The sequence below is a fragment of the Passer montanus genome, unplaced genomic scaffold (assembly GCF_014805655.1).
Source record: "Passer montanus isolate IOZ18808 unplaced genomic scaffold, ASM1480565v1 scaffold18, whole genome shotgun sequence".
Classification (NCBI taxonomy): domain Eukaryota; kingdom Metazoa; phylum Chordata; class Aves; order Passeriformes; family Passeridae; genus Passer; species Passer montanus.
The window spans coordinates 15,058,197-15,130,285 of NW_024365381.1; the positions used below are offsets into that span (position 1 = coordinate 15,058,197).

The 72,089-nt window shown below is 37.9% G+C and overlaps 1 protein-coding gene across 4 annotated transcripts; it reads right to left on the reverse strand.

The window, feature by feature from the left end:
* Positions 1 to 14,277: 14,277 nt before the first annotated feature.
* Positions 14,278 to 30,367, reverse strand: LOC120500430 (MAP3K12 binding inhibitory protein 1). Of its 4 annotated transcripts, none has more exons than XM_039705338.1 (9): positions 30,199 to 30,363; positions 25,782 to 25,901; positions 23,884 to 24,096; positions 23,689 to 23,785; positions 22,140 to 22,205; positions 20,295 to 20,447; positions 17,734 to 17,831; positions 16,360 to 16,398; positions 14,278 to 15,220 (listed from the first exon to the last, which is right to left on the reverse strand). In XM_039705338.1, the coding sequence occupies exons 1-9, from the start codon at positions 30,319 to 30,321 to the stop codon at positions 15,113 to 15,115; spliced, it is 1,017 nt and encodes a 338-aa protein (XP_039561272.1). In that variant the 5' UTR covers positions 30,322 to 30,363; the 3' UTR covers positions 14,278 to 15,112. The 4 variants fall into 4 exon arrangements, with proteins under 4 accessions (XP_039561272.1, XP_039561271.1, XP_039561273.1 ...); XM_039705337.1 differs by having other exon boundaries at positions 14,278 to 15,223; positions 30,199 to 30,362; XM_039705339.1 differs by lacking the exon at positions 25,782 to 25,901 and having other exon boundaries at positions 14,278 to 15,223; positions 30,199 to 30,367.
* Between the last annotated feature and the right edge of the window lie 41,722 nt (positions 30,368 to 72,089).

A 72,089-nucleotide genomic window follows, 5' to 3' on the forward strand; every position in this document is an offset into this window, starting at 1 on the left:
AAGAAAATCCAAACAAACCAAAACATACATAAGATGTTTTGTCCCTAACGATGAAGAGGACAGTCAGTGGCCACAAGAATTGCCTTCCATGTGCTATTGAGGATTCTGCCTACGAATCTGATACAAGTAGCTGGGTGTGCAATAACTGCAGAATCAGCATCTTGTTTTGAAAGGACTCCTGCAAACCCTGCAGGAACATTTCAGTACTAGATGGTGTTGCTATGGGCACCAAAAGGAAGCTTAATATAAGAGAAACTGTCTTAGGAATTCATGGGGGATGGGTGTAAACAGTTTACGTACATAAGAACCGGAATGTCCCTGGCGCTAAAAAGCAAATAGCTTTTGGGGTTTTTTTTGTGTTCTGCTAATAACATTTTACTGTAGGTCTTTTCAGAGGGACACTATAAGTCGGTACCTTTTTGTAGAAGTTGCTTAAAGTGAAGTATAGGTAATCAAGTTCTGTAAGGTATCTCTGCATCCTGTGTAGCAGGAGCATAATGAAATCTGGATGCTACAGACATGTAATTGCTCTGTAAAGACAGATGTTAAAATGGGAACGGAAAATGAGGGAAATTAAAGAGCTGCAGTTCCCTCAGTATTCAGGAAAGAGGATGCCACTCTGCATTTGAGTGCCGTTCAAACTTTATTCAAGAATCACATTGCAGGGGACAGCCAGATGATTTAATTTGGGGCTAGCTTTCTCCCATTCTGGCTCTCTCTCTGCCAGTGTAGGCTACCTAAGTGGATGAAAAGGGAAAAAACGTAACCAGAGTAGAATAACAGCAAGTATATCTCAGGACAGACAAAGAGAATGTAAAATTAAATTCTTGATGTGAAAAGAATGGGACAATGAGCCCCTCTCCCCAAGATACCTTCGGAAAGGTTCCATTTCAATGCTTTCTTTCTTGCTTGCTTGCACTATTTTTCATTGATGCATACCAAAGAAAGCCTGAAAGCCTTTTATTATTTTTTATTTTCTTTTTCTTTTTACTATGTGGTATAAGTTCTTTTTTTTTAAATATTATTTTCCTGCCAATGTTAAAGCATTTTCCATTTTTCTAGTTTGCTTCTGACACCTAGCTGTTATCAACAATGCTTCCCACTGAATCACTTCTTTCATCTATTCAGCTTCTGGTTTTTCTCTTATCTCCTCTTCCCCCTCACCAGTTTACCTCTCATTAACCCTCAGGGTTCCAAACATATTGTCTCTCTCCCAAAGATACATATTTTTATTCAGACATAAGTAATTTTTGCTCGCTAGCTTCAGTTTCCATAATTCTCTAATAGAATAGCTGTGTGTAGTACATACCTTTCACAGCACGGTGAACAATAAACCCAGACACTAATTTGTACTCGTGCATTGTACACTGTTCCACGTCACCTTTTCCCCCTCTGAACTGATAGCCACATAAAATCTCATTCTTCTTCAATGGAGGAAATATAGTTCAATCCACATTTAAAAGTCTGCTTGACTAGCAGTTTTGTTTGACCAACAAAATAATTATTTTCTAAGAGTCACTTTAACTGATTGTGAGATATTTGAAATCCTGGTTTATTTGCAAATATAGTGGTACATTAAGCTCAGTTTCTGCTACTTTGAGATATACAGGAGGTTTCTAAGAAACAAGGTCTCTTTTACCTACAGTAATATATTTTTGGCTTGTTGTCAGCCATACAACTACCTTCAAATTTCTGAGGATGAAAAAATAAGCAAAACCCAAGCGATCTGCCTGAGTTCTAGTCATAACTTTTGAGCTTGAAACTGGTGAAAGCAGCTGGAAATACATCCAGCTACTCATGTGGAAAACCCTCTCTGCTATCCCTCCAATTAATTGCGTAAACCAGCTCCAATCATGAAGTCAGATAAAATTCATATAAAGTTTTTCAAAATGTGTGTTGTGTAGCATGAGATGAAAATGTAAGTTCAGATACACAGAGAGAAGGTTCATTGCTCATCCTGGTAAATACTATACACATGTCAATACATTTACATAGGCATCTATATTAAAAAAATAAGATAACAAATGGGACACTATGTCAAAATCTTCAGAATTCACCATGGGGGTAAAAAGAAAACATTTTGGAAAACATATTTGTTCCTTGCTCTTCTACGTGTTATTAACATTGGCTCTAAATAGAGATTATTCAAGAGCCATAGAAAGGTTTGCTTTGTTAATACGTTAATGGGTGTGTTTGTAGGAACCAGGTGGAAGTTTCTATGTGTGAATATTTCAACTTCAAAACTTAAAGCTGGATGATTTGAGGTTTATAGAACACAAAGGATTCTTTCTTTTTTTTTTTAATTTAGGCAACATTTCTCTTGATTTTACTATGTAACAAATCATTGTCATTTGACCACGCACAAAAAAAATCCATAGAAAACAGAATACTACTTTCATGTTTTAAAATAAAATGTTTATACTGGTTTATGGTAAGCTTTCTCAAAATTCAGTAAAATCCTAGCACAATTCAGTGCAGCCTCTGAGCAAAAGCAAATTACATCCAAGAACATTCTCATGGATATTAAAAAATAATTGCCTTCACTAAAAATTTCAAGTTTGTGCCAGGAGCAAAATAAATACCTAAGTTACATTTTGTGCAAGTGGTTCTTGCTAAATTAATCCTCAGAGATACTCAGTCCTTCATAACTTAATCACTCCTTCATCTTATTACTTTACAAGGTTGGTTTTCTATTACAGAAGAACTTACTGCTGTATCAAAGGCTTAATTGAGCTCCTTTAAAAAAATCATGATTGTCACTATAAAATCATGCATCCACAGTAAGTGTGTTTATAGAGAACTTACAGCTTTAAATTTCACTTAGGAAAAAAAGCCTTATACTTTCCTGCAGGTTCTGAATGCAGAGTTACTATAAAATAAGTGAATAATAATACCAGGTTATTTTGGAAAGTGTTCTTTCATGCAATCCCTGCATTTAGCACAATCCCAAAATGGCAGCCCAACAGGTGGTCCTTTCATAGCCTTCAGCCCAAACAATCGGGACAAAAAGGACACCAAGAATCGAATGTTCTTCAGGATTTAAAAAGCTGTTCACTTCCCTTTGTTCATTTTCAGATTTAGCCATGTTCATTATTGTTGAGCCACAAATGCAGGACATTCTTTTTTGACATTTTGCCATAAATAGACACTGACTGGGGCTGACTAGCCAGCTAGCTGCTTTGTCACATGCAAGCGGAAACTACTTCACAAAGCAAATGCATTCCTGTTGCCTCAATGGCCCCGGCAAGCACCGGTTGTGACATGCGGCAAATCTGGCAAAGTCTAGGTTAACAAAAGTATGGGTGACAAAGGCTGAAGTTTCTCTTCCTATATTTTCCTCCACAGTAAGTATTTAATTCTGGCCTAATGAATTTGCCTGGAAGACTGGGTGTCACATTGACAGCCTCTTGAATGTCTGAAAATATACTTTTGCTTTGTGGGCTCTCTTTGGAGGGAACAGTTAGTTAACTGGTAATGACAGACTTCAGGGGTGAAATCTAAGATGAAATACTTGTTTCTCAGTATTTTGAAAGTTGTGAAAATTACTCGTTACAATGATCTCAATCTCAACATCTGTAACAAAAGATGGGCCCAGTCCTATGGGTCTTTAATGATGCAAGGAGCCCTTACAGCTGCCTTCACTGTGCTGTAGGAATTACACAAGTAATGGGCATAGAAGCACCAATCAAGCTTCTTCCTTCGTGTGTATGAATAAGAGTGTGAAACACGTCTAGTAGACAAGGCAGAGATATAATCTGTTCAAGAATAGTAAATGACTTTAGCTTCAAAGTTTTAAATTTCCAAGTTAAATCCTCTCCTGCTACTGTGTATTTTAAGTGGAGTGCACACTGCAGTGTGGTTTTTTGTTTGTTTTGTTGCAGGGGGCTTTTTGTCTTCTCTCTTTCTTTCTCTGTTTCTCAATCTCTCTTTCTCTCTCTCTTATTTTTTATTTTTTTTTAAATCTCCTTCCAAATTCAAAATTTCCAGGGTCTTCCACTGCTATTATCTTGGAGATTTTCCAATGCTCGTCTGAGTCCAGGGCTTCTGATATGTGTTTGTAGCAGTCCTGGTGTGTGGAATGAAAGTTTGATACTAGACCCTTGTTAATCTGTTAAATTGAAATTAAACATTGTTAACCTCTTGCTTTTAACAACTAATTCAATAAACATTGAATTTTTAGTGGAAAATGTGACTTGCTTCAAACTGTCTTATGAAAAGATAAGTTGCGGATAAAAAGAAAAGATTAATACATTTTAATTTTCAAACATCTATGTGCAGAATTGCATATAAAAGTTAAAAAATATGATCACTACTGATAACAATTCCTGTACAGTCAAGCAAACACGTGTCTCTCAAGCCCTACTGCTGCCAAAGGCAACAGCACAGTCTAGGAAAAAGCACCCTTTAGGTACAGACATGGTTTTGAGTGTGTTAGTAAGATAGCAGCTCTGCTGAGCAGTGAATTTTTCCTCTTCAGTTCAAAAACCTGAAATCAGCAGTGGAAGAACTCAGTCAAATAGCTTTGATAATGAAGCCGATGTTCAGTGCCATTTGTCATCCGGATATTTGTTTCATGGTTCACCTGAGCTCACTGTATGTGGAGGAATCAGTTTTTAAATTTATTAAAGGACAAAAGCTCTTAACAACCTGAAAATACTTGGGCAGATCTCCTCATTGTGGATCTCCCCTTCCAGGGAAAACATCCACTGAGGCATTTTCCTTGCAAACCTTCAGGGAGGGCTGAGTCCTTGTGGTGTGTTCCTCCAAGGGAGGAGGCTTCTGCCTTTCTTTGTAGTACAAAAATGAAATTATTAAACTTTTCAATATATCCATGTAAAATCCATAACACTCATAGATTTCAAAGGAAAATCAGTTAGTAAAATGCTTAGGCAACAACCAGTCAAAATTATTGTTGGGTGCTAAATGATGAATAAGAATTGTCAGAGGATTTTGGCTTATTTCAACCACAAAGTATCAGAAAAGTCAGCTTGTAAAAGCACAGTAAAATGACACAAAAGAGGGACTTGATGCTCTTTCCGAATTTTATTCTAATCTATCATTCCAAATGCTTCTAACATCTGTTTTAAACCAAGATATCTTTCATTAATAGAAATATTTTTATAGAACAGCTGCACACAAAATCCAAATTTCAAGTTAAAACTCTAGGAAAAGAAGTAATTCTCTTTGTGTGGGAGTGTGATTTAAGGGAAGAAAAGTAGGAGTCAGAGGATGTAGAGAAACTTCACAAGAATATATCAAACAGCACTGGAAGTCAATTAATGAGGAGGTAGAAGCAGGGAAGCATTCAGCTTTACCTCTCTCCAGACAGCAATAAATCTCTTGCAAATTTAGCTGTCAGAAATGATTGCTTTGTTTTCGACAAGTGGCATTACTTCCTCTTATACTGGAATTAAAATTGATTGAAATTGATTCATGACTTTTCAATATTTCCCACACCCCTTCATTCCTTTCAATTTGAAGGCATTATTTCTGTGAAACAAGCACAGATAAAAACAGTGTGTATGTTTCTGGATTTTGTTTTTGTTTCTTTCTTTGAGGCATCAAAGTATCAAGATGAGAGAGAGAGACCGATAATTAATTTTCCTTCAAAGAAATGCTTTCAGAAACTATGCTTTCCTAAGGGAATACATTTTTCCAAATTGTTTTTTACTGATTTTTCTGGGTCAAAAAATAGGAACAGAATAATTATAAATTCTTAAGCAGCCACACAGAATGGTTCAAATCAGAACAAAAGTTTTGCTATGCTGCTTGGAATGATTTCCCATTAAAGTCTTGCTTCTGCTTTCGGACCCACCTGGATGAAGGGCAGTGAACCAGCAGTGCTGCCAAGTGGTGGGGCTGGCCCAAGGAGGGGGCCAGGGAGGAGAAGGAGCCTGCTCCAGGCAGGGACCCCCAAGGGAAGGCGGAGTGCACTGGTGGTTCAAGGAGCTTGTGACATTTCGTGGTGAAACTGCCTGCACGCACAGCTCTGACTTGTGTCCAACTTCTTTGGTTTCAGCAGCTGTAACACTCTGCTTGTTTGGATTCCGCTGCAGGACCAGTTTACCTAAAGTCTTGCAGCAGCAGAATACAGTAACATTCAGGTGTCTTTGCTCCATAGCATTGCTAAGAAAAGATCATATTGAAAAGTCTCCTTATTCTTGTCCCAGGTACCATATTAAGTGCAGGACCTAAATGAAAGCACCATTTAAGTCCAGGCCTAAATGCCCCCTGAACATTCCTTGATCCACTATGACACCAGCCTTGTCAGAAAGGTGGTTTTTATGATCCCCATTTACCTACAGGGGACCAAGGGAAAAAACATGGAAAGATCAATTGGCTTGCACAGAGCTTCACCAGTAACATGAGGGTGGGGAAAGCACTGGATCAGTCCCTGCTAAATTTCAACAGAGAGCTGTAACCATGATAATATCTTTTCTCCCAGAATATAGATGTTTGTGTTTAGTCTAATTGAATTATTTGTTTTTCATTGTTTCTACTCCCTTGTATTTTAGGCCTTTGCTGACTTCAGCTGTAGAGCCCCACATGACACCAGGGTGTGTTGCTTTAAAACTGAGGCCAGCATGTCATCCTTATAATGACACACTGGCAGCAGTTCAAGGACTTCCCTTATCCCAGTGGGATTTTTCATATGTTCCAAGCAATGAATAATGAGAAGATCACCAAAAGCTTGGCAAAAAAGTGGAGGACAAGGGCTGTAATCTGAGCAAGGGAGAGCAGGTGGGAAAGGAACCCATGATTGCATAGCTAACTTGTCAAGAATGGGAGTGACTAAAGTAAATACAAAGCAGCTGGAGTCACAGGGAGCATTCTGGGATAGGGTGAGAAGGATGGCAGGATTTCTTTCTTGCTATGAAGGTATGCTATGTTCTTGGTGATTAGTACCTGCTAAACTTGTTTTTCTAAATCTTGCTGTACTAAATTTTTTTTGCCTCAGAAGGACACAAGGAAGTAATGTTCAGTGTTGCCACACAGCAGTCTTTGGATGACTGACATAGTCAGGATATAGCAAAAGAATATAACAAATATTTTGTAATAAATAATAGTTAATGGAGTTACAAAAATGCCTGTACAATCTCCATAAAAATTAGATTGTGAAGCTGATTCCTTTCTTAATTAATCCTCCAAGAACCCTGAACCCTTGGTATAAGCTGCAATGTTGATATTACTCGTGAGAAAATTGGTTCCTGAAGCGTGTAGCTGTTGCAGGCAGAATCATGGAGCTCGGTGTCGCTAGGAGTCAGAAACACCTTTTTCTGAGAGGTTCTGAGGGACTAATAGTCTGGTTTTCTTCTGCACAGAAACAGCTCTCCTGTATGCATTTAATAACCTGATAACCTTTAGACTTCTTGGTATCTGTGCAACCTGCAGCAGCAGCAACCTGTCAGAGTCACGTAACCAGAATTGGTTCCTTCCTCTCCTGTCAGACTGCTTTTCTTTGTTTTCATCTCCTCTGTGCTAACAGCCCTTCTGTGTAGCATCCTGCAAGGTCAATCTCTGGCACTCTCCTTTGGCACATCTTGTAACACCCTGGTCTCTTTTCTACCTGTATAGCTATCTGTGCTGGGTAAGTGTCTTCTCTTCTGCAGCTCCAATACCTGGAACAAACTCACTTTGTCTCTTGTTGACTCTCTGTCTTGTTTCAAATTGCATTTGAAATAGCTTTTCACCTTTGCTATATCTATTTTTTCTGTTAACTGCTTGCTTGACTTGTAATTGCATTAGAGGCCTTCAGTGAAACATTTTTGCTATAGCTAAAAGACAAGTCCATATACACATGTCTGTATTAAAGGGAAATTCACGGGCCAGAAGAGTTTTCATTTGATACATGCTGTTGTAAAACCAAAATGGAGATGAAACATTCCCTGCAAGTGTGAGTTTGGAACTGATGCATCCCTCAGCCTGTGCTGGAGGGTGTTTCTCCATGGGTGAGAAGTAATTAGCAACTTTTCACATACTTATTTGGAAATACTCTTCATTTTGTAGTATTTTCCCTCCTTTGCTGTTTGGGACATATACTAATCAACAATTAGGAGTGTGAGGGGAGAAGGTGTCTCATTCCCACAATGTAATAAATGGTTTTGTCATAAACCATTGCAATGTGTCAATGAAGATTTTCTGCTGCACTGAGGAATTCCTGTGCTGTCTCACATTAAACCATGGTAGATAATTCAGGAAGGGTGATGTTGCACTCTGTCACTGAAGCTAGAGGCAGTAGAATCTGTTTAGCTGTGTAATCTGAACAGGCTGCCTTCCCTCAAAGGTAGTTCAGTCTGCATTGAACAGACGGCTCTTTCTGCCTTCCTCTCCCATTTTATGATGCTATACTTGTGACAACAAATTCAGAAAAATTAATGCGTACATGAAGGCAACAATCCATATATTTTCTTTCTTTTGTGCGTTTTGTGCAAAGGCTGTAGTTCAGTATTTAAGCTTGTTGGATACTACATAGCTTCTTGGCCAGAGAAGCATCTGGTTAGCTCATGCAAATGAGAGGTGTATAAAATTACCAGTGTAAATTATGCCACTCATTACTGTAATAACACTGCAGACATCTTGCTTGCTTGCTGATACACACACAGGTTACATTCCTGAAGCTCCAGCTACATAAAGTGGAGGTTAGAGTAGTAGGAAATTAAGGGAAGTTTCTTCATTATTGCAGTAGTTTAGATGCTTCAGGATCTGGATTGACAACAGTTCTTCTGCATAAAGGTAACTACAGTGCAGAGCTTTCATACTACTTCTGATATACTCAGAAGTCTCAGAAACAAAACAGAGCAAGAGACAAGTTTACAGGCCAGAGCTTGGAGAAGACTTGCTCATGCCATGTGTTTTCACTAAGAGATGAGACTCCTTGATGGGAAGCAGCTATCCAGCCTCACTAGCCTTGATGACTCAAGGGAGAGTGACAGTTTCCATTAAATGCAAAATTCTGTATATATTAACTATATATGAAATAATGCAGCATGTGCATGTACAGCTGTGTAAGAGACTACATATTAGAGGGTTATTAGAATTATCACAGAACAGGCTACAAAGGCATAGCTTTTTTTTCTCTCACAAGTATTAGTAGGTGTATAATTCTAGTTTTGAGCCAAATGAGTTTGTAACAATTGATTTAGCCTGCCTGTTGCTGCAAAACTTGGTAACAGCATATTGTAGAACCGGTGAAATAGCTCATAATTAAGTAAGAAATGTTATTATATTTATGTATAAACAACTTATTTGTATTCATAGTAGATTGTCTCCACAAATCTATTCTTGTCTCAGAGCCAAATAGAAATTTAATGTCATTGTTATGTTTAGGTGAACATCACGCTCTTATATTCTCCTCTGTTTGGCCTTGAATAAAAATCAGAGCAACAATAATATAAATGCTATGAAAGTAGTCATGAACAGTAGCCCATCTGTACTGGACAGAATTCTACAAATCAATTAGATGGTCATAAAAAGCTAATCAGATGTGGATGAATTAACTGTGGAAATAAAATGGATTGAACTCTTATGTTTATTGTTCATGTATAACCCTTTTTAATAATCAAGATGGGTAAATTACACTAATTAACCTTTAAAATTTAGATGATTTCTAAATAATACCTTCAAACAATGCCTATTCTTTTCATTGTTATTTTTAAGTGTTTTGTCCATGACAAGGCAGTTCCATTAGATCTGCAGAAGTAGTTGTTTTAAGTTGTGCTTTCCCTTTTCCTGTTTAGAAAATCGTTAGATTTTCTACAGTATGTTCTCCCACCTCTCCCCCATCAGATAGCATTAAAGTCAGAAGTTAAATTCATATATCCTAGGAAGAAATATCAAGAAAACTTAGCTCCTGGAGACCCGTTGAGTTGGGTCTCACTGCTCTTGTGGGATAGATTATCTGAGATGTCATCAAACCCTCTTCCTAATCACAGACAGGAGCAACTTACCTGGGCTGGTGCAATGCTGGCAGCAAAGGCAGTGTGCAGCCCAGCCCCTCTGGACAGGTTGCCTGGATCCTTAGGAACCCGCAGGGCTGGGGACAGTTCAGCCACTTTCTGCCATGCTTTGAGGGAGCCAGCAATTGTCAGAGGGTTATGTGGGTTCCTGTGAGCGTGGCTGAAGGCAGAGCTACAACTACAGAAGCCTGGGGCATTTGAGAACTCTTCAACAGGAAGGGTTTTGGGAAACACCTGCTTTTATGGGGCAACGGAAAGGTATCTGTAAGGGAATCTTTCCAGAGACTTTTTATTGCCCCTTCAAAGCCTTCTTCTCCTCAATGAAAGCCTAGAGAGATGACTACTGCTACAGCATCTGCTATTGTAGAAAATGCATTGTTTATTCTCACCAGTGCAAATGATTTGTAAACTGATCAATCAAAAATTTACTTTTATTCAGTATTTTGACTGCTCACCCTTCAAAAGATTAATTTTCAGCATTCCAGGGTTAAAATTTCTCAGTATTGTTGTAAGGTCTTAATTAAAACAAGAGATAAATTGTGATGTATTAAATAAATAAATAAATAATCCAGGACTGATCACAATACATTGGATAGAATGGTGAATGGTTTGAGTTTTCTAAATTACTGATATTACCTGCTGATATGAGGGCTGTTCAAAAGGGCACTTCACTTTTGGGTTTATTTATTAAAATCCTGCACTCAACTGTAAGAAATTAGCCTCCTAGAGATGAATCGTTCCCTACTCAGAGGAGCCTGAGGCAAGGAAACAGATCCTGCACACACTGCAGAACTGCACAGCAACATGAGCTCCAATATTTTACTACATCTCTTGCACAAGGTGCTAAACAGCAATGTGAGACAAATGTTCTTGCTGTAATAGTGATGGTCTTATACATTTTTCCTCAAGTAATTAATGCTAAATTTACAGTGTTGTACAATTATCCTTTTTGTCTTGTAACTGGAAGCCCTTAATAACTGAGGTGCAGTGTGAAACAGGCTGTTGGACTCTGACAAGACCTGGAAAGATCAATAGATCATCTTTCAGGTAAGAATAAATAAGGAGACAGAATTTGATATGTGAATTTTATCTACTGAAGCTGGGATAAAAGTCTGAGTTCTCGCACTGGAAACAAAGCTATCCTTTCAGTTCTTGGTTGGCTACAGGGATATTTAGCATTTCCTTCAATGCCAGTCAAAGTATGCTCCTTGCAAACACCAGGGCAGCAGAGACACAGCTCAGACAAGTTCCTTGGCAAGCTGGAATGCTTTGCAATCTCTCTCCAGCAGGACATACATATAATGGTCATTCTCACTTTTCCAGTGAGTTTACAGCACAGTAAGGTTGCAGTTTTTGATAATGTGCAATATCTGTACACTAGAACAATGCTAACCCTGTTCTGGGTAAGTTAATTAAACAATGCAATTCCTAATTATCTGGTATTTTCATTTTCATTTCAATTTTAATTGGACATATGAGGGAAAAGTTCACAGAATTTCATCTGAACCTTGTGATATATCATCCTGCAATTGGTTGCAGTTATGTTCAGTGCAAGATTTCCCAAATGGGAACACCTTCTATACAGAATTAATATTGTGTAATACAAATATGGATTGTAACAGGGAAGAATGATAAAAGAAACAGGAGAACCCACCTGATTAACATGTGGCTTAAAGGCTAGCATACTATGAGAAGGAAATCTGAAAGGTACAGGAGCAGCCTGTCCCTATGTGCTCACAGGCAAGCCAGCAGGGGAGACTACCACACTGGCTGAAAAGGGAGCTTTTGCTAGAACTTAGGGGAAAAACAGGAGTTTATACCCTTTGGAAAAAGGGGCAGACAACTCAGGAAGAGTACAAGGATGCCATTAAGTCTTTTCAGTGAAAACTGGAAAGGCAAAAGCTCACATTTATCATTCTTCCCTGTTAGTAAAGGGATTGAGGGAAACACCACCGGTGCTCCTATCCCTTCAATCAGTTATCTTGGCATCCTGAAGTCCTTTTAAACTGCCCTAGAACTTCTCTCTTCTGCCTCATCACTGACAACCCAGTCAATCAGAAGTGGGTAATAATCAGATGTCACTCATCTCCTAGTAACATCTCTTACCTGAACCCCAGGGAGGCAGCAGACTTTGGGATGGATCCAGACAGCACACAGGGCCCTGTTTCCCTAAGAAGGAAATCACTACAACAATTACCATTCTTTCTTTCTTAAAACCCATGGATGTAATGTGTCTGGTTGACTGACTTGCTCTGGGCGAGCCCCTGGGTAGACCTTCTCCTTCACTATCATTTGCTTATCAAGTTCCAGAATCTCATACCAATTCCACAAGTACACCTGAGATGGCAAGAGAGGCTGGCAGGGCATTCTCCTGCCTTCCAAACAGGGACCTGTTTCCAATCCCTCCCATCTTTTAGGTCCCCTCCTTCTGCCTGATGGCAAGAGGCTCAGGTTTCCTCTGATTCTTGCTAAGCTTCCATCTGCTGCATTTCTCTCAGGGATGGAAGGGTGTGAGTGCACCAGTATATTTCTCTGAAGTTTGCCTGTGAAAGAATGCAAGTGCTTTTGTGGAGACATCTCTACTTGTCTGCATCACGGCAGGAACGTCTATTGTACAACAACAGGCATTCTCCCTGCCTGTCAATCCAAAGCTCTTTAATTTGCAAGTAATTTGAGAAACTTCTTCTGGTTTTCTTGTAAGATGATATCTCAGTCCATGAACAAATCCAGTGCCATTAAAATAATTAACATAAAGCAGATTCTTCATTGATTTAGGCTCACAAGCAAGTGTGCTGTTTATTTAAAGTCTGTCTCACCTTCAACATGTGGACATTTGAGAGGCTTTGTCAGCATCAGTACCCACCCCCTACTCTCAAGTCAGTAGCCTACATGTTGAGACACATCAACAGGATAGTAAGTACTTCCTCTGCTTTTGTTTAATCTTTGGTTACCTCTCAGACTACAGTACTGCAGCTGCACTTATCAGCAAGCACTGGAGTGTTTCAGATGCAGAGGAAGAACAAGAGAATGTGTAGTTCTGGAAAAAGTTCTGGTGTAAGAAGTCAAACCTGCATCCACTTTATTATGGGGCTGTGGTGAGAGCTCATCTTTCTGCAGAAACAGTCCTGATAGTGGAAGTTCGTCACAGAAGGTAAAACCCAAGGAGACAAAAAGCAAGGAAAGATAAACTGGTAAGACCAGTAGCACTGAACCACAGAAAAGCATCCTGTTCCTCTACGCCTCTTCACATAAAGTCATACACGCAGAGGAAGGGAAGCTTCCAACAGCTTGGCAGACCTCTGCCAAGGACATTTAACATTCAGCTCAAAGCAATTCCCCCTGAATTTTTGCAGTACGGGCACATTGGCATTAAGCATTCCAGAAAGTAAGAACTCGAAACCAAAGAATGGCAGAGACTAGGAACAAAGCAAGATGAATGCCACATAACATTTATCAAGTTTGTCTGTCACATGTACTTGATAATTATATAGGGTTAATAAATTACCATCAGACTACATCTGCTGCTGCTCCCTCAGCTATTCATGATGCCACCATGTGCTACCAGTACTTGTATTATGATGCACATGAGTGGAGGCTGCTTTATAAAAGCAACATGCCTTTGGCCATTCCTCCTGGCCCTGTAACCACCTCCTACCACTCTTTCAAGTACAGTTTGAAGTGTGTGGTGTAGCAACTATACATTGTACTCATTGGAGCTATGGCTCCTGGGCCAGAGGACCAAAAAAGAAGTAAAGCTTATCCACCTGAAGTAAGAAACTTGCAGCTTACTGTGCTACTTCACCAAAACATCCCTCATAAAACATCCTGTTAGGATGTTCAACAATGGCAATGCTTCATAACAAAAGTTCTCTGTAGGTTACTGTACTGATATGTAATGCACACAACTATCTTCAACTGCAACACTACCTCTTCATATCCACTGCTCTGAGGCACTCAGATCTCTTCCTGGAAGGACAAGCAGCACCTTAGAAGTTACCATCATACTGCCATCCTTCCTGGAGCCAGGACAAGAGCTCAAGCAGCCTTCTCTCCCATCTCTGCTGGTTCATCTCCAGAGAAACATTAGCTAGAGTTGCTACAACAAATGTTATTCTGGATAAAGTGACGAGGTCACAGGAAACACCTACTATTCTTCAAAGGCTGTGTCAAGTCAGTACTGTTCACAACACTTGTCAGAGAGACTAATACAGGGACATCAGCAATATGACTGCTCTAAGCAGAGCAGTTTACATGAAACTCTCTCAGTAACAGCTACTTAAGTTTCTTCTAAACTGAAATAATGACAGACAGTAAACAGAACTTATATAAATAGAAAATGGTTTATTAAAAACAAACAAAACCAAACAAAAAGTCACAACACAATCTCACTTCACTGTCTGGCCAAAGGTCAGATTTGAAGCTTACATCCATGCTTCAGTCATGTAAGCATGCATACAGAAGGGAAGTTGATGCCTTGCTGGCATGCTCCTCTAAATCTCCTCTAGGATGATTGTTAGAATACATTATTTGTGAACACGTTATGAAACTTAAATTCCCAAAAGACACTGAAAAAGTGAAGAACAGTTGTTTTATTTACACCTACAGGGTTTCCATAAACACCTGTCACACAAATACAATTTGCTGCATTTCTAATAGCTGTGAAAACAGTGACAAATACAGAAAAAACGCCACAAGTAAGCATGCATTCTGCAAGATTTAGGTAATTATTTTTTCCCAAAGTCAGTGTATTTGTGAGGAAGTATTTAATTGAATTTCACAAGTCTGTGCAAACTACTTACATGACCAGTATCCAAAAGATAGTCCTTTTGAATACTTAGTCACCAAGAATAACACGTGAGATGAAGCTTTTGTGTGCAGGTTAAGACATTTCACATACAAACAATGCTGCAGTCCTCCTTTATAACAGAAGGGAACGGATTATTAGAATGACATTCCTGAAACAGTCTTCATTTTAAAGTAACTATTTCATTAATAAGGCTGCTTTTAAACAAGTTACTCTGAAAGAAAGCTTTCAAGATCATCCAAAGGGAGCTTATATGCATGCTTTGTCTTCATTGCTAGTCATTTCTGATGAACACTGCTCAGGTCTATGGTTTAGGCATGTGTAAATCATGTTGAGGATTCTGAAAACACTTTTATCGAAGAAGCTGCTCAGCCTCCTTGAACTTGCTTTCTTTTGTTTTCCTCAGTAATGCCTGTTTTATAGCATTGATCTTTTCATCAAGTTCAGCCAGTGAATAGCTCTGCTAAAAGAACAAAATAAAAATCACAATCATTTACATCTTGTAATTGCTAGAGAAGTGGTTTATCACTTGATACTTGAGGTCACTGCATATTGTACTAAGTGATAGAACTACTTCTGCAGAATTGTCTGAATCTAGTCTTTGCCTTTTTACATTTAAAGGAAAAAGAATGTAAACTTGCAAGAAAGTCAGTCCTAATCATGGATCAATACATTCGTGCTACTTTTATTAGATGCTTGTTTAGTCTGCTCATAAAAAATCCTAAGAAATCCCTTCATGTTAAAACACTGGATGAGACTACTTAAAACCCAAGTTTTGCAGAACTGGGTTTACAGCTAAAGGGATTTTTTTGCTACTGCCCAGCATCAAGCTCCTATGTGCCATGTAACCTGATAATTTTTTTATGTTTTCTTACAAAAGCTGGTCATCATCCTTTTTATGAAAATACTTCACCCTATGCAGGACTTTTTTTTTCCTGAACAAGCCTACTTTCTCAAGTCTCAGATGGCCATATCCCATTCTTCCCAGTCCATTTGTCTCCAAGGCTGATAGCAAGGAGCAGACAAAGTTCCAGCCATGGTCCCACCTGCACCAATAACTTCTCTCTTGTGGCCTAACAGGCACATGGTAAATGTATTCCCTTACGTGATGGTGTTGTGAAAATGGCAAGTCTTACTGACAGGTTAATATCAGCTATAATGTTGGGCCCTTCTTCAGTACTTTTGCCAAGCCAGCCATTTCAACTTTTGTCTTTTCATAATCCAATAAAGCAAATTGAAAAATAATTTTTAAATCAGCAAAAACCACTATGCAACAAAACAAAAATGGAAGACATTAATAGAGGGCTGATTAGAATACAGAAATTGCCTGTTACTCTCAGCTTGATTAACAGCATTGTAGATTTGTTTTATTCAATCATCCTCCTAACTGGTGAAAACCCTAGCATGTATTCTTAGAAAACTCATCTCTCATTCTAACATCCATTACCTTTTGCCTCCTTCCTTCTCTCTTTGACAGCAAGCTATTCAATACTGATGGAGCTACTTCTGAGAACTTACATACTTGCTTCACAGAACTCCTGCTTACTTTCCACTCAAAACATTCTAAACTTAAGAAAAACAAGAGTTAATAGCACTTACATGGGGAGATTGAACCTTTCTCCTCTTGCCAGAACAGCTCTGAAGAAAAGACAATCAAAACAGACTTAATGTTGCACTGACAGAAGACCACAAATAATTCTGTAACAATACTGTTAAGAGTCTTTAAAGTATAAAAAACACCCACTGACAGCCATTCCATGGATTAAAGAAACATTTTTTTATAATTAAGTACTTTGGATCATGAGAAATACTACTGGAGAGCAGTCAGAAGCTGTTGAAGCTTCTCCACACTTGGCAGTCAACAACTATCAATTTAACTGAAGCTTCCTTCAGACAGAATTGAGCTTTTGAAACTGTCAATATTTTCGTCCCTAAAATTTGCCTATATCCACACCAATATTTATGCAAAACTTCAGCTAAAATGTGCTAATTACTGTGCAACACTACTATTGCCACCATCACAATTTTTTCCTTCATCCCCATTCTAGAGATCCTAAAGCATTTTCAATAGAAATCTGAGCTTGTGAAAGTGTATGTTTTAACTTCTGGTTTTCAGCCACTTGAAGGAATAGCCTCACAAATTTAAAGAAAAGAACTTTACTGGTCTCCAACACAAATTTTAAAAATTAAACAAAAATGTGTACTATTGCTATTGATTTTTATTAACCGACTCTTCTTTGGCTAGTCTCAAGGGAGAAGATATAAATTAAATTGCAATCGACAATAAAAGAGACATTTTTACTGTTACATGGGGAAAGAAGAGCAAGAGAACAGACAAGAAATTTCTGCAGTCAAACAGAGCCTAATGTAGTAACAACTAATGTTCTCTTTGTCCTAATACCCTTCGGTGAGTGAAGGTTAAGATGTACTATTCAGAGAGGGACAGAGCTGTGCCTGAAAACCAAAAGTAAAGAAAACTAAGTCACAGAATCACATGAAGCAATTTTCAAACAGTTTACTCTCTCATCCTTTTGGAAGTTATTCACATATCGTTAGCAATCAGATCATGTACTGAAGCCCAAATTATTTCAGCTGTTTCAAGCCATTAATGATTTGTATCAAAAATCAAAACTTCAGTCAATTTTCTTGACATAAGAAGCACTTCAGATCTTAAGGCAAGGGGGACAAATACAAACTTTCTGACACATTGCTTACAAATTAATTAAGCTTGGGTGGCAGCAATTTATTTCCCCCAACAGATACTTTTCTCTTTTGAGTGAGAAATTAGGTAAATATCAACTTGATTAGATGGTCCAAATGTAACATAACCACTACACCAAGCCAGAGTTGTTTATTAAAAGCTTTTGTCCTGCGAGTTTTAATTTTTTCTCTGTACATCAAAGATTCAAGCACAAAAGGCATAAATAATAAATACATTTAGACATACTGAAAGAAGGTAAGAAAATTACTTACTACAGATTGAAAGTATTCAGGAGACAGTCCTTCCAGCTCAAGGATTTTATCTTCAAGCTTCTTAATTCTCTGATAAATATCTCTTGGTACTGGACCACCTAAATACATAGTAGTAATGCAAAGAGATAGGAAAAGTGCTTAAAAATTTATTTAACTAAAGATTGCAAGTCTGACATTTGAATTCTTCAAGATTAGCTATCAACCAGTAGCTGAACAAAACAAATGGATGGGATAATATAAAGGAAGGAGAATTAATATGATTTGGGGTAAAACCTGATTGATAAGCCAGTGTAATCAATGAAAGCAGTAAGGGAATTTCATGTAGTTGGCTGAAGTGTGTCTGTCAAGGTCCCTGAAACAACTAACGATCACTCTTTGCAATACACTGGTCATGAAATGTTGTCACTTCAAAGCTGACACCAGCATTAAGAGAGAGCAGATAGGATGGCAGACCACACATGCATTCTTGTCACAAGAACAGCGTTTGCTTGACCATCGATGGGAGAACAGGTGTAGGGAATGTGTGTATTGAGTAACAGAGGTCTGGAAAAAACCATCCAAAAAATGACCAAACAAACAAAAAAGACCCAAGCTCATCCAAGAACAACCTTAACAAAAAAACTCACAACAAAACCCACTCACACCACAAAAACAGCAGCACCAAAAAAATCCCAACTCGTTTTCATCTATACTACAGCAGCTTGGGCTTGTTTCTTCATGTAAAAATGGAACTGATCAGATCAGTCTTAGCAAGCACTTATTTGCACTCCATAGTAATCTATAATGAATTTCTATATGAAATAACTGTTTATCACAACTAAGTACTGGCTACTCCAAGTTAAATGAAAATCTGGTTCCGAACTGTACTGACAACCAAGGCCATAGCAAGCTTTTACTTTTTGACACCGTTTCCTTTTATTTCTGGGTCTGTTAAGATAAGACAGCTCTATTCCACAAATGACTAAAATAGCACTGATATGGGGCTTGGGTTTACTTTTTTTGCCATTCATCTATTTTCTCCCTTCAAAGAAACAATTGTGCAGGTAGCTTCACTCCTTCAGTTGTGCTCTCTACTCAACACTAGGCACCTACTAATTAAATTGGCTAACTATCACTCTTAATATTGCTTTCTCTTAATGTAAAGGGAAAAGAGCAGTACTAGCACTGGATGCTGTTCTGAAAAACAGCCAACAAGTCAAGATTAACTCTTCCTGTTGCTGGAAGCAAAAACTGGTGGAACAGGTAGTGAAGGCATTTTACCTGCCCAGATGAGTATTTTTTGCACAGCTGCTGGGGCACACATCAAATAATATTGAGATGTTCCCCATGACTGCTGATTTCAACAGGAATTGAGCTGGTGTTGCATGTCTCCATCTTCTTAACTTATACTATAGTTTACCTGACCCATTCTTTCAAACAAAATCTTATCACCTATTAGAGGCATAACCTGGAAGCAAGGACCCTCCTTAGCTACCTCCAATCATTGTCCCTAATATGCATAAACTCCAAAGTTACACATTGTAACCTTAATGCTGGCCAGCCTTTTTCAAATTCTATTTCTATGCACAAAAGCCAGCTTATTTTTGAGACAGCTATAGAGCTAAGCATCAAGCTCTGACTGCTGCCTCAACAGTATCAATGCATATTTTACTCTTCTTGCTACCAGACAACTTTAATCCACTACAGAGTCACAGGAATCTAGTTGTCTAGTCAATGTTCCAAATATTTTTAAGACAAGGGATTGGCATCTATTCAGTGTTCAGAAGACAAAAAAAAAAAAAAAATATCAAGTGTGTCTGCAATGTCCTGTGTAGAAAATTCACTTAACTAGATGGAGATTTGGCTTCTGTTCTGTTATGAAAATAATTTTCAAGAAAAATACTAATTCCTCCTTGGTAAGTGCCTCATTGTGCCTCAGTGCCATATTATGGAAAAGCAGGGCTGGGTTGAGGAAAGCAACTATCTGAAAAACATCAGTAGCCTGACAGCTATGGCATTAATTTAATGAAAGGTATGGACTCATGTTTGCAGGCCTAAAGAGAAGTAGTGACAACAGGCTTCCCACATTCTGAGAATTAAGCTTTATGCCTAAACGTTATTTCAAGAAACATTTTTCATCTTTAGGAAAAGGTTTCACGTAATCCTTTTTGTTGATTCTACCACCAGCCCACAAGTTATCCATGAAGCAGCCCTTAGTCCTAAACTCAGCTTTTCCTGTTAAGTGGGTCAAGGCAGGACTCCAGTGGTTATGGAGAACCTCAATCTCCAGATATTCCATATTATTTTAAATCCTGCTCTGATGTGCCTCTCTCTTATTTGCCACCACATAAAGTGTACATTTGCTAACTCAGCATCTCAAACTGGGCATAAACCTGGGTTCCATTTTGGGCATAAAACACTAAACACTAGACCACTATACTTGGGGTGAACAAAACCCTTCAGTAGATCTAGCCACTTTTTTTACAGCATCAGTTTTTATAGACTTGCCCAGTTTCACCACAGTAATCATGACTGTAGTATAAATATGATAACCAATGTCAAAATGATAACATCATACAAACCTGTCTGTAACCGTAAGTGTGCTTCAATGTTTTGCAATCTCTCCTCAACCGCTTGGTTTCCACAATCATGCACGGGTACGCTGGCTTTGTGACTGGACCCATGCATTCCTTCAGACCTAGTCTGAGGTCCATACGTATTTACTACCCTAGAAACTAGGTAAAGGCAAAATAAATTTCACATAAATGCACATGAAACACAAAGCAGATCTAACTAAAAGAATCAAAATACTGAAGCACAAAAAACTGTGTTAAATCAGTTTCACAGAAGTCTTGCAGATGAAGTAAGATGAAAAGTTCAAGTAAAAGCATTTTCTTATTTTTATTGCATAAGTAACTAAACCTAACAAAATCCCTGGATTTTACATATGCAAAGCAAAAGAATTACTCATACATTCATGTAGAATGGCAGTGTCAAGAATTTGTCATCAGCTGCTGATAAACAGCAGAAACCTTGGTATCTATGTCAGCAGTTGCACATGAGAGCTGTTGTGAATGCAAAGAGGAGGCCAGACCTAATATTACAGGAAGCATCATAAATACATGAAGATGAGGAGAGGTACACAACTGAAGAACCAATACAAACCTCAGCAAGGAAGTCACTTCTAATTTTTGTCATCTGGATAAAAGCTTTAGTGACTCTTAGCTGTAGCTACGACTATCTTTTAGCCATGTCTTCATCAGAAGATTTTGCTCACTTCTCATTAAATCAGAGTAATTTCTTAAGTTCTCCTCATAGAACTACTGCAGCATACTGCAGATTTAAAGACTACATTGGCAGCTCTAGATGCTGAAGCACACACACTCATACACCACCCTACATTCATACACCTTCGATAGTACAACATGCTACGTTCTTGCTTGAAATTATGCTGTTTTTACTTCCAATTCCTAAGTGTTTTTCACATTTCAATTATGAACTGTTCCTTGAAGTGAAAACTTCCCTTTTTTCCTGTATTATGCTGCCATCCAACAAAAAAATTAGCACTCAGTTAAAAACAGTGACTATTGACAGAGGTTCTTTGTGAAAGATTCTACAATCAAAGTCACTTTCCCATTTCCTTCTTAGCTCACCATACCTTTCAATACTTATTATTTTGCTTTACACTATTATTCTAATTTATATAACTCAAAATAATTGACTTCTAGGACCAATATCAAGTGGATAACTGAACATGACCACTCTCAAAAATGCAAAAGAGGGTTACTTTCATCCTCATTTTGGGTATTTTGTTTGTTTCTAAAGGGTAACTTGGGTACACCTAGAGAGCAGCAGATGAATGACCAATATTTTACACACAACTTCTGCTGGACATAATTTCTACATTATTTATTCCTTTCCAAAACATAGTGCAGTGATAAACTCATTCCCCAGCTTGTCACTTCTTATAAATCTGTCTTAGAACTTCCACTGTCCCAAAATTATATTCTATTTCAATACACTTGCACCAACTAATGAAAAATAGAAGATAATCCTATTTAATCTCAATTCCTTATTGATGGTTTCACCTTAGAAGAAAAACTAAGTATTGTTCAGCTTCCCTGTCCTGCTTTATCTTTTCCACATTTCCTATCAGCGATGAAAATAATGGGTAGGCACTAAAGACCAAAACAAAAGTATTTTGTTTGATCTTTAGTGCCTAAACATTCATTTAGTGAAGCAGCTAAGGGATTTAAAACCTTGAAGACATAAATAAAGATGTAAAAGTATTCACTAGAGTAAAAAAAAAAAACAAAACAATACATTAAGTTTGCATTTTTGAGCATTCTATTAAAAAGTTCTGATATCAAAAACTTATCCGTGCTGTTATATCTGGACACTTAAATGGGTATTAAAAAGTTGCTTACCTTTTATATGACTTTTAAATCCAGGATAGGGTGTGAAAATTGCATCTGTTCTGGCACAGCTATTTTCTAAATAAATAATGATATAACAAGTAAGGTCCAAATTATGTATTTATAATTGAAAATATTCTAACCAACATCAACTTTGATGCTTTAAACAAATCTAATTAAAATGCTCCAAACAATAAAAAAATCAGGAATATTTAATTCATTCTATAAACACTTGCTCATTAATAGTTTCACACACTTGCATGGATTTACTGCTTTTAATTGGATAAGTCACTCATATAAATGTATTCACACGTGTAAATAGAAGTTTACTGGATCAGGACCAAATTTATTTGGTTCTTTTCACTGCATTTCTCTGTAACTTCTTTCCTTCTTCCTGTATAGAAGCCTTTTTTCCAGACCAATAACCACTGTTATTCTGGTTTATGTCCTTTTCTGAAACTCTCCCATTTTTTGACTGATCTACTCATCAGCCTTCTTTCCTAAACATTTCTGCATTTATTCTGATCCATGTGACTTCTTTCATTTTCCTAACCATAAAACCTATAGTATGGACCAGCTTAATTTATTCTAATGCTTCTATTTCCATAGAAATCTCTGTTCATTTCACCAAAGCTCTACACATATTTTATTACGCCTGAACAACGAGACCAGTCCTTATTATCAATTCTTCTGTACATAATTAACAATTTTGGGAAACAATATTTCACTATCTAGCATATTCTATTAAACTTCAGCTGTCCTTTGCATTCTGACTAACATTCAAGCAGTTAAACTCTCTACAAAGCTTACTGAACAATAAGCTTTGATCTCTAAGAGCTTAAGTTCCTCAGAGACAATGCACATGTAGGTTCACAGGTACTTAGAAAATATCTCTGTACTACTTATGTAGTTATGTATGTAAAACTGTCTTAACTTCCAAGATGCATTTGGCTACAGTTACTGATCCTGCAAATGGGATCCAGTCTGCCAGATGGATTTCAGATTGGTTACAGATACAGCCAATTGCACTACATTGTGAGTAATGTTAAAAAGAACAAGTTATTTTGAGTAGCTAGTAATTCAAATTCGTTGTAAAAAACACTTCTTTGTAATTTAACTAGCACTAAACTAACTTCAATTTGAATATGCAAATCACAAGACATTTCTGAATTGCAATCCATTTACATTGGAGAACATCTAGTTAAAACGCTGGGAACAATAGCTAAAAATCATCTGATCTAAGATAGCAGTTCTTAAAATTAACATAATAATAAATATAAACTTTTATGGGATGCATTAAACATTGTCATCCAGTGACTACTCAATTTATTTTTCTATCTGACATATGCACTGCACATGCAAGTTCTAAATTTTAAAACAAAGTTACTCTTGAAAAAAAGTTCTGTTTTAAATATAGATTAGTGCTTCTGAAAAACAAAAAAACCCCAAACCAACCAACCAACGAAAAAAAAAAAAACAAAAACAAAACCCAAAAACAAACCAACAAAACCCCCCCACAACTTAAATTACTATGAAGATTAAAGTCTGGCTAGCCAGTTACCTTGATTACAATCAATAACATTGCAAAATTCCCTGACATTATTTTCATTGATCTCGGCTTGTTTCCTCTCGATGAAGGCTGATATCCGCCTGTCAATCTGCAGGGAATAAACATGATGGCATGTATCTATTTCATTCTTTAAAATTTAGAAAGGTCTTTCATTTTTCCATTTTTAAACTCACATGAATCACTTACTTCTGCTTTTCCAGCTTTTATTTGGACCACTTCTGGATCAAAATTAAAATGAGCATCCTTTACATCTCTCAAGTCATAACTTCCATAGTTTTCTTCAGCCTGACTGTTACCATCATAAACATCTAAACTTGTCTGGCTTTCTGTTTTACCTCCAGGTTCCACATGGCCTATATTTTCCTCTTTGATCAATGACTGGAGTTTTTCTAAGAGAGGCTGAACAAAGAAAACAGTGTATTAGTGTTAAAAAAAAAAAAAAGTCCAAAAGTCCCAAAGCCAAGAGACAAGTACTATTACAATTTCCAGACTAATGGAAATAATTTTGGGAATTACAACATCTTCCTCTGATGGAACACAGTAATAAGATTAAAAAGAATTTCTAAATATTGTGCACACCACAATTCTGACCTTTTTGACCTGTCTTTTAGAGGTTTGTAGAGGAAAACTTCCAAATTTCTATGAAAATCTGCCCATACTCCTGTGTTACTAGCTAAATCAAAGCTTCAATTGCTGGCATCAATGCCACTTAATTAACATGTCATTCAAATGCTTACTCAGAACAGTAAGGCTTAGTATTTTTCCTCCTTAACATGAAATGCGGTGCTCTTACACTGTAAAGCCTTTATCACATCAGCACTACATTCTCCACTTGAAACCGTAGTTGCCCAAGTGAATGAGAGAACACAGACATGAAATACATAGGCATTATCATGAACACATGCTTTGCTTGACACAGTTGATTATCTACTTAGCTCATGAAATTAAATGAGAAAAGGCACTGACTTTTATGGCAGAAAAAAAGCTTATTTTACTGCAGGAACTCTTACGTACAATGTAACATCAAAACCTCAGTACATATATGTCCCTGTCTCTTTTTCATTTCCATCAGTTTCGTCTAGTCTGAATTTCACTGCTTATTTCCTCTCTAGAAATTATTTTAATCTTTTAAAAGACAACATGATTTTTAGCAGTCACATTTTCTGAAATGGAATCAAATTCCCACTTGCAGCATTCTTACATGTTGGATGTAAATTTTATTCGCATTTATCTTGCATATTGTCTTTTTCTGCTCATCACACCAAAGATCTGGTGGATGTCTGGAAAACAAAGGGTCTTTCTTTTACCAACAGACAAGAAAATACAGAAATTTCCCTTTTCATCCTCTCAGTACTAGGCACCTCAAATAATTAATTGACTAGCTGAAGCAAAATAGTAGTACCCAAATCCCATCTTTTACATATGAACTATCAAGGTCAAAACACTGCTCAGTTACCAGCTGACAAACTGCTAACCCTCCCTGCCATGCACCTAAATTACTTTTGGCAGGGTTGGAAAGTTTCAAATAGTTAAAAGAAATGACAGTAATGGTGACTGGCTACTTGGCAAGATGAGACATTAATGTCAAAGAAATTACTCTTTAAAAAAAAAAAAACTACGTTGAAAATATATTTAATTGCAGTAAGACACTCCAGGATGTGTCATGCTGGGATAATGCCACTTCTTGAACCACTGAAAGCACTCTATGAGCCTCAAAACTCACCCAACGCATGGAATCATTATCATAGCATGACACACACCTGCCGTGTCTTATTGCTTAATTATAACCCACCATAGATGGAAATGTGTCACATTTACAATGCAAGCCTAGAAATCAATGAGGCTGCATTTATTCAGCCTGCTCACCTCCAGTGGCTATTCCCACCACCAATCTGAAAAATCCATAAATGTGAGTACCTATGGAGCATAGTGGAATCCCAAGCATTTAACACTTTTTCAATCCTTTTTTATTGAACACAGTAATATAAGAACAAAATTATTGGAATTTCACAGTTGAGATTACTTTTAGTTGTTGATCACTTTTATCAAGGCAGGACAAAAAATGTGTCCCATGAAATATTTACCTGTAAACATAAAATATGCTGCTGAAGTGCACTAAAGAGCAAGGCTGGCTGAAGTGCTGATGTGCTCTGAAGCTTGCTCCAATCGATTACAACTTTCACAATATCCTCTCCGAGATTAAGCTTCAACAGGGCAAAACAATAAAAAATTTTATTACATGTATTAGCATCAAAAAGTACACAAGACTTCTACAAGACAACAATCATGCTCAGTCTCATATAGACCCATCCTAATTTTACATGAGAACATTGGAAAGATTTGATATTAATTATAGTCCAAGTAGCTGTCACTTTCCAAGTAACCTAGTATTTGTAGTGTATATTCTAAAATATATATAATATATATTAAAAGTTATTTACTAACTTATCATGCTTTCATTGTATTAATTCAGTCCTTGGCTTTATTTAATTAATGTCTATGTAGGAAAGCATATTGTTCATGTTAATCACTCACACTATCTTTTCTTTTAATGGACACTAGAACCACCAGCATGAAGAAACATGACCCAGGATAGCAGTCTCCTGTAAGTTCATGTGTTTTATTCCAAGATTGCAAGACTATCCATGCCTGCATGACCCTGTCTTGATGTAACACCATGGCACATTCTTGAATTTTTACTTACTGATAATCCTAAGGAAGCTTTATAGTAAAAATAAGTGCATAGAAATATATATTTTTTAATATTTCAAAGTTTAACGAACTCTAGATTACACAGCACCAATATTAAACCTATTTTCAAATCATACTATTTTCCTTTATATGCATTGAAATGAACAATTGCCACAGTCTATTCTCACTGCCAAGGAATTGCAATATTTAACTCCCAAGACAATAAAGAAAAACACACATAATAAATCTGAAGTATTGTTTAAAAGAACTGTATGTCTTCTATAAGCTATAAATACACTTCCTAATACAAAGATGACTGTCAATAAACTCTAATGGGATAACACACTTTCACACCCCACTTTGCCCTTTTTGTTACACTAAAGCTTTTCTCAAGATCTTCTAGAGATGATCACTTTCATTTCCCAAAGCTAAGAAGGTTGTTCTCCAACCAAACATCCTGCAAGCGAGACCCCAAATTCTAAACACAGAAAAAATTCTTGTTTGAAATCGAGATGACCTACAGGTACTCTGCTTGCAACACTGAATTCCCAATTCATATGCCTACTTGTATATCTACTCCTCACTCCTTCCATTACAATAAAGAGTGGTGGTGGAAACTGAAAAAGGTACCCCAGGAAGATGACAGAAGTGACCTTTAACTCATGGTCTAAAGACATGTAACTTCTAACAGCACCAAACATTATAAACAAGAACACAAAATGCATATGCACTCATGTCCTAAAGCCACCACGAAGTGTACAAAACACTGAGAACTGGACACAAGAAATGCCTCCATCACTCTGAGGGCAAAGCTGTCCCACCTTAGTTTCAAATCTCAGCATTAACACAATTTTGTAAAGGATTATAAACCTGAATCCTCCTTCTTTAGTGAAAGATCAGCCTTGCTAAATTCAGGGTTAGCTCCCAAATTACATAGCAAAGGAGAGAGTCTGACTGGATATATAATGTATTTTAGATAATCTTCACAAATGGTTATCCCTGTTTAGTACTTAAGCACACAGGATGTAGGAAAAGTAATGTTCTAGGATATACTAATCTTGAAGAAGTTTCAAAATGAGGAATGTATTTAGAACTTAGTAGGAATAAAATTTACTATAGGAATTAAGCCTGTGCATGTGATCATCTGAAGCACATATTTCTGCCCAAGGTATCTGAAGTAACATCTCCTATATGCTGTATTACAGTCTAGTGACAAGGTAAAAAAGGTGCAGATTAAGTCATCCAAATGAAACAAAATAGAAGTGTTACTACAATTTCCTAATAAGCCTCCTTTTTCAAAAAGAATAAGCTGATATGTACCTTCGTATCATAATGGACAACTCCTGTCCAGGTGGTTCAAGGCACAAAAAGCAACAGAACTTCTAACTTAAAATCATTTAGAAGCCAGTCATATTTTTAACTCAAAGACACTGCTTTTAAATAAAAGTCAAGAATAAACCCCTCCTGCATGAACAGAAGTTTCTAGTACAATAGAGTAAGTTCTCAGTCTTTTACATCCTAGTACTTATTAGAACTGTGACAAAAAGATTTATAAATTCATTGTTTTGATAACTTCAAAGCCTTTGACTAATTACAAGTCCACAGCCTATTCAATTGACAGGATCATATGTAATTTCAGCCCTTTGAAATTTGTTTTATGTAAACACTGGCTATCACTTGACTCTTAAAGAACTTTTCAGGATCAGCTATATTGGTTTTAAGAGCTGAGTTATTCTCAGATGTCCTCCCGGTCACGTACTGCCACTGATTGCTCCAGTAAAAAAATTCCTGTGCCAGAAATATTCCTGCTTACAGCCCAATTTACCAGCATAAAACCAACTTAAACTACTATAATGAATCAAACTGTGACTGCTAACAATTTGGCACATGCTCAGTCATCGCTATAGAAGGGAAATGGGGGATCAGTAGTTTCAGTCAAAAATGCAAGACCGTTTGCTAGAATCCATGAGGGTAAAACACAGCAGCTAAATCTGTCAGAACTCAAGCAGAGGCTGACAAGTGTGTAACTCAGCAACTAGAAAGGATCAGGACAGAGCAACTAAAAGGACTTTCACAGCTAAGACAGAGCAACCAGATCCTTATCCAACCAGTGCACTGGACACTGAAATGTGTCTGTTGTCATGGAAAGAACACTCCAGACACCAAAGAAGACAATTATACTCTGCAGCACAGCTACTGCAACTCTACTGAGGGGATGTAGCAACTCTAAAGAGTTCTCTCACAATGGTCTGTGCACACCCAGTTATTTTTAATAATCACAGGGCCTTTCCAGTGACATGCTAGCTGTAGAGCCAGCTTCAGAGAAAAAAATAAGCTGCTTAAGTCAAGAGGGAAAAGTAACAGTTCTGAATGTAGTTTAGAAACAATTAAAAACTTGTGATGAATATCCTAGTTAAAAGCTTAGGAAACTTTCCCCTTAGTCTCCTTTCTGTTTTTCATAAGTACAAGAGTTCCAACTTTTCTCTGATGTGTTCTACTACTGTCATTCACAGTGCTGTCCTCACACTCAGACAAACTCACAGTCACCAGCTCTTCATTGATCACACTCATTTCACCAGGAAGAATTAAGGAGCCTTTAAACCTCAACAGAGAGTTTTCATGCCTCAGTAATCCTGTGAGCCTGCTGTGTTGGGACATCACTGTTTAGTGCTGTACTCCTGTTCAAAACCACAGCACTTTGTACCTATTTTAGAGACAGGAAAACTGCGACTCTTAACTAAGTGCCTGAATTATCAAGCCCTTAATTTTGGTTGCATTTATTTGAAAAAAGAGACAATTACTAGCATACTTGGAGGAGAGAAGCAAATAGACTAGAATTCTATACAGATGAGAGGTGAAACACTCTAAAAAATCATTTCAGATCAGCCAGCAGCTACTCCTAAAGTGGCTCTGCATCTCAGATCCCATTTCTGTACCAGACATGCATTAAGTGACACTAGCTCCTGCAGATACTGCTCATCATCTGGCCCCAAACCTTCAAACTGCTAACTCCTGAACTAAGAGCGTGCTTCTACTGCCTTCACAGAACTACATAAATGTTTCCACAGTGGAAAATTAACCTGTATATTGTTTATAGCAATAAATAAGTTTATTACTAAAACCTTCTCCTGCTAAGGGCCTTCCACCACTGCTGTGACATCTGTTACACAACTCACAGACATTACTAAACATAAAGTATGTGTTTCAACTTAAATACCACAGAGCAGAGCACCTTTAAAAATTCTGATCCTTAGATACACTGCGTGTTTCATAGCAAGCCATTACCAAGGCAGGGCTAACTTCAAGCTCCTGATCATTTATTTTGATCTAATGCACTGTAAGCGTTCAGCAGCTTCTCAATTCAGAGTGATTAATTAAGATACAGCAATTAAGCAAATTGCACTTTCCCACGGAAGAGATCATCCATCAAACTAGAAAGTGGCACCCGCCGTCCCGTCTGCGAGGCCAAGGCACGGTCCCGGCCGTGGGAGGGAAGCAGCAGCAGCAGCAGCCACGCACCCTGGGGCTGCCCCGGCCGGAGGGAGCGGGGCAGGCAGCCGGCACCGCCGCCCGGGCGAGCCAGGTGAGCCCGAAAAACCCCCAGAAGAGAGGCAGCCCCCTTGTGTGTGGCAGACTTACGTCCTCTCCAGCGCCCTACCCTATTCCTGGAGCCACAGGAGCCCCGCAGGCCGGGAGAAGCAGGAGCCAGCCCGGCGCGGGCCCCCCATGCGACGGGCTGTGATGAGAGGCGGGCGCGGCGCCCAGCCCAGCTCCGCCCAGGACCTCTCCCTCCGCCCGCCCCTCACTCACCTGCCCCGCCAGCCCGGCCAGACAGCGCAGGGCGCTGCTCGCTACCTCGGAGGCCGCAGGGTCGACCTCCGGAACGCGGACGCCGGGCGGGAGCGGGCTGGGCGCCGCCACCGCCGCCGCCATGACACCGGGCCGGGCCGCGGCCGCGCCGTCGCCTCGCGATGACGAACGCCTGGCGATGGCTCCGCCCCCGCGCTGATGGACAGGCGCGGCAGCCAATGGCGGGGCTCCGCAGCGCCGGCCCGGGCCGAGGGGGCGCGCGCTCCCGCGCTCTCCGTGGCCCGGCTCCGGGCGCTGGCTGCGCGGGGCACGGCGGGCACGGCTGCACCGGGAGCTCCTTCGCGGGGGGAAGCACCGCCGGTGGTTGTTCCAGTACCTCGCGTTGCCGCCCTTCTTTCAGCCGTGCCTTTGGTTACCCCTTCGCTGTTTTGCATTCATACGTGTTGCTCAAAGCCTTGACTCTTCTGGTTGCAGCGGGGTTGTTTTCAAATCAGACTACAAAGTTTGTCAGGCTACTCTTGATTATGGGGATCGCAAAATTCTATTCCCTGTAAGACAGTTTACTTGTAAATTTCTTTCCTAATAAATTTAGTAGAAATTCCTAAGAAATGTAAATAGAAATGCTTACAAAGGTTTCCTACTTGATGTTTCTTTTGATAGCCTAATTTTGATCTTTGCACTTCTTTCTCTTCCCTGACCCCACTATTCTTTATTCCATTGAAAAATGGTGAGTGCCGTTATATATACAAATGTTGAAACATTCTTAAATAAAAACGTTTAGAAAGGCAGATGAATTTATTTGACTGATGTTTTGGGGGTTCTTTTCCAGGTAAGACGTACCTTGATATGGTGAAAATAAATGGTACTGCACAAGGCTTTCAGCACCAGCAACCCACAACATTTGAGGACACTCAAGAAGAGAAAGCTCTGCTCAGTTCCAGAGACAAATTAGTTCCAAAGAGGACTTCAGTGTTTAATGGTTTCAAATATATTGCATAGATGTCTACTTTTTGCAAAAATATCTTTTCTAGGGTGAATTAGATGGCATTTGCTTGGATTCAGTTGATGAGGACCATTCTTTGGATTCTGAAATACTTATGGCAATATGTGTTTGTGGTTTAGAAGCTCTGAAACACATAGAAGTTTAGTTAATTCCTGAAAACACACAGCTTTTATCAAACAGCATTTTGAACACATGCACAGAGGATGGTAGTCAGTTAAGAAAATTTGTGAAATTTTGTTTTGCATTTCTGCAACACTACTAATTCCAGCTTGTGATCAAGGGCTGCTTCAACCAACCTTGCCTCTTGCAGTTTTGTCTCTGGGCAGGCAGCTGGAGCAACCCTGCCAAATGTAATAATGTCATTTGGATCAAATCATGAAGCTTTCAAGAATAAAGGAAAGTACATTGCCCTTTCCCCTTCCCCACCAGCACTACAACACTGAATTAACACATGAGTGATCTGCTGGCCAGAGCAGAATATGGAGCACAGATGTAACAACCTGGCATTGCTTGCTGCTTCTCAGAGACAGTTTGTCCTGAATGAATTCCTGATAAGACAGAACAAGTCCAGGCATTTGCACCAATTTTTAACTTCAAGTGATGAGCTCACCTACCTGATAGATTCCAGCTTTCCTGGAGGGATGGAGCAGATGTGTCCTGCTTTAGCAATGTACGTGTAGCTTTCCTAACCGGGAGGCCTAAGATCTCTCCTTTGCTTTTGAGCACGTTATCTTTACCTGTAGCCAGAGGTTGTTTTGAGGTAAAAAAACATTTCAAATGAAAAATAAATATGTAAGCATATAAATATCAGAGAGATACATGGAAATATAAGGGAGATTTAATGAATGTGGAGGATTTCAAGAGACAGTGGGGGTGATACACTAGTATTTAGTCAGTGCTCATTGCAAGAAGAGTAGGCAAAAGACCATGAAGTAGTCAGTAAAGTTGTTCATGCCTACCTTTTATTTATGAAGGAGAAACTGGATCTTGGCCTTCTTCCTGTTGTTTGCAAATGTCTCCTCTTAGAGAAACAGTAATGATTCCTATGGGGAAAGACTTTCTTCCTACTTGCTCTGTCTCCGAAGACCTTGATCTGGGTTGCAGCTGCTAGTTGAATAAATTTGGTATCATCTGAAGTTTCACAGATTAAATTGTACAATGCATTAAGCAAACATGAACAGAACAGAAATAATCCAAGGTGATTTAAGAGATTAGGAAAATGAGAGCCTGTGAGAAAATGAACAGAGGGGGAGAAGTGTGCAAATACAGCTAAGGCAAAGATGTTAAACCTTCATATCTAGTGGAAGAGACAGACCAGAGCAGAATGGTTCCAGAAGATGATTATATGCTCACTGGATGTAGTGCACAGTAAAAATGAAATCACTTGTAATTGCCTCTGGAAGTAAAGCTAGCCACAGTAAATCCAGGCCTCCATAAAGACAGAGTAAATTACATGGCATGCTCACTAAAGCTGGTGAAGCAATAAAATATTGGAAGCTCTCATTGCTGGAAAAATACTGGTAATTTGGAATAAATTTATAGAAAACTGGCAAGAAATGGATTGCCAGAGATAGAGATACTTCTTTAGAAAGAGGAATCAGAAGATTTAAATATGTCTAACTTGGCAGTAATGTCCAGATATTTTAATAATATGACAAACAAGGGAGGGAACAATCTGGGGTTGCTTTCAACACTCAGGGATAGAGTTGTCATGAAAATATTAAATCATCTGCAGCTTTGATCCTGGAATGGATCATTGAGGCGTATTAAAGCCTCTCCCACCTTGAAAAAACACCTTGAAAAATATAAGTGCAAGTCCACTAAGTTCTTAAATGTTAAGTATTGTGGTTGGAGTAAAATTATTTTGAAATAGAAAACTATTTTCTTTTCATTTTTGGACCATTGCTTCTTTTTATTTTATTTGTAAAATGATGAACATATTCACCTCTTTCCAAGTCTAGGTGCCTTTAAGCAATTTATTATCACAGTAAACCTGAGTAAATTGACACAAGTTCTCTTTGCTGGTCACCACTGCCATAATTGCTAGCACTGTTTCTTCTGCTGAATATTACAGTACCATAACTTCTGAACTCACACTTTAATTTTGTCTCCAACTAATACCCAGAGAAAGGTGGGTGCTTGGCAGAATGTACCAGCCACTGAGGTTTGTTGTGCCAAAGAGTGAAGTGCTGAGCTGAGGAGGCTGTGTAACGTATAAGCAGATTTTTCACCTGAATTGAAAAGCTCATGCTGTGTACTTCTGCTTATGTCAGCTGTAGTACAGAGAAAGGCAAAAGAGGCAATGCTTTGGGGGAAAAAAAAAAAAAAAAAGCCAAAAAAACCCCACTGAAATAATTTGGAGCTTCAAAGGTAAAAACAATACTCTGAATTCTGTCCAAAGCCCCAGGAAAATGGTTCAGTTTGACACCCTGCTGTAAATGTAGTTTTTCCTAATATTCAGATTATCAGTGCTGCACTAAATTATCTCAGTTATAAAAAGAAAATTGATAGTATTGTACTCATTAAATAGTTAAATAGGGTTAAAATAGGAAATGACCAAGTCCCTCTTAAATAAAAGCTTTTATTTATTTCTCCAAGCATTAATTTCAGAATTAAGAGCACTTCACTTCTGTTGCTTCCCAAGTACCCAGGAAAAGGCATCACTCCAATGAAGTTTATAGATCCTGGTTCAACAAGATACTTAAGCTGGTGCCTAATTTTAAGCACTAGCCCAGCTGAAAAAAAACCCCCTCAGCCTGCATCCCTAAAATGTAGTCATGTGCTTATTAACTTCCTCAAATAAGGCTCTGAATTGCAAATCTGGCTCTCCAATAGGAGCTGCATTCCTTCAAAGCAAATGTCTCTGCTGACCTTTTGGTGTTTCTTTCACTTTATCAAAGTTTAGAAAGCCCTGTTCAGACAGGATTGGAATGGGATTTGTACAAAATGTCTTGGTGGAAATGCAGCCCTGCTGTAATTGCCATTAGAGAAAAAAGGCAAACCAACAAACCTATAAGTCTCTTACATTTGTGACTTGCAGTAATTTGATCATTCCTAACATTTGTGATGCCTGCATTCTGTTTAGTGTCCTTATCCTGGCATGCACATATACCAATGACCCTTCCTTTCCGAATTTTTTTACCCTTGTGATTTTCTAATACTGCTTCATGCTCTTCCTTACTTTGGTTTTTATTTTCATTGTCTTTGTTTAGTAATTTTACAACATATTTAAATTCTATATGCCTGCCTGCCCCCTTTCTTGCTGCCATCTACAAATATGATTAGCACTCTGCACAAAATCCTTCAGCTCAGTTATATAATTTGGGATTGAGAACTGACCCCTGCAAGTCCTAGCTCAACAGCTCTTCTTAGGAAGTCAGTGAACCATTATTATAATTATTCTGTTTTTGCAAATTCTAGACTTCTATAGCTACTTTGAAAGATTTGATTATAAATCTCCTTCCTTGTGAGACTATCATATAAAAATGTAGAAGGTGCCTTGCAGAGAAGGTGTCTGTGATCACAGTGTTTCCTCTTTTTGCAAACTGTCAGTAATTTGACACAAACATTGTGAAATTAAGCATTCATAGCTGAAGACAGACTAAAAATTAATAATTTTCCATTGCATTAATATGTACATGTCGTGCGTATTATATATTTAACTCAAGTTTAACGGGACACTTGAAAATCTATATTTAACAGGGAAACAGGAATATAGCATATTTATTTCAGAGAAAATTTAACTATTGGGGTTCTTTGATTACTGAGTGCTTGATTTTAAAAGCTGTAGCTTGCATCTTTATTAGTATAATCTGACTATTATTTTAAAATAAATAATAGTGATGGATGCTTAGGAATATTTTAAATAGGATTCTTCAGTTGTGGTATGTACAAGCTTTTCACATAGCTTATCTGGGAGCCAAGTCCTTTTCTAAACATATCAATCTTCTTAGCCTTTTCTGTGGAACAGTTATGTTGCTAAAATTTAAATTTATCTCCTGCTTCAACAGTTCAGCTTATCAATTTCTATACCCCAGTAGCTAGACAGTCATTATTGGTCTGATTGATCATTCCATGTTCTGGCAGCCCCCTGGCAGACTTCAAAAGCCAGATCCAGATCTAGTTTAGAGATGAGATTTGTGGACTAATAGTTGAAATTAGGGGCCTATATTAGGTAGTTGTGTTGAGACTCTCAAATTAGTCTTAAGGACCTCATATATCCATATGACAAAGTCAGATAGGTACCTGAATCCTGTAAGCTTCTCTGGACATGTCCTGCTGTGTTCATTCCACCTGCAGTATTCTTCAAATTCCTCTATGAGTAAATACATAATGTCCTTTTTGGATATAAACTAACTATAAAGTTATTTGTACTGTAGTAAATGAACAAAGGATCATACTCATCTTTACACTGTCAATATTTTTCTAAAGTAGAAGAGGCATTTGTTAATAGGGAATATGAAGTTTGGGTCCCAAACTTTCAGTGAAGCTGGCCATGCACCTGCTTACTTTGTGCACAAATCATTCTAATGAATTCTAAAGGACTATTCATGTGCATAAAGCTAAGCCTGTGGGTAAAAGCCTTTGCAAGACTGGGCCTAGGTTGTAAATTTGATAATGACCTGAAACTGATTCAACAGAGACAAAGCAGGCCTTCTAAAAACTTGAGAAGTGTCACTGTAGCTAAGATGAACAGGTATGAGCAGTGCTAGGAGACCTCATAATACAGAACTCTGAAAACTCACCAAGAAAAAATGGTGAAATATGTAATAAATTTTTTTTTCATTCACATTTTATCATACTGAAGTTTACCTTAATCTTATTAATTCTTGGCTTCCTCTTAATTTCATTACTGCTATGAATTCCATTTGAATAACTTTACTGCAGGAGCTTAGAGACTTTCCTCTTTAAATTTCAGGTGTATATATATACATACATACATATATATATACACACACACACACACACACACATATATATATATATATGCATATAAATACACACATAGCCTGTATGAAAGAGTAGATCTGATAAGAGAATTGTAGTTTTGAGAAATCATAACTAGGCTCTTTGGGAAACATTCTTGAGGAGAAGGCAAGACATCAATAATTTTTGATATGGAAGTGTACAGAAGAGTTTTGCACACTTATTTGTTCATACCATGCAGTATTCTGTCTTCTGCTTCAAGTGATTTGTGCTGCACTGCAGCCTTTTATGTTCTCAGAGACAGTGCATTACCTGCAGGAGCTTCCCAACAAAATCAGGGCAATTCCAGTTGTTTTGATGCATCTCCTGAAACCATTTTCTAGGTATTGCTTCCATGACTTTCTTCCATCAAGAACTTCCATAGAATTAGATGAAGTTTTTTCATTTATTTAACATTAAACACACAGGCAGTGCTACTAAAATTACTATGAAAAAGAAATTAAATTACTTAAATATAAACTGAGTTCCTGCTTAGGACTATAGTTTTTAGCATTTAAAATGCTGAGTGTATGAAATAGACATCTTTTGCACCACCATAAAATACAAATCCATTCCTTTACTTAAAGCTAGTTGTTGTCTTATTGTGATCTATTTACTGCTAAAATGGTGACTCTACTTAGTGGCATTTAGATAACCTTGACTATGAAATGTCACTTGTTTATTAGGCTCACTAAGTTAAAGTTGTTTAAACAAAAAAGAAAAGAGTATTTTTCTGCAGTTTGATTGACTTTTATTCACACTAAAATGATCCCTCAGAAAGTTCCAGTTTCCTCCGTTTAAAGATGAATCTAATAATCTCAGCTGGGTGAAGCAGAGAACAGATTAGGCACGGACAAACCATACCAAAGCTGCAGAGAGTGAAGGTGACAGTCCAGCGATAGCCACTGCTGACTTTATTCTAGTTGTTGGCCTTGGGGACATGACTGGTCTTTTGCTCAGTTTGATGCAGGAAAAAGAATGAAGAAGGAACATCTTATATGACATGGTGCTCCTTTAGTAACCTTTTAAATTATTATTTAAATGAAGATTAAAGTTATGGAGTTGGAGAGTATTTTGCTGTTTTATAATTTAGCAATTCAGGCTGAAGTTTCTTTTGTGTTCTTTCTGTTTTTATACAGGCAGCCTAGGAGATGGACATTTGACAGGCGACAATAGACTGCTCCTTTCCCAGGTATCTCCTGCTTGTTTCCTTTATCTGTGAATAGGAAATGGCTTAAAGGCACCTGTGTTATGAAGGTCCCAGGGGCAGCTGCCTGACTAGTGAATGCCTGATTATGTGTTAACATGCTTTGTCAGATATTGGCAGAATCTGTTCTCTTCTTTTGCCTTTTCAGCAAGGGTACCATTGACAGACTGGCTACCCATTTATAGAAATGTTGTCCATCAAACTGTGAGGAAGGACAATGGTGTTTTTCTGTGACCAGTGACTGTGGGAAACTTTTCTTTGGCTATTCAGGCAATTTTTGTAGCTTGCTCTGAAGAGGAGAGACTGATGAGTGCAAAAAGTACAATTAAGCAAAGCCAGACTTCAATTGAAGGCTGTAGTGTAGTCTGCTTGTTCTCATTTTTTTATTTGGAAAAAAATCTATGGGTTTTCACGTTGCTGTGTGGCATTCAGCGGGGGGCTATTACAATCCTAAATTTTTTTTCTAGACCACCTAATTCTAAGTAAAAATTAAATGTAATGAGAGCCACTTGGAGTTCTGAATATTTTAAAGCATAATTCCCACAGAAGGGATTCGACCTAAACTGTGGAGAGCATCAGTTGGCTAATTATAGCTGCATTTTATATTACAGCAGGTGTCAGATGCAGTCATCTCAATAAAGTCCACATAATACTCTGGAAAATAACAAAAGCTTTTCTTTGAATGTGGGTACTAATTTCTGCTAGGTGTCATACGAGCTCTGATACTTCTTATTGGTGTTAACAAGAGCACTGCAGCACTCAAACATGCTTTTTGCTTGGGATGAATTGATACTGTAAAGCACTTACTAGTCAGCCTTGGCAGATGTCAGTAGTTAATACTAGTGTTGCAGAGGTTGGTATATAATGCAAAGAGTCTTACGTAAATACTTTTAGATGATGGGCTGGTTTTGAGAATGAGTGTGAACCGTGCACCAACTTATTTAATGAAAGCTAAATAGACAACAGTAGGATAAGTGTGCTTCCTTTAGCTTCTATCTTATTTTAAGTCCTCTGCAAGTAAAGGTTAGGTGGGAAATCAGTAAACTAGGTGAACAAAAACATTAAACTTAATAAGCACTTCATGCTTTCATTCTATTTTCCCAATTCAGTGGAAAGCAGCAAGTTTGAGTTACTGAAGTGATTGGTGGGAAAGGTCTTTCCTAAGCCTCAAAACTGAGGTACCCTGAAAATTATATCTTCAGAATAGTCTGCGTGTGGTGAAGCTACAATCTGTAGACATTTGATGTTCACCTGACTTCCTAAACAAATGATGGAATTCTACGATTACAAGAGGTTTGTGTTTTAAAATATTAATGAATCATTTTAAATAAATACTGAAATGTATTGCATACACAGAAAGTCTTGAACACAAGGAATTGAAGGCACAAATGGCAGGGTGAAAAGCACAGGCAGCAAAACATTCCCAGCTGATTGTGCTTGGCCTAGCATGCAATAGAGATGCCTCCCAAGCTTGCCGGAGAAGCAGTAAGACAGGAGACCCTTCAGTACAGAACAGCAGGGTCAGGCTGTGGGGAGCTTGCTGCCACTTCTGGTGGGGATAGAATGAGGAGAGGGGTGTCAGCAAAGAATGATGCCAAATGTTGGGCTAATCATGCAGGAGGGACAAGCATGTACTAGCAAAACAAAGGAAATTTGACATGATAAATTCCCCCAACATCTGAGTCTTCTGGAAGAGCAATAAGCCACTTAATGAACTAATGTCTAGTGCTACCTGCCTTCCCCTACATAATCTCCTCAGAGAAAAGGTAGTCCAAAACATCAGGCTGCCTTTGTCTCTCACACAGAAGTCCATGGAGAATTGCAGAGGTTATAGAAATAATAAATACAACTTTATGTTGTCAGTCTTTTAAACAGTCAGCTGAGTAAAACTGAATCACAAACTCTAGTATGTTACCTTGGCAACTATGTAAAAAAAAAGACAAATCACGGATTATGAAATATTATTTATTTTTTTTAGAACTGCAGAATAGGTTGAAGTGTATGATCTTACTGCATTACGTACTCAATGTACTAACATGTAGGAAGAGCTTGGTTTTGGTCAGAAGATTAGTAATTTGTAAAAAACAAATGAAAGTAGGTTATATATATATATTCATATTAATATACATGGGTTTCTGGGTTAAGATACACATATTTTCTAAACATACACAAAGTTTCTAAATACAGCAATAAACATATAATCCATCTAAATCTGGTCAAAACCAAGGACAGAAACCAACACAGAGGTACAGAGATGAAAATTAAGGGAGAAATAATTTCTTAGCTGCTTTAGCTCTCAGATATGAGATTACCTCTAAGGAAAAGACATATGAAAAGGCCTGGTAACAAAAGCCCAATTGCGAAAGCTGAAAGCAAGATTACCATTGTATAAATGAATTTTCTAATTTACCCCATTTATTCCACATAGACCCTTTTTGAAACCTTTTAATATTGAGAGAAGCCAGCTCAGCTTGGAAAGCTCTGAGGAGTTCTGTGAAAGGCTGGGAAGGTAAAGAAGAGGTTACGTTAACTATAACCACTGTTAGTCTAGCTGGGCCTTTGGTTGCCTCCCTTTTAGACCAAAAAGCATGAAGAGACCACCACTGTACAACATTGCTTCTGCACTTTTGCTTTCCCATGTCTTCAGTTTCTGGTGTTGGGATGTGCTCCTGTCCATGTGATGCAGAGCTAGGTATTAAAGAATAAAATCTCCTCTTGCCAATAGACATTCTAATTTTATTTTTTTTTTCCAGGGGAGAAGGTAAGGGATAGTTATCAGCAAGTAGAGGTGCTGCTGTAAAAAGTAGCTACCAATAGTGTCACTCAAATTTTATTACCCTCCACAGATTACACAAACCTAACCACTTCTCCTTGTGATGTCTCTTAGGGATTCTTTGGAAGAAGGCTTCTGACAGTTCCTCTGGTAATGACTGTTACTGCCCTATACATGACAAGAGTTTTGTGTGTGTGTAATTCTCCTCGATTATTCTTAAAAAATGAATGTGTCTAGGATAATTTTGTATATCACCTACTGTGAAAATTGCTTTTGTGGCAAGCAAAATCAGCTGCTCTGTGACCTACACTTCTTGATATTAGAGGTTATATGAAACTTACTGCTCTCTCCTTTCTCCACAGTTATTGCTACTCCTTCCCCTCCATTTTTACTCTCAGATTACAGAGATGTGATTGCACAATACAAGCAGCACAGATGGCAGCTGAAGGTCTCTATCTGCCAGGTGTCTGCATAACAGCTGAGCCAGTGTACACAGCTGAGCACAGCTCACTTTCTGACATAGAGGTTCAGCACCATTTCTCTGAATCACAGCCTTGCACAACCTTTGGAAGTACTTCTGGGAAATTTTAGAGTCTACTCAAGTACACAATACTTTGGGAGGCAGAAATCAGAGGAAGTCTTGCTCTGAATTCATCATGAATGCTCAGAGGAAAGAAGTACTTCCTGCATTTTCTGCTGTGGATGCAAAGGATGAGCTTGAGGATGTAAGGCACTGGGAAAATATAGACTCTATGTATCACCTATAAATATAAAAATATATAAATAATCACCTACACTCAGAGAAAGTCTGTGGGAGATCTGCTCAGGTTTGCTGACAGACTACAGTAGAGAAAGGAAGATGAATCTTTAGAGCTGAGGAGGAAATCCTGTCATCCTGTAACATCTAGGAGAGAACTGGCTTTTGTAGTTTGAGAGCGCAGTAGGATGTCATTCTGAGCTCTGTGAAACTGTCCTCCTCTTGACAGAGCTCAGATATGTCCAGAAGCTCCTTTCTGATAGCTGAGGTTCACAAGTTAGGTCTCACGAGGAGAGAAGTGGTGTGATCCAATGTATGCACCATGCTGTGCCTGTCCTACAGGGAGACACACTTTCTGTAGGTAGATACACACCCATAAACAGTGCAGATACAAGTCCTTGCAGCCTAATGCTGCTGGTCTCTGTGTGCAGGCAGGTGCAAGAGGTGAGAGACTGGGAACCTTGACTGAAGGGGAGAAAGAAATCTGAGGAAGAAAGAAACCAGGTATTGGCTTACACAGGAAATGGTTTTGGAAAAAAGAGGTTTGTATCATACAAGAACTTGAAATATCTCAGGGAACAAAGGAAAGTAGGAATGTGACAGGGAGTTCTGGGCATGGTGTCCACTGTGACTGACACAGAAATGGAGCCAAAGCCTTATGCCTGAGAAGATTTGTTCTTCTCCCGTAGTTTCTTATGTAACATTATTTCATTGTCTGCATGAAACATTGGAGCTGATTGCAATGCTCTAGGTGAAAGAAGCTGGGGAGGTCTGGGGAGGAATGACATTTCTTTGATCATTCTAAGATCAGCTTAGAGAAAGGGGTTGATAGTGGGAGGAAAAAACACATGGGAAAGAAGATCTGAAAATTCCCAAAGCATTCTGCCAAACATTACTGCTATCAGAAAGATCGTGGGTACATAAGGGAATGGTAATGTCCCAAGGATGCCAGCAGTGATGTACACTGTTTGCAATGATTTTGTAGTGAGATAGAGGCAAGTTCATCCATTACCAGCACTGAGAAGAATTGAGTTATGGGGTCTAATGGTGGAGAATTTATTTCCTAGATCCAAGCCTAGGAGTGAAACAATGGTACTTCCTGCTTAATGTGAGAGCTCACTTTTTTCTTTTGTTGAAGAAGAAAATAAAAACATTTTCATAAAAATGAAGAGTAAACACTATGTCTTTGGACGTAGTTTAATTTGGTTCAGTTGTTAGATGAATGATCATGAAATATCTTCATGTGGCCGTTCATAAACCACACTACTTTAAACATATATCCAGGAAAATGAAGAGTGTGAAGTATTAAAAACGTTTAAAAAGACTTTGCAGGTAATGTGTATGTGAAGGTTCAAGCAATCATCCAAGGCCACAGTACTTGAACAACTGAGGAACTGTTAAATTACTGTGATCTTAAAAATGATTACTGTAATACTTTAGAGAATACATTTGCCGTAACAAATATAGAACATATTTTCTAATTTCTCTTATGGTTATCAAGGTCATTCAGTGACAGAATGCAAAATGTTTTATTTTTCTCATTCAGATACTGCTAGGTGCATAAATTCTATAGCTAATATAGAAAGGCATTTCAAAATTGGAATTTATTAATGGAAAGATTATGTCTTTGCCCAATATCATACAACAATTTTTATCTTCTGAATGGAGTTCAACAATACACAGGCTCAGGCTGGCTTTATTCCACTAATACATGCCATTTCCAAAAGTGTGTTGCCTTGTATGTTAAACACAGTGCACACACAATTACCCTAGCATTCCTTGAAAATTAATTTCAAATCCACATTTATTGTAAGTGCCTTGGGGCAAGAACCATCTTTTGTTATTAAACAATGCAAACAGGATCTTGGTCCATAATTGGGGCTCCTAAGCACTGTGAATTCTTTCACCAGTGTCTCACATTCTCTTTCTCTCTCTCTTTGTCCCTCTGCAGATTATGCCAGTGTTTACAAAGGTTGGGATCCCTTGCATCCTCATCAGTTTTTACATTTGCTCAAGAATCAGATTCAGTTTAGCCTAGCATTCTTCACAAAGATAAAAGGGTGACAGATCCTGACACATCTGTGCTTTTGAAAAGTAGAAAAGCTGATTTAATGCATAAACCTTATCTTAAAGCTGTCTCCAAGGTGAAATTGCACCAGTCTTGGAACAAAAAAGTGGAAGACTGATATTTAAACTACATACAGTGATATACTTGAGCACTCTTTCTTATTCTATAGCCAGAAAATGCTGTAATAGCCTTATTTTCCAGTTTGTAACTACTGGAACTTCGTTTTAAATATTACTTTTCTGTGATCAAAAGACATATAAGACACCAGATTTGTGTCTTAGGTGATAGTTGATCTTCTTCATGCTATGGGCTTCTCACAGTATTATTTCAAATTGTAATACTGGGCAAGATATATTACTGGCTGCTTATTTTTCAGTTTAACTACCTGGACAAACATATGAATCATATATTGATCACAGAATTGCTGGAATTTAATGCTTCATTTATACATGACAGATCAATATATTCGATCATAAACAAATGGGTGGATTTACCAAGGTGTTGATAATTTTTTGTGATTTTATTCAGTGACATGAATATAGGAAAATGAGAAAGAAATGTGAAATTATTAAAGAAACACAAAGAGCCAGAATGGGTGATCCTGACAAATTAGAAATCTCTTTCTAAGCTCTGATACTTTAGCCTGCAGTTAAAAAGAGCTTTGCCACTGAAAGAGCATTGTGACCATAATGCTTGTTCCCCAAACAGGAGTGGTGTAGCAACAACTATTCAGCCACAGGTTCTTAGCTTGTTTGTATAGTATAAAGCCAGTAGAAACCATTGCAATTCTCTAGCTGGACCTCCCACATAACATATATCTAAGATTTTCCTGGGATTAATTCCTTTGGAAATTAGTGTATATTTGTGAAAAAAAGTTAGTCTTGATTGTAAAATTTCCAGGGATAAAAAAAATCTACCAAAATGCTGAGTATGATGTTTCAGTTATTAACAGAAAAAAGAAAAAAATGTGTCCTCTAGTTTGAATTTATTTAGAGTTTTGTTTAAACTGCTGAGTCTCGTTACACACTGATTTGCCCAAAATAGACGCATTGATTAATCTTCATCTTTCTTTAGTAAAAACCTCAAAGAACTTGGACAAATCATTCTTTAACTTGCTTTCTGGGCTTTACTGAAAGAAGGTAGTGTGCAGAAAAGGGTATAAATTTACAGTGCTTGAACTCCTGAGCTCTGGCTTGCCAGGCATATCCAACCAGTCACTTTTAAATAGCCAAGACACAAACTACCTACCTTAAAGACAAGTTTAATGTCTTGAGATTTTTTTAATTTAACTTTGAAATTAAACAAACTACCTCTGAAAAGGCTGAAACAATAGCACATGAAAAAACTCTCTCCTATTATTCAATACTCCTGGATACATCTGCATACAGACCAGATGAGGCCACAGTTACACCTGTCATATACACATCTGGCCAGGCTAGACTTTATATTCTCAGAAATATTCAGTATGTCTATACTTCCATCTGGTCTGGTCAAAAAGCAGAATTCTATCATTTGAGTGACAGTCTGCACTGCACATATGCTATAGCTGTAGTTTGGTTTCTTCCTAAAGCTCATGTATTGACTTCAAATTAATTAGGTGTCAGGGAAGGAAAACAGTTGATGCCAATGTCTTTTCATTTCATTATTAATAGAAAGACATCAATGGAATCCTCACCTTGAAGGAAATCATTATCAGAGGCTAGAAGAAGGTTAGAGAGATATAGGTACTGCAGAATTTCAGGGGAATCTTGCTATCATTTTGTCTCTTGGGACATGTAACACAGAATTAGTAGCCTGGTTATTGATCGGGACGGTGGAACTACTGACAAGCATGTGACTGAATGGAATTGCGAGAGGAGGGGAGCTCACAGTCCCACACTGAAAATCTGTATTTTATTGCTGAAGAGCAGAAATAATAAGGGCCCCCTCCCCCAAAGAAGCAGACGTTTAGAAAGATTCAACAACTCAATTTTGTAAAATACTGATTTGGACAGCTGGTGTTGCCAGTGTGATCATAGTATTTCAGAAGTCTGCCCAAAGCAATGCTGAAATGAATTACAGGTGGTGTGTGACAGAGTCCCTGCTGAGCTAAATATGCTGTTCCTAAGATAGGCATTCTTAAAGGTTCAAAATACATGCTGGACCATGATTTTTAATAATTTAGCTAGAAATATCAATTACATCAGTAACTTGATGTAATTCCTGATCTGAATTTAAGGCATCCTTAGAAAACACTTGAAACTGAGAAACTAAAGAGCTACAGGTTCAGCTTGAGCACCCTGCTTCAGGGACAAATATCACCTGAATTTCTGCCATATCCTCTGGCTTATTTGCAACATCAAAGATTTTTGATTCTGGACGTCCTATTGAGAGAATTCCTTTCAGCTTCCATGTTCTGTGGCCAAACCAGGCTATATAAAACCATTTGTTGTTTGCTTGAGTCCCATTACCAAACAATGCAGGCAACTCAGTGTCTGGTTTCTTCTCAGGCTTTTTTGCCTGAGATGGCTGATACCAATGAGATTGATTTTGGAATCACAAATGGGCTATTTCCCTCCCCTCCCCACTACTCTCCTCCCCCCCATTTTTTTCATTTGGGCTTCTAGCAGTGGTGCCTTGGAAAATCCATAATTTTTTCTTTTTGTCCTCTTCAAAGACTTGATCCTGTTCCCAACATCTCTGTGTTTTGTACTATGTAAGTGCTCATTTGTTTCCTCTTCCTCTCCCTCCTGTAAGGGCAACACCTCCTCTGATTTCTGTGAGACAAAGATCTATCTGGTATTCTTTTTGTGCTTTATTTTCAGAGCATTGCATATGATCTGGAGAATGTTTGAATTCTTAGATTAAGGCTATGTCAAGAATAATTGTTTAAAATCCTCCTGCATATTGACATTCCTTTAATTCTGTCAGTTATCCCCTTGTTTATCCTGGTTAGGATTTCTCTCATTGGACACTCAAAAAAAAAGTAAGAATTTGAAGAGTAATTTGGCATTAACACATTTATAGAATATTAGCTGTAGCATTTGGGCCTCAAACAAATGTCTGCATACATCTTGAAAGAAATGGAAACCAAAATGCTTCTGTGCAACTAATTCTGTTTTGTCCTAAGATTTCCAGAATTGCAGTCAGCTATAAATTTTCAACATGAAACTTGACATTCAAACTGAAATCTCAAACTGTTACTGATATTGGAGAAGGAATAGAAAAAGATTAGAGAAAGAAATAGCAGAAAGTTTTCTAGGTAAATCTGCTCCAGTGTATATTATGTAGTTGGGTCTTTTGGTAGTGATATATTTAATGCAAATTGACACAATAATGAAACTTACTGAACAGATACTATGGTATTCTAAATTTCATAATTTCACATCATATAAATATATTTCTATTGTGTGTGCTGCACAATTAAACTTCATTTATCTTGGTTAAGGATTACAAGAAGGGTTACTTCTCGCAGTCTTGGGTGTCTTCATTTTTTCCAGTTAAATTTGGGTCTTCTTTAAAATGGGATTGATTTTCAGATGTGGAAGTACTCACCTGTTTTCTGTAGGGCACATATTTCAAAGGTTTCTTTCTCTAGTGTTTCAAGCATAGAGAAATTTTCAGTTGTTTCTGAAAAATCTTGATGATATCACATGTTCATATTTTAAAGCGCACAAATTTTTTTGTAGGGGATAGAATCATGATGCTGGATGGATCAGAAACCTGCAAGTGAGTTCTTAGTGGTAGAGGTTAAGAAGATAAGAGAAGGGAGAGTTTAAGAAATTGTGTGCTGTAATTATCAAATTAGCTTCCTGGTGAACATGTTGCAGAAATTATTTATTTTTTAATATATAATTTATATTATATAAATACCATTTTTTAATCCGGATTCTAGGACCTTATATTTGAAGGGGCTGAACCTCTGTAAGTCATTAAAGTACCTGAGTAATTCCACTTACATTAACAATACTGCTTCAGCATCTGCTTAGACTTATATACATGCTGAAGTACTCCATTGAGACTTAAATGATGTGGGTTTGGATAGCCTAATGTTGTTATTTCTATTGTTACAAAATATATGTAAAGTGGAAATGCAAACCCCTGTTATTAATACCTGTGTTTCTCTACACCTATTTGTTTCAGAATAATAAAGTTTTCCTCTTAGAAAAATTACTTATTTTATTCCCTTACCAACATCAGAGTACAATATATTAGTCCTTAATTTAAAATTTTCCTGAATTCTTTTTGTCCCCTGATTATGTATAACCTGAAAGAAATTCAGAATGTAGTGAAGCATGACCTTTCATTCTTGTGGCAATACTAGCTATCCTTCATCAAGCTGTGCTTTCCTAAATGGTTCCCATTTAATGTCTAGAAATGCTTTTTAAGATTCCCTCCTCCCAAAAGGCATCAAAACTAAATGGTCTATAATTTCCTGAAGTGTTCCCTGAGTCCATCTTCAATAATGACATTATGTTGGCTATTTTCCAGCCATCAGGCCTTTCTCTGACTAGAACAACTTTGTAAAATGTCTGCAAAACTTGAAGTAATAACACCCTTGTTTGGAGGTGGGGAGTTTCAGAAATATTGAATATTGTTAGCTGTGGTATTAGTGGAATGTTGTTATTAAATGTGAATATATTTTTATGACATATTATAGATGAATTATTCATTTCCCTTTCCCAAAACCATCATTGTTTCACCTATAATATACTCATTTGAGGTATGTAATGTAAATGCTATATGCATACAGTAAATGTTCTTTAAAAGAGGTGTTGTTTTACAAACAGCAAAAGATCTATTAAAAAATCCAATAAGAAATGTAACAATAATGCAAAAGAGCTAAATCACTTTGTTTACTGCATTGTCTTTTAAACTGAAAAACAGTGTTCATAAAACCAACCAATTTGGAAAGAAAACTAGCAGAAAGTTAAAGAGATATCCTTGCTATTTACTCTATACCCCTTTCATTCTAAGTGCTTCAAAACTAAGATACTAAATAAGCGGGGGAAAAATATTAGATGTAGGGCATGTACAACAATACTGCTTTAAAAAGTTGGATATTAACAATGCTTGTAGCTCTTTTGTAGGTGTCATGGTCTGTATGTGCTATGTACACAGGACAAAAACCAATAGCTTGGTAGCTCCACCCCTGAAGTGTTACATTCCTTTTCGAATAAGTTTGGTAGTAGCAGTACATATGATGCAGTAGCATATGTGCTGGATCATATGTCACTACAGGAGTTTTAACCTAACTGTTCTATATAATAAAACAGTAGTTACTGCCCCACAGAAACTATTTTTTTGAATACTAGAAAGGAAAAAAGTCTGGATACTGCAAAAAGAGGACACAACAGCTGGCTGTCAGTCACTAGCAGTTGCTATGAAACTACTTTTGAGGGCTCCTCATTAAGTCAGTGCTGAGTGACCATAAGCATCCTCCTGGCTGAAGCAAGTGCAAGGTAAAATATTTCACATGAAACTGCTTTCCATCAAAATAAGGCTATGTGCATATATGGTCAATTGCTGCAGCTCAGTTGATGTTCAGTACTTTGTTAAGAGGTGGTACTGCAAGATGTCTAAGCCTTGTGTTTTGATTAGTAATTTTTGTGAAGTTTTTGGTGGTTTGTTCAATACATTCCTCCAGCACTTCATTTGCAATACAAATTTTTCATTTTAAATAATTCATACTTAATTACAGTAGTTGTCAGTTTATGTGGTCCTTTTCATTCTTGAAATGCTTTAGAAGCATTAATTCCCACAAAGTTTTGAGAAGCAATTAAGTATTAATGTTCCATTTTTACAAACAAAAACCAGAAAATACAGAGGTTGGGCAAACATTTCAGAACATCAACTGTAAAATTAGGCACTGACTAGATAGAGACTTGATCTAATTTTCAGAGGCACTGAAGACATTTGCATATTCAGAATGGAAACTTTTGTCCTAGTAGTTAAATTCATAAAGGCTCTTGGATATCATATTACTGAGCATTACAAGTTTTTAACTACTCAGGATCAAGATATGGGAGGAGTTCATTAACTCAGAATGTTTGCAGCAGGTGAGCACAAAGCTGCCTGAGCTAACACAAGAGAAAGACTGATTTCCAGATTCTCACAATTCCAGCTGTATAAATAACCCTTTACAAACTTCTTACCACGTGGGCTGAAGAACTCTGCATCCTTTCCTGGCATGAAATGCTTAAGTAATTTCTGAAGAAAAAGGAGATCGAGAGAACTGGGAATTGGAGTATGATCTATTTCCTCAAGTATTTACAAGACTGTGCACATTTTGGGACTGCCGTTTAACAGCTCTGACAACCAATGTAGAATTTTTGTACCAAGAAGAGATTTCAGTCAAACAGTGAAGCTCTTGGGAGCTGTGGTTTTGACCTTGCTTTGTCTCTCAGCCTGAGAGAGCTGAACTTGGGAGAAATGCTCTGATCACTTGGGTAAGGTACAAAAAGCAAGTCAGTACATGTCTTTGTTTTTAATAAAATTAATATCTAACATTACTTTCCACACAGAATCAGTCTCCTAGGTACACATTTCACATGCTCTGAACACAGCTACTATTTCAGATTCCTGAAAAGGCATAGGTGGGATGCCCCCAGGCTCTTGCTGTGAACAAGAGAAAGTGGGCATGAGAGGGCCTCATGCTGCTGCTGCAAGTGGGCTGCTGCTGAGCCTTTGGGAGCATGTGTGGAAAGAGGTTTAAGTAGTGAGAATTTTAACTGGTAGCATTTCTGGCCTATGGAACTGGGTTCCAGATTTGAAGGGTTTGACAAGAGTGGTGTTGAGACCGCTACAAATATTCATCCTAAGGATATGATAGTTACTCTCAGACATTTGAAGTCCTATGAGCCATTATTTCTTGTTTGCATCATGTATCTATGGCCTGTTTGTTGTAAACAAAAGTTGCTAGCACTGGATTTCTATTTAATGAGCATAGAGGTAAGATTTATCCCAAGTTTCCTTGTGGGACACTGCTGTGAAATCATTTGGCAGCCTTGTCTCATCTCCTAGGCAAGCTGCCATCTATAAATAGTGAAGAAAGGAAGGAGGTACAGAAGGACTCAGAAGCAAAGAATAGCAAATGGCTACATTTGTGGTGAGAGTGTATGAGTATCTTCCGATGTGAATTTCTGCGGAAGTGTAGAGAGGCGTGGTACAGTGGGAGTCAGACTGAGCTTCATACCCTGAACTGTGGCAAAGCCACAAAGCTTGCAATAGTGAGATACAAGGCTGGTGATCAAGTAGTCACAATTCCTAAAAAAATGGTGGGTCCAGAGTTAAAGGTGACTGTAGAATTGATCCCAGAGCAGGCAAGACTGGACTTAATTATCCAAAGCTACAGAGGGAATTTGTGGCCAGAGCTAAAATCAGATGTTAGGATTTTAAGCTTCTTCAATCTGTAGCCTAGATCACTGCACCTTACTTCTCCAAAAAGCTCAATCAAAACATAAAAGTCCAGAATTGCACTCAGTGTTTAAGAAAAATCACATTACAATGAAAAATGAGGGAAAACTGATGTGCAAATTGTTAAGAGCCATTTATATACATACTATTAGGAAAGGATTACATGCATCGATGAATCAGCGGTTTTAATCAGATGAAAATACTTTTGAGCACAGTTCCAGCGTGATGAATATGCTAGAGTTGTAGATCACCAGGAAGAAGATTAATATTCTGTGTATAATTATACACATTTCTTCTCAATTCCTTTTTGTTTTTTTTTTGGAGACAGACAGCAAGGAGGATTTAAAGCAACAGTCATTCACTTCACAGGAGCACATAGAAAATGTATGGGGAAGCATGCAACTGCCTGCCCCCCACCTGCCAGAGAGCTTCTGGCATCTCTCGAAAAACAATTCTTTCTTAGTTTCCTGTCTACTCCCATCCTTCTCCCCCGAGTGTGCTCTCATGGCCCCACTCAACATGGTTCTTCCATCTTTTTTTAGGGCAAACATTTGAGAAGCTCTTGGCCGTGGCTATCAAGTGCTGGATAGTTACCCCTTGCTGGCAGTGGTCTCATGCTCTGTCCCTGGCATGAGATGTCTTACTGTCGCTATGTGGTGACTCTTGACAGTGGGGGTTTCTGTGAGTCCATTCCTAATAAGGCCTGCACAGGATGAATAGGTTGAATATTTAATTTGCAGCTATTTTGAGAGTATGCCTGTGTGTTTGAGTCTTTGATGCTTTCCTCTTTCATCAGTGGGTGATGCTGTACCTTCTTGTACATAACTACAAACTGTCCATCTTTAGCCTTGCTTGAGGCACGTCTCTGTGTTTTCCCTGGCTGGCCTGCACACTAGCTTGCCAGAACAGGCAGTGATCTCTGCACAGATGTAACTGTTTTAAATGAGTAGTCTCTTCCATCCAATTTCCATTTGAAAAGAAGCAGATGAGCCTCCTACTGAGATGAGAAGTTGCGTGTCCTTATCTCAGCCATTTGACACTATTAAGGTGAAACATTTGTGCTGTGTTGTTTTGTGTATTAAGGTAGAGTCACTCTGAGGTGCAGTGTGAACTGCAGTTTGGGCCAATTTTGTGGTTTTGTAGGACAGGATGAAGTCCTCTCCTTCCTCAAACCATTGAGCTATCCATAATGCTCTGAAGGCTGGGTGCTCTGAGGTTCCCCGCTTGCTATCAGTTGAAGAGCTCAAAGTGGGATGGATAGTGACTAGGCAGTGTAGATGGCAGGGACACTCCTGGGGATGTGGTAACATAGGTGTAGTTGTTTCTGCAGCTGTGTGTCAATGGTCATCAGTTTGCATTTATTGACAGCTTGGTACAGTCACAAGTCTGCAACATAGCAATCTCAATAATGTAAGAACAGCAGCCAGCCCTATTTCAAAGAACTGATTTGATGGCTCATCCTAAATATCAATTAGCAAGGTCAGTCTTTAGTGATGATTTTTTAAGCATTACTGTTAATTTTCTTGTTGGATTTTTTTAAAGCTGTCATCTGTTGCTATCAGACAGTGTTAATGTGATACACAGCAGTGCTCTTTGTAGGAGGAAAATGAGAAAAACATTTTTGTATTGCACACTGATAGCTACTAATTACCTTTGCTGGGGAGAACTCCATTCTTTGTTGAAAAAGTGTTTAAATACATAAACTGGCAGAAAATCATGTAAGGTAAAATGATCTCAATTTTATTTCAAACTCCACAATTTCTACTAAAATATCTGACTTTTGTTGGAGCTGTACAGGTCACCAGACTGCAGCTGTTTGCCACAGTGCATCCACACCAGTCATCTAGATGAGGAACTCTTTCAGAGGACTGCTCAACTTCTCCTGACATTAGAGTTACAACAGAAATGGGGTGCACATTGGTTCCCAGTTCAGGAGTGCTCTTTCCTTGCTGTTTTCTGAAGACTATAAACAGGCTAGATCCCTGCTGCAAATGTAGTGGGGGATCAAGATAGCTCAGCCACAAAGCATTTCTCCTGATGGCAGCATTTTTTTGGAAGGGAAAATTGATCCAAGCTGACAGCTGTGCTGGAATGGCTAGACTGCAGCTAAGGCGTTTAAGGCCAGTTTGGGTATCTCACCCAGCACCACAGCCCAGACATAGCATCCCCTACGCAATGAAGGCTCACTTCAACTAGACAGTTATTGTGCTATTTTGTTATTGCAGGACATTAAGACAATTTGGATCAGAAGTTATTAAAAATAAAGACAGGTATAAATAAAGGAACACACTCTAAACATGGAGAGGGTGTTTTTGCTCTTGCAGTCCAAGAGGGCTATAAAATGGCCCTGAGAACAACATCCAAAATCACTTTATAGATTCAAAAACTTCTACACAAGCTGAGAGACAGGATAAGATGCTTACTCAAAGAGCACAGAGTGACCCTGTCTTGCACTGCAGCAATGCCCAGTGAGGAGCTTAGCCAGCCCTTTGGAGGCCAGCTCATCAGGTAGTCACAATACTGAATGCAGGTCATAAGCATCTACAGATAATCAAATGTAGCCATCAGTGCCCAGAAGTGGCAGCAACTGAATGCTCACAGGTATTCAGCATTAAGTGAATTGGTAGTTTTCCTTTACTTTTTGCTGGTAATGGTCTACTTTATAGAAAATACACCTGCATGTAGCACTCTTGTTAGTACTTCCAGCAGTGCAAAAATGGAGTGTGTCTGGAGAGTGATCTGCCCAGGATCACTATAATAAACATGGGGCTCAGGAAGGTCTGCACAGCCTCTCTCCCTAGCTACCTGTAGTTTGGACAAAGGGGTTAGCATGCATTATTATTATCACCAATTTAGTTATCAGAACTAATAAAGATGCTTTGGGATTTTTTTTTTTCACTGCCTTCCTCCAGTACCTTTATATCTGCTGTCTGCTGCAATGACTATGCCAGCTCTTTGCTTTACTCTTAGGCCTAGTTTTATGAAGAGAGATAGAAAAGTCTTTCATTCATTACCCAAGAGAGGAAATTAATAAGAGGGGACAAATAAGAACATGTAAGATAGTGGAGAGGCAGTGAAGATTGGAGAAAAACTTCTGTTCTCTGAGGCCATATTTTAACTGCAAGATTCCTCTATTTTCTGATCTAAGTATGGGATGTCCCTGAGGTGTAGATATGCCATCTTTGTGTATCATCTTCTTTATGTTGATCTCTGTGGAAAGTGAAGATTTATGGAAAAACCAAGAGTGCTGGTAGCATACTCTGGTCATTCTCCTACCCAGATTTTGTATCAAAAACAAGTGTGATGGCATGGAATAATTTCATTTAAAAACTGGGGTCATCTGTTTCTCACCATCAGCTGATGAGGGCAGAAGAAGCAGTAGCTATTACATTATATAATGTTTGTTTGAGCATATGTGGTGTTTTCTAGCACTTCTATATAATGCCTAAGCTTAAATAAGAGAGTTGGAAAGCACCTCCATCCAAATGAACTTGTAGGTAAAGACACCTTTCCAGAACGTGAGAAATGCATCTGTCAACTTGCTGACATGACAGAGGGATGTTCAGCCCTGGCTGTCCACATGGCCAAGTGAGCACCCTCATTTCTAGACAGCTTGGTTGTATGAAATAGCAATTAAGTGCTTAATTCTGTGTGGGGGTTTTAAGAAGAAGCAGTTTTCTTCTCATCTGACAGATCAGAAATTGGTGGCTAAGCACTGAAGGACAGGGTCATTCTGTACTGGCTAGTTGGGGCATTTCTCTCTTACCACCTGTTATAAAGCCAGTTTTGAGATGAATTTAGCTCAAAAGGTGTTTTAAAGCTTGCACTGCAATAGCCACATATTTTGTGGCTTTAGCTTCTAAGCCAAAATCTTCCTTTTTCATTGCCTAAATATGTTTAGTGCGTCTAAAAATCAGGTCACGTTCTAACTTCTTGTATATGAATATGGCATCTGCAGCCTTTACCAACAACAAGTTTCTATTTTCTTCCATCTCATTGATAAAGATATTGAATAGCACTGAACTAAGAATAGATCTATGTGGAACCCCGTTATATAATGATGCCCTCTGTGCAATTACTTTTTGGCTGTATCAGCCTTTTCACGCCAGTTAAAATTTGCTACACAGATTTTATGTAGTGTCATATTTAACCAGAAGGTCAGAGTACAAGGTAAAATAGCTCAGTTATACTGGGCAACTTCCTTTAGCAACAGAACTTCTCATTTCATCTAAGGATATAATCAGTTCTATCATTAATTTTCCTGAAATTCACTGAAATGGATTATGTTACTGTCTTTGTAACATTACTGGTTAGATCCCATTCTGTTCTGTGTCCCAGTATTTTGTCTGGAACAAATATAAGGTCACTAGATTTTTACTTACTTTGGTAATGTGTAGGAATTTTTGAAAAATGATAATATGTTACATGTTTTCCAGATCACTGAAACTTTGAGAGCATTACAATATTTTTAAAAGATTTTTCCATGAAGAGTAGAAATAATTAAACATTTTTTTTCTTCGGAGTTATGTCTTCCACCCACTCACTGCTGTCATCCCAACTCTCTCCACATCCTCTAAATCTTTCCCAAAGCAGCTCTGCCATGTCATCCCCTCTGTGTTTCTGGCTCTCCTCCATCACATCACCTAGCTCACCACACCACTGTTGCACACTCCTTCCAGTGTCTTTGATTTCTGATATAGTCACCCTTCTCCCCAGCTCCCTTCCATCTCCAGTACAAAATGTGCAGTATAACAAAAGGTCCATGTACTCCCTGCTCCCTGTATTCTTCTTTCCAACCTCTGTATTTTATCCTCCCAGGTGGGGAAAAGCCAGCACATCTGGCACAGATGTGCTGACTGGCTGGCTAGTACATGTGTGACCACTGACTAAGCTGGCTGCTCCTAACTGTAAGGAACAAGAAAGTCTCCTCTGTGCCATGAACAGGCTTTCTGTTCCACCCACACAGTATTTTATTTAAATTAAATGTGGAGGAAATTAATTCTCTTTGCTACTTCTGTGCCTCTGCTGAATGTTACAGCAACTAACCCAAAGGGTAAAATGACTTGGGCATGGGGACGGAAAGGTGAACTAACGGCCAGATGAAGGGCCAGCCACACAAAAGGCATTATTTCTTAAGCCATACACATAAATCAACCTTAGAATGCCTATTTCACCAATTTCTTTAAAGCTCTGTGGTTAATATTATGCCATTCTTCAGATCTGAACATTATTTAATGTCTGTTTACTGTAAACATTCCTTATCACTGTGAAAATAGGAGGTGCTTTGTTAGCACTGGTATATCACTCAGCTTCTTTCCAGTTGCCAAACAGAAGAATTGATATCATGCATTGATATGAATTATTAATCTATTTTTACAATAATGGGTCTATATATCAACTTTAAACACAAAAGAGGAAAACATAGCACATCTACTTCATAACACAACCCTGAGATTTAGAGGTCCAGTATCAGTTCAGAGGCTTTTGTTGTAGACCTGTAAAAACCACAAGCTGTAACTTGCTGCCGAAGAATGCTCTTGTTAACTTGACTCATGTGAAACCCCTTCAGTTTGCCAGTATTGTGCCCTGAACTGCCCCAGACTAGGAAAGTGCACTTCACTTAATATACATATAAAAATATTAAACAACATAAATTCTTCAGCAAGAGCTTGAAGCAGTATCTATGCTACAATCGGATATCACATTAACATTTGATGTTATTACTGCTTCACAGGTGCAACAATCCTTGGTCCTTGCCCCTGTGGGAGAGCAGTGGTTGACTTCTATTTCTTTTTTTAACTGTTTACATTTTTACTTCAATCATAGTTTGTCTTATCTCTCCCTCTGCAGGAGGGCAATCATCAGTGAGATTTGCTGCGAATACATTGTGGCTGATGTATCTAATGGAACCTGCACTTATAGCCAGACCTGTCAATAACCCTAGCACCATTACAGTAGATAGCTTTTCACAAGATTGGCTTCTTCTTGCAAAGATTATTCAGTATCATATGCGCAAACAACAGCAGCCATTATTGCCCTTTATTTCCCACCTCTCCTTTTCTTAGACTAGCACATCTCTTTATTATTATTTGACAGCAATGAAGAATAGCCCAATCTTTGCCATCATTTGGTAACAACAATTCTTAGCACTTTTCATGTTCAAAGGGCTTTGCAGTCATTATCTAATTAATCTTCACAACAGCTCTATGAGACTGGTAAGAAAGGTTTAGCCTCATTTTATAGATGGGTAACTGAAGCTGTGAGTTTAGCCGCTTGATTTTCAAAGGTGCTGTACATTCTTAGCTCCCATTGAAGTTAATGAGAGTGCAGAGGGAGCAACATCTCTGGAAATAAAGGAGCTTGTGCAAGCTTGCAGAGGAGGTTAATATCAGCATGCAGTGGGCATTCCTTGGTCCCCAGCCCTGTGCCCAGGCTATTGGGCCAGGCTTCTCTCACATCTGGGTTGTCACTGGCAATCTGGCCATCAGACCTTGGCTACTCAAAGCTAGCTTTCTGTTTAGATGTTTCAGTGTTACAGGGGAATATTTCAGAAATTCTTCACCTTAAGTTTCACCCCTGGGGTATTTTATCTGTCCTCACTCTAGACGAAAATACCTTTAATCTGTTAAAGATGTCGCAAGCACTAGGTTTCACATACATTGATTCACTTGCAGTTTTATGACTACATTTTACAGAAATTGTGCTTATTTTGAAATACTCCCTAAGCACTGAGGAACATAGACAGAATGCATTCCCTAATGCTTCCCTAATTCATGGAGGTGGCTGCTTTACCAGTCACTGTCAGATCCTTAATCAGCAGAGTTGTAAAGCTTGTAGATATTCAGCAAAAGTGCTTAATAAAAATCATTTAATTCTAAATTACAAGAGTGCACTTAACCCTAAAGATATTAAAACTGATTGTTTGACGCACTGCACTGAGTGGTAGAAATTTAAAAATAAAAGCTTTCCTTACTTGCATCAAAGTGAATAAATCATCTAGCCTTCATATGCTAGTGTCATGATACTATGCTGTAATAAAATAATCCATTTTAGAGCTTTAAGTTGTAAATATACAGTACTCCAACCTGACTGGTGACAAGAGGAGAAACTGGGTTTTGAAGAAAAGAGCTAGCATTATGGCTGGCATTCCTGTTACATGGTTCTTGAAGGCCATCTGTTCTCTGTATTTTCTGCGATGGATTTATAAATCTGTTCTATAGTCTTGCTGGTGGTACCACATAGTGCAGTGCTGTAGTGGCTCTTAGATAATTCTGGTAATTAATTATAGAACATCTACATGTCCCCACTGTAAAATATACTATAAACCATTTCTATTCACCCCTACATACATACATCAGTCCCACCAGACACAGCACAAGTGTGTGCACGCACACGCTCTCGCACTCGTGCGCCACGTGGGCACACAGCCCCACTGAGGCAGTCAGGAAAGTTCAGATTTTGGGGCAGCAGAGATGTTGGTATTTATTTACATCATATGAAAAGCAATAACAAAGCATATTTAGATATCATGTCAAATTTCTTCAAGTGAAATTATTTTGCAGTTTGGTTGTTGTTAAAATGTTAGCCCTTCTGAAAAACATTAGCAGCAGTGATTCTTTTGAAGAAACGGAAAGCTTAACTTTTTTGGGCAGTTAGTAATACAATTCTTTCTTTTTACCCAAACTCAACCAATGTTAGTATTCTATTGTCAGAAAAGAGAGGAAATAAAGGATGTGTCTGGATTTTGATAAAATGCAAAAACTTAGGAAAATGTATTCATTTTTAAAGCAACAAAAACCTTTCAAGTTCCATCACTTTTCCCATTGGAACAAAAATCATCTTCCTTCAATATATGTTGTGAAAATAACCATCCCAGAAATATTTTAAAATATTCTTCTCCTGGCTCTTTATATATTGTCTGTCTTCCTGGACCAGAGGCAGGACTTGGCTAAGATTAGTGCTGGGTGTCAGACTCTGTCACAGTGATGTGTTTCTCTCACTGCTGATATTGTTTGCATTCAACCTTTCTCATTTCCTGCTTTATAGCCAGATGTTTCCAGATGCATTTTTGACAACCTTAATAATGCTTTAAGGGATTACAGAGTGTTTTATTTGCCTAATTTGGAGGATGTGGGAATGTGCAGGTTTTATTTTCACTGAAGTCCTCCAGAATTATAATATGAAATCTATCAGTTCACAGGACTAAGAATTGCTTATATTGCTTGTAATTATTAAAAGAGATTTAATTCCATTTTATGATATGAAAAATCTCCCGTAATTATAAAATTATTTGTTTAAAAACTCTTATGTGTTCTGGTTGTTTGGATTTTCCTTATTCCAAAATAGAATTTTAAATCTTTGGAACAAAGTCAAGGAGTCATATGCCTTTTTTTTCCCTTGTAATCTTTACTGATTAATTTGTACAGTATGTTTGATTGCTTAATTGTTTAATTTTTCCTTCCATAAACAAGATTAATTGCAATTCACTACCCTGAATAAATATATACCCATTATAGTAAATAAGCAAGTACTGACATTCTACTTCTGAGCTGTAATGAAGACTTAAGACAGATAGAAATGGGTGCACTGTGGTCCTCTAACTGTGCCTGACATCTCCTTACACACCATCAGAATAAAAATGGAAGATTTTGAAAATATTATTGCATAGGTTCACACCCAGGTTAGGTAAGAAGGAGATGAAGGAAGGCACTGATTTAGAGGTCTGCATCTCCTCTCCCATCACTCCTGGTTCTGCTGGGATAACTTCCTCTTCCTTGCTGGTTTGAAAGAGAGTAATAGGATCTCACCACCTTTTAAAATAAGAATGCCTACTACATTTAAAGCTGATTCAGCTTCAAAGAAGCCACAGCCAGGGTTCAGGAAGGTGCCTGGCTTTGTGGATTTTCCATCATACACTTAAAGCCTCATTCTCATCACATGGTACTGTTATACTTCATGTAACAGTAGTTATATGACTTAGTTCACATAGTGCACACTTCAAAGATGGCTTGAATATTATACATTGAGAGGGATGATGCAAGAAAAAATTACTAAAACACCATTGATAAAGCCCATACTAATGAAAATTGCCATACAGTAATTATCTGATTCAAAAAATGTTTATTTTAATTAACTTGTTGAAAATATTTCCATCCCTCTGACTCCCAAGCAACAGATTGGATTAGTCAAAGTTTACACAGAGCTGATTGATTCTGAACTCTTTTTTTTTACCTAGTTCACACAAAATTATAAATAAAAACTTTTTCTATCTAGGATAAACATTGTGAGCACAAAATATAATAGAATTTTTTTAAATGGCAGTTGAAACATTTTAACAAAATTTGACTGTTCTGACTCTGCTCTTTTTTTTGTTTTGGTTTTTTTTTGGCAGCTACAGTGTATGTAATCAGAGTACATAATAATTATGTGCAGGGTGGTCAGATAGCTTAAGATAATGTTGCAAATACAAGTGCCCATATATTGATAATATTAAGAGATTAATATTTCTGCGTTTTCTTGACAGGAGAACTGTAAATTAGTTAAATATGTGTGTTGATAGTTTTGAGAATTGTTGCTAACTTAAAAACAACAATCTCATTTTTCTGCATCTTGCATAATTTCCCACGGTATTCAAAGAATATGCCACAGTCACCTTCTAATAATTTGGGGGGGAAAAAAACCCATAAAACATACATGAGGACAAGACAGCAGCAGGAAATTGTTATTTCCCTTGTTTATATTACAAAATACTTTAGTATAAGGTTACTGGAAAAGGAAAAAATCTGAAATTTGTTGTAATTGCTATGGGTTTTTTCTGCTTGTTTAGTTTTTTTGCATTTATCTTATTTTAGACATTTAAGAACAATACAATTAATTTCACTGCAGCTTATTACGGGTTTCTCTATTTACTTCCTAGATTTTAAAAAATACTATATTGCTATACTGTTTCTACTGCTTATTTTATTTTGAAAATATTTGTCATTACAAAATCACAGGTCTGGATTATGTTTTGGAATTTAGCCCAAAGACCAAAATTTTTTTAATTGAATCAAAATTAATCATCAGGCAATGCCATTTATCCATGTCTTTTTTCAACCAATACATATATCCTTGATAATCAACATGAATTTTATATGACACTAATTGCACAGTACAGAAACTTACCTCTGTTGCGTAGATAATTTCTTACTACTTGTATGACAGAGAAAGGGAAATGTTCAGAGTAGCCTAGTGGCAGATTTTCAGCTCATGCAAATTAATATTAAAATCACTGATCCGGAATAGTTATTGTTTCATTGGCGTGAGAAATAATATATTGAGGTTTCATTTCCAGGAGTTTTTCTTTATTCAGCTCTGGTAGGTGTATGATACTAAACTCTTGAATAATTCCTCTTTAGATTAAGCAGCAGATTCATATCTTGCCAGATTTATGAGTCATTTATATTCCACTAAGCCACACTACCCAAATGGCTGTGTATACAATTTTGATGAGCTGGTAGTTTAAGTATAGAGATAATACAGAGAGCTTTTTCTGAAGTGGGTATGGGGATATTAGTATAGTTGATGTTTAAATATGTTATCAATATGAAATAGAAAAGCTGGAATAAAATCAGTCTGCTATGAGCAATCATAAGAATTTTTAGTCTAAAGTTTTTCAGAATGATGTTGATGATATGAAAAATCCAAAAGCATGGTGATACTAAAATTACCATGAACAACATATTAAGCACTATATGTGTGTAGGTAATGTATTTGAGTTCACTGAAAACTGAAAATGGTTGCAGTGGCAGAATTACCTCCAACTTATGTAAAAATAGAAATTTGAGTTTCTCAAGAAATTCACTATTATGGCAGTTTTCTGGAAAGCCACTAGGTGGAAGTTATTTTCCTACTGCCCAACTTTATTCCTTTCATAGTGGCCATTTTTTCCTGATATAAAGCTGTAAAAGAGTAATTTTCGTTCAGCATTATCCTTTCTAGAGTTTCAAGCAAGCAGCACAAAAAGTTGCCACTTACAGAAGTCCTGGAATATAAAGCCAGAACCTTCTTGACTGGGACAAGTACTGGGCAGGTGCTATTCTACTAATAGTAGTGCAAATAAATTGTTAAAATTTTACCAAAGTAGAAACTATCAAGCTGAATGCAAGTAAGAAATTTGGCTTTCAAAACAATAATAAATGGAGAAATAAATCAGCACATGCAGTAATAAATCTGAGCAGAAATTTTAAAAAGAGCCTGGTTAAAAGTGCAGAAGTAAAAAGCTCTTCCCTCCGAAATTCTCCCAGCATTTTGGGATCACTATTTTTACTTTATAAAATTAAACTCATAACACAGGCTTTAGAATAAATTATTCTGAGTTTGACTTTCCGGTCTTTTCAGAACTTGTCAGTTCAAAACCCAAATAGCAGTGAAATTTGCATTTTCTGCATTTGCAGAAAAGTTGAAAGGATCATGACTGTTACTGAAAAGATCTATTACTGAACCTCTTCTAAGAGACAAAAACTTCCTCACCATGCAGAAGGTGAAGGCTGGTCTGTGCCCTGACATTGCCCTTGGTTTGTTTTGTTGCCCCAGTAGTCCTAATTTCACTAGTAATGAAGAATTGTTATTTGGTGCTATGCCAAGGAGGATATGAATGGCAGGCCATGCTCACAGTTTCCATTGCTGCTATTGCTTTCTTCTTCTGCTGTAGCCTTTACTGAAAGAGTGTGGGATGCACATCACCAATAACTGACCTAACCTGTGTTTCATGTCAAAAGGAAAATATAAGAAACACTGAAGGATTTTTGTCAAGGCATGGGATGAGAACCAGATGGAACCAGAGCAGAGCATATCACCCACTTTATCTGGTCTCCAAAAGAGAAGAAAAACAACTGACTGTGGAGCGTGCAAGTATAGAAATTGCAGCCGAGGTACAATGTACACTGCTGGGAATACCATGTACATATTGTGTGAATATACAGTTTCAATAGGCTGCCTGAGATATCTGAAAGACATCACTTTTCATGGCAAAGTTTTGTTGTTGTTGCTGTTGTCATGGTTTTATGGAAGGTTTTTTGGTTTTATTTTAATAATTGAGTAAGCTCACAGCAAATAATTACCAGGAACTCTTAGCATTCAAGAAAAAAACAACTTTGCCCTTTTAGCATATTTATTAATGAGAAAAAGAAGCAATATAATTATGTTGCTTTGTGTAATACTAGACATTAGACACAAAATTCAGGAAAGTGATAAAAATTAATAATAAAAATAAAAATATATATACCTAAAGTAAATTCTTTTGACCTTTTTATGATTTTTAGTGGGATGAAAAATTAAAGTTCAGCAAATCACTCTAACATCTGCTACCATTCACTCATGTAAGGATTAATCCTGTATGATGCATCTTGCTAAAAACATTTGTAACAGGAATATATCTAGATGATGGATGGAAGATAATTGTAAGACGCAATTGTAAAAGTTTTGGAATTGGGTTTGAAATTGTTTCATGACTGCTAGCAGTTGTTAAACACATGCTAATAACCAATATGAATATACTTCCTTGTCTTCTACTGCTTCAATGAGTGGAAGAGAGAAAAATCCATTGAAAAAAGCAATATGGGGACAATTACTTGAGAAAGTGATTTTTGAAGGATTTTTTTTCCTTCTTATCTGAACCTCCTCTCTCCACATAGATTCTTCCACGAGTCATTTGGAATAAGAGAAGAAACTGCTATGAGGAGACAAAAGTCAGTGACCAGCTAAATGGATACTCACTCTGGACTACAGACACTCCTCAAGAAAAGCCAGTTAATGATACTTGAGACAATGGCCTGGTCTCCTGCTCTTCCATAACCACACTGAAATGCTCCCTTTGGAGTGGTTTCATAGCAGCCTGGTTTCTGCCTCAGCCTTGCATCCTTTGTGGGGATGAAGTCTGCGGGTCTCGCCATGGGAGATTGTGTTTTGACATGTGTTCATGTAAATGAATTAATTCAGAATACGAAGCTGAAAGCATTTTAGACAATTAAATTTGTTGAGATTTTTATTCTTTTATGTATTAATTTATCAATTTTGACAAAATGTGTCAGTTTTCCATGCCCTGTGCTACAAAAGGTACCCTTCTGCAGTATTTCTAACCAATAAAATAGGGGTTGCCTGGTGAGGTCATCTCGGAGTCCTGGCTCCAGAAGAAATGCCCAGGATCTGGGACACCAACTCTATGATAATAATCTTCTACGTTTGGAAAAACTGAGTTGAGGATTGGGCCTTAGGTCTTCCGTACCCTCTGCCTCATAGTGAAATTGCTCTGTGACTTTTGGAGTCTTTATAAGCTGTACTGATCTAGATGTTCCCTGCAGTAAACCTGGGATAGAGCTGGTGGAGACTGGGAGAGATGTGTGTTGCAATGATTGGCACTTTAGCTGAGGGCAGGAAAGCCCAGGACTTTCAGGGTGCAGCAGAGCAGGCATGATGTGGTAACATGAAGAATAAAGTAAGATGAGTAAAGGTAGAGGAACTGGAGGACCAGTTAGGGAAGAAGTTGGAAACAGGACAGAAACTGGAGATGGAAGGATGGATATAATGGTGTTCAAACAGTCCAAATGACACAGTGAAGACAGCAAAAGAGGAAGGGACATGAGAAAGAAGCTGTTTGCGTGAGATGGGATCCTGAGGGACCAGAACTTCAGATGACCTTCTCATCTTTATTTTGATCAGATGCAAAAGGTTCTGTGGCCCCAAATATTTCAGTCCAACTGAGGAACGTATTCCTTGAGGGGTCATGCAATGACACACAATGAAAAGTTTGTTTTTCCAAATTCTAAGATTTTCTAATTAAGGAAAGTATAAAAACCCCAAAGTTTAAAGAAATGCACATAGAAAGAGTTCTATAAAGGTCATATATTCAAATGCTCAAACTAAGGATTATCAGAATTAATTTACTATTAAAAGTTTAATTCCATGATTTCATAAGCTTTTCCAGCATGAAAAACATAATCTTAATTCACTGTACATAGGGACTACTCTGAGGATGAATGCATTTTATATGTTTCAGGATATTGCCCCCTCAGTAACCCTATCTCATTAATTGCTAAAGCCTGAGAAAGCATATGGTTGATGAGAAAGGGAATTGTAGGAAGGAACTCAGAGCCCTGATGACTAAGGCAATGAAATGCTGTCCTAATTAATTGCTTCTTATCCCAAATTCTTCCATGGAGTTCCTGTGTGATGCTGAGAAGTCACAAGCAACCATTTTCGCAAAAGGGCGCTATTTTTATTTTGTCACTTTTTCAAATATCATGTTTGTGCTTCACTGTTGTTCCAAGCTCTGACCTCTGCATCTTAGAGCCCTTGGAAACCCTCCTGTGAAAATGAAGTGCCTTGAGAAGTTAACATACAAGAAAATTAGGTCCTTGGTCCTTCAATCTAGACACGCATATTTACTTGTCATTGTCAATTTGGGCTTTAATGGCAGTGGCTAAGTCTTCATTATGGAATTTCAAAGTGCTTTTATACTGAAGAATTCTTTGCAGAAGGGCATTAGGTAGGGGTATGCATAAATCCCTTTCCCCTAGCCTGGTTTCATTCAAAATAACCCCATAAATCTGGTGCAAAAGAGAACTTCAGTAAGCAGAGTGTTTGCCACATTCCCTTTCCAGGACAACCAGGCTGTATGTATGGGATGCACTTTCCCTGACTTTTGTTTGCCTGTCTGGAACACAGGAAGGATAATATCACCCATCAAGGAAGGAACACCACAGGGCTGAGTGTTTATGAAGAGCTCAAAGGCAGGTCTAAAAGGGACTTAAATCATATGCTGCTTGTACTATCATGTGAAGACCTCTGAACTGAATTTACATCCTTTAACTTCTGTAACTACAGTAGTGTTAATTCATGAGTTTTGGCTTCCCTGCATCACTGTGTTGCACTCACACAACCAGACTACTTTCAAACCTAAGCTAGCTTCTGACTCTCTAAAGCTGTTCTGAACTGTGTGGTTTTACCAGTTCAGGCCAATATTGTCTATCTTAGGCTTTGTTATATTGAAATCCACTCCAGGATAAAACATGCCTCCAGGAAATGTCAAGAACCCCATTCTACCCAAAGCTGATTGGAGATCTCTACAAAATGCAGTTTGGGGCACCATTTTCTTTCCATTTTCATCAGGAAAATGATGAGATGCTGCCCTCTTTCTTACAATAGGCACTTACTGGGGCTCTGTTCCTTCAGTAATGAAACCCAGAGTGAATACAGTTGGAATCCCTGTAGGATGTTTTATAGAAGATGTCAGGATTTCACACATTTGCTTATGTCTTGATATATATATTCTATATATGGTTGGGACTGTCTCTGTACCATATACAGAAATAGTTTTGTATTAAAATGTAAAAATATGAGGTACCAGAAACTAAAATCCTCATTCTAGTTCAGTGCTTCAACGTTTCTCATGCTTCAAGTCCTAAGACTTGAATTTCTGCACATGGGCAGGTACAAAAGAAGTAAAAGAGAAGAGTTGACATCTGGAATGTCTTGCTAAAGTTTCTGTGGGTTCAAGAGAAGATGGGACAACTATATGGAAAATAAGTGCATCAGGAGTTAATAAACATAGCAAAATTGCATGTAGCTCTGGAATTACCTAAGTGGACAATGACTACGGGCTGGAGAAGGGAAGTACTATACATCTTTTTTTCTTTTTGTAGGGTTTCTGCCACATCTGCTCTTTGTCCCTGTCAGTGAAGAAGAGAACATGGGATATGCCTCAGGCAGGGTGCACAGAGAATAAAATTCAGCAGTAATCCAACCCATGAAGATCAGCCATCTTGTACATTGAGTGAGACAATTCTGCACAAGAAAAAAGACGGGAGTTTTTTTATATCTGGAGTTATAGGGTTGTGTTTGTGATGGTGACTTTAAAGTGGCAACTTAAGGGAAGCTAGGTGGTGGGAAAGGATAACTTTGACTAGATCAGGCTAATGCCTTTAAAAATAATTGTCTTGTCTTAGTGTACACAGTCCCTTCAGTAAGTGTGAAACAGAAGCAGGATCTCCCAAAGCACCAGCAGGTCTTCTGTGATGAAGACTGGCAATGCAGTCACAGAAGATACCAAATGAGGTTAACATAGACAAGTGCAGTGCAGTTTCCCTTAGCTTTTTAAGGCTTGTCTTTTTCATTCTTTCAATGTAGCTTTGTTGTATATTGTTGATTGGAAGGCCATGGAATTCTTCCTTAATACCCAGAATGAATCCCAGTACTTCATCTCCTCACAGATGAAACTGCATCATACTTTTTCTGCGTTACCCACATTGCAACCTTGCGATCCTTTTAATTTGCATTCCACACCCCCAAAAGCACTGCACACTCTGGACTCACTCCTGATGATCCTCTTCACAGAAATAAAAGTGACAGCTTCTGTGAAAGGGGAAGTATTGCAGTGAGCGACATATGAGCATTGAGCAGAACAATGCAGTGAGTAAGCAGCTGAACCTTGAAGGGAATCTCCATTGAAGTAAAACACAAAAGGAGAGGCTAATTCAATTAGCAACTGATGCTGTTGCTTGAACAAACTTCACTGAATTTTGAACAAAACAGGAAATATGCAGCCAATGAACATGTTGGCAAAAATAGACAGACACAAGTAAATATCTTGAGGTTTTTCAGATTTTCTTAAATCTCAGTAGGCTTCCCAGGTAACTGATATTTTGGGTTTTATCTCTTTCTCTTTCCTCTTGTGTATTTTCTTCCACAGATGAAAATGATCTAATATGGCTAAGCCTCTGAAAATGTTTTCACACCATCCTACATATTTCACACCATCCTACATATTTCAAGTACTTGCCTGTACAGTCTTTCCTCTAGACCTGCTCCCTGAAAGCCATGAGTTCCATACAGATTTATCCATGCTGTTTCATTCCTATTGCTGTCATTCCATTCCATTTCAAAGAAAGATGCAAACGCTCATTAAGCAAAGGTGTGCCAGGCCACTAGTTGGAGCATGCTATTGACCAGACTGGGGAAAAGAAGAACTTAAAATCACATAAATATGTCTAGTTCTCCAAGAGCCCACCTAACCAGACCAAAGCAGCCTGAACAGTGATGGCACTGATTTCGGTGTTGTACAGAGCCATTCCATTTTTTCCTATCAAAACATTATTATAAAACAGTCAATCAATCATTATGGTCACTTTTAGGGGAAATGAGAAGGAAATAAGTCCAACATCAGATCACGAGTTTTGATTATTTTCATCATTAATATAAAAATCCTGTCAGGGTAAGGCAGAATACTTTAAACATAGTTAATGTGATCTGATTTTTGACAAAGTTATTAAGATTTTTAAAAAACCAAGCAAAAATAGCAAGCAAAATTTATCCTAATTTCTATGCAAATATATGATTTCATGCTTTTAAGAACATCCATAGCTGTAGCAGAAACCCAGTTCCCTTCAGCTTAGTGATAAAAACAATATAACTTAGCTCATGTCAAAGTTTACTGTGTGACTTTAAAGCAGCTGTTAACTTTAATATGATAAATGAAATCATTACTGAATATGGCCTCACAAGGCTTTTTTTTTTTTTTAATGTTTGAACCGTTCTTGTCTATACCCCCTTGTCATTAACTGGTAAATCAGTAATTTATTTCCTATTAGAATTTATATAGTTTGCAGCAATTAAGAAGAAAAGCATAATTGCTGACAAACCCAGGGCACTATTTAAATCACTTCCTTGTTGACAACATATTTCTCCTTCCTAAAACTGAATGTCACTGAAATCTGATTTGAACAGAACCCTTGTGGACTCATCATTCAAATGTACTGCACCTGTCACCTGTGTGCTAGCATTCTGCTAAGGATCAATTTACATAACCTCATTTAATGGTTCATAAATCATACCCATTAAGCCCAGCTAACAGGAACCAAGGGTTCTAATTTATGCTGCCTTTCATAGCAGAAAATTGGGAGGCTGGAGCCTGTGGATAAAGAACCCAGGTCTTGCCTTTGATTGTTGATTGTGATGGTAAATGTATGGATGATGAGAACAGATTTTCACTTTATTGATTTCCTGCCAAAGCACAGCATGCTTTATTGTGAAAGGGGGCCTTTTGGCAGCAGTGCTAAAAGTGGCAGTTGTTTAGGAGCCCTTTGCCAAGATGACATCTAAGACAATACCGAGTGGTAAATACTAAAATAATATCAAGCTGAAATGTTAATTTTTAAAAAGAAACATCCCCAAAGGTTCATAAACTCAATGATGTTTTCTACCCCAGAGCACCTCGCTTATAAACATGAAGCCAGGTGATTACTGTGGGGTATTAATTTTTCTAAAATCTATTTTTCTTAAATTCTGTATTCTATTATAAATTATTCATGGTATTTCAGTCAAAGTAATGCAGATGTTTGAAGCCCGCTGTAGAGTGACAGTTCAGCCAGAGTTGTGTGCTGGGCCTGTCTTGAGCTTTGTACTCTGATCCTCCCTTTGATTAAATACCTGGAAATAGCTTTTTCTGTCATTTGATTTTCCATTTTTAAGTTCTATTATTTAGTAGGTGGCTGAGTGCCGTATTGAGTGCATTGCCAAATGGAATATGCATATGCATAGGCATACAGCAGTCTTGCCGCATGAGTTTAGGCAGGGTCTCAAAATACCAAAAATAGTCTTGGTATTACTTCCCAGAATGAAACAAACTCTGTTGGTTGGTTCCCCTTGCCTCACCCAAAATTGCACTCCTTCATTTCAGCTTGCTCTATAATTTTATCCTTACAAGTATGGAATTATTTTTTTTTTTTTAATCTTCTCTTAGGACAGACTGATTCTCAACAACTGGGAATTTAACCCCCCATTATTGCAGATGGTCAAATAATTTCACTGGCCTGAGAGTCTGTGTCTTCTGCCAGCCACCATACTAATTCAGTGAAGGCAAACCACAAGATAGGTTTCTTCTGCTTTCCTAGCTACACTTTAGAAATTAAGATCTTTGTCTTGGAAGACGCTGGCCATGATCTGGGGAAATACTGAGGTTACTGAATAGTCTTGATGTAAAAATCTTGCTCAAAAAAAACTCAGTACCCCGTGCTTGGGGCATTAGCTGAGCTGGGAAATTTGCAACTGAGATCCACCACAGATTTCCCTTGTGACTTCACCAGAACTCTATTCACCAAATGCACTGAATTTCAGTAAATTCCTGGAATAAAATACATACCTAGCCAACAGAGGTGGTGTTAAAGCCCAGCTACCTGCTTCCCTCCACAATTTGTGTTGCCCTGTCAATTGAGCTGAAGAATTGCATCCCGTCTTTTTATATGCTACTTTCATCTGGTGGCTATCCATCACAGCTCTGAAGCACAGAGACATCACCAAGCCCAAAAGAAGTTTTGGCTTTCTGGTACTTTGAGATGGACTTTGTAGCCTTCTGCTTGGAAACATAGCAAAAACATAAACAAAAATCTCCCATAATGTATCGGAAGTCTTCAGCTCATAAAGAACAAACAAAAATCTCCCATAATGTGTCAAAATCCTCTACCTATTCCTCTGTGTTACAAAAGGCTCTGTATTCTTTCCTGCCTGTGTTTGTGCAGACCTTAGTCTATTGTCTAAATGTGCTCTATGAGATCTATATGAACGAGATCCAGGAGTGACAGACAGGGGAATACTTCACAGATCCTGGTAAGTCTTAGGGTAATGGGGTAGTTTGCCATTATCAAGATGGATAAACTGGGCAGCCCAGCACTTATAAACCCAGGAAAATAGAAAATTATGTGTTCCTTAGGAACACTTTCCTGGAAAAACAAGAATTTTGAGGATTTTAATTCTGGGCTTTGAGGGACTCACAGTTGTCCTTTTTAGAGTTAGATTGTCAAGTTCTGAGAGTTAGTTTTTGTTATTGACGCTGGGGTAGTTTTGCACATTACCACTGTGAGCTCCCTGCCTAACCTCTCTTCTGCAGATAACTAAGCCAGCCTCAGTAATGGCAAAAGAATATGTGACTGTACTTCAGCCATTTTAATTTGGCTATTAACTTCATGGCTATCAAGTTTGCACTGAGGCTGAAATAGGAAGTGCAGCAGCTGGGGAATGAGCAAACCTCTTTTCCTGCAATGGTGGCAGCAACCTCTGGCAAAGGAAAAAGGAGAACAGATGGAACAAGAAATGTCTCAAACCAACATAGTTGTCTACTGTTGTGTGCAGAAGTGGATTGCTCAGCCTCTGTCTCAATTTCCATTTACAAAATGGGGAGAGAGTGCTGGATATATTCAAATGGACAGGAGCAATTAAATGCACTTTAATATCCTGGATTTCTTCTTTCAGTAGCAATATATATTTAAGTGTTTTGATATATGAATGTTAATTGCTTTGTAGATTGGAGTCCTACATTGGTTTCTTTGTCTCACAAAATCTAATATAATATTTTAGAAATGGAAACTGTTGAGTATCCTCTGCGTATTCTAATGCACCTGAGTCCTGGGCTCAAACATCCCTACCATTCAAGTCCCTAGCCTTCACTTAAATAGAAACCAACAATCCTGAAGAGATGGAAGACTCCTGTTAGTAGGTTCATATCACTGTAATCAGTGTCACTTTTTACATAAATAATATTCCAGCTCAAGATTCCAGAGGTGGAGGGTTTTAAACTTGAGCTTAACTATGCTAAATATATATATGTATATATATATTTGGCTGTAGGAATTGTGTTATTGAGTTTCACGGTCCAATTAATAAAAAAACCCCAAGCACAAAACCAGAGCCCATAGAATATCATTCTAGTTGTTATTTACATAAGCATTATTTATTTTTCAGGTGGAGGATGGAGCTGGAGCTCAGTTAAGGAAGCAAGCATGTCTGCAGGTACTGGGGAATGTCACTGGCAAATCTTACTGATCTATTTTCAAGTGTAACCACACACAGATGTTCCTTAGCCTTACTGGCAAAGGTTACTGCTGCTGTAACACTGAAGCAGAGAGATCCTGTGCTTACATCTTAACTTCATTGTCTGAAATGCTGTCTTTGTCCTCCTTTCCTGTGGCAGTGATGAGCCCAAACAGAACAATGGAGATGACATCTCAGGAGCTGAGATTGTCACAGACATGGTGTTTGATGCCCACAATTATTGTTTTCACTTTATTCATGTAAATGAAACAAGTGTTGTTTTGATAAGAGCAAAACCAGATCAAGATCTATTCTAATATCTGAAGAACATTTTCTCCCAAGTGCTACTCCTTCAAAGCTCCTGCACATAGCTTGTGCATTGCAGGTGGCCCACTGACATCACTAGGCCAGATCCATGGCTGACATGAACTCCATTCCAATCAACAGGACTTGCAGTGGGTTATGATCTTAATGAGTGGAGTTAAGCTGATGAGAGACTGTAGCCACCATTTAGGTCAATCACGTTTCTCCTTTTGACTTTAAGGCAGGCAAGGCTTCACACTACAGCATTCCCATGTAGTGTCAGTGGCATTAATGGCTATATACCACTGGGCACAGAAAATATGTGTCTGAATGCCCAGGGTTCACTGTACTGCTGGAACGGCCCATGTGCATGTGGACAGTTTCCATCAGTTCACAGCAGCACTACTCAACCTTTGTTAAGAGAAGGTGAATTTAATTGAGCCATTGAACTGTATCATTCTGAGCTACCATATCTCTGAATTCTTCCTTTCCTTGTCACAAATGCGAGCCTGAGTTTTAAAATGCTCCATTTCGATCAAAGTCCAGTGCTGCTATGTGGCAGTATAATAAAGGAAATTAAGA

Excerpts from the sequence above, each read along its gene's own strand:
- LOC120500430 (XM_039705337.1), bottom strand. The coding sequence starts at position 30,321 with ATGGCGGCGGCGGTGGCGGCGCCCAGCCCGCTCCCGCCCGGCGTCCGC. Across the intron at positions 23,786-23,883 it reads TAAAAGCTGGAAAAGCAGAA|ATTGACAGGCGGATATCAGC; the intron begins GTAAGTGATTCA and ends TATTCCCTGCAG. Across the intron at positions 20,448-22,139 it reads ATTTAAAAGTCATATAAAAG|TTTCTAGGGTAGTAAATACG; the intron begins GTAAGCAACTTT and ends GCCTTTACCTAG.